The following is a 72,089-nucleotide window of genomic DNA, read 5'->3' as shown; positions in this document are numbered from 1 at the left end:
TGAATCTTTCCAAATATTTTCATAAACCTCTACCAGGAGAGCCCACTGTGAAGCAGAATGCACAAACAGAGCTGAATTCTGGGTCAGCCTGCCTGGTTTACAAGTGGTCACGTTCAGGTCTCCCTGGTTCACAAAGCATGTATGACAATGCAAGAGACCGAATTTGGTGGTTTTGGGGGACATCAGATCCTATAGCTCCATGCTTATTCATACCTCTGGCCTCGTGGCATGCTTCCCCTTGGGATGAGTGTGGCTGACAGCAGATGCCTGGCCGTGGCTGTTGGCTCCTCTATGTGCTCCTCATCTTTCCTGTCCTGAGGCCAACTGACAAGTCAGACTCACAAGTCAGGCCTCACTCTAGGAAGGCAGAAGCAACACCAGCCTCGGCAGCAACTTGTCTCTCCCTGACCCCACGCTCAGCCCACGACAGCTTGCAGTGGGCTAAGACCCAATCGGAAGAGTGAAGGTTTAATCATTAGAAAGCAACACTGGATTAGTAGAGATCACAGTCAAAACATTTCTTTGGCAGGTTGTGCTCATCAGCACAAAATCATTACTGAATCATCCACAATATGCTTAAATAGAGTCAATATCTCACTTAAACATAGCAGGAAATAGGTTTTACTTTTCAAGGGGAAAAATGATAATATCATTCTGTATAAAAATTTTCAAGAATAGACTGACAACTACTTTATCTTTTTAATCCCAACCCCCAAAATAAGCTAATCATAAATAAAGTTTTTTTTTTATAAATAAAGTTTTTAAGTACAGAGAATATGTTGGTAAATTCTCAATGTAGTTCTATTAAAGTTCTCCTGATTTTTTAAACCTAATAGTATTTATTAATTTACGTTATCACATAGTGTCTTATTTAAAATGTCTTCAAAACCACTCAAAACTTTTTACACCTTTATTCAGTATAACTCCCGTGCTTATAATTATTTGCCATTTTTTTTTAAAGTAATCCTTATGCCCAATGTGGGGCTCAAACTCATGACTCTGAGATCAAGAGTCACACACTCCACCAACTGAGCCAGCCAGATGTCCCTTACCAATTCTTTTTGCTTGAAATATTAGATACCATAGAGGATCATAAAACAAAAGTAGCTCCAAATGTTTATTTATTTATTTATTTATTTTTTTAATTTATTTTTTATTGGTGTTCAATTTACTAACATACAGAATAACCCCCAGTGCCCGTCACCCATTCACTCCCACCCCCCGCCCTCCTCCCCTTCCACCACCCCTAGTTCGTTTCCCAGAGTTAGCAGTCTTTACGTTCTGTCTCCCTTTCTGATATTTCCCACACATTTTTTCCCCTTCCCTTATATTCCCTTTCACTATTATTTTATTTAAAATATCTTTTGTGGGGATCCCTGGGTGGCTCAGCGGTTTAGCGCCTGCCTTCGGCCCGGGATGTGATCCTGGAGAGCCGGGAAAAGTCCCATGTCGGGCTCCCTGCATGGAGCCTGCTTCTCCCTCTGCCTCTCTCTCTGTCTTTCATGAATAAGTAAATAAAATCTTTAAAAATATATATATATATAAATAAAATAAAATATATTTTGTTTATTAACAATACCTTCGAAACTCCCAATTAATGCATACAAGGTTCTCACTAATAATGGATCAAAACTTTATTTCTTAAGTAATTTTTCACTATGTAAAAATAGCATTCATCCTTTAAGCTGAACAATGAAGACATTTTGCTTTTGATGTTGATTGCAACTTTCAAGAATTATAATTTATTGATATAACTCATTTAAATAGATTTGATGTGCATTAATCATCTCTTTTGAAATGGCACCGTCAATAAATGAGTACCAAGCATGCATACAGCTATGTGCAGGAAGGAGAAAAAATATTTCTGTTCACTGATATTAATAAATACGGTGGTACCCTCCTGTGTGCCATCATTCAAGTAGGTGCTTCCTATGGGCCCAAGCTGAAGAGAAAAAGCACATGAGCCATTAAGATACACTTCAGTTGCATCAGCACCGTCTAGCAGTGGGGCACTTTGCGAGCGAGGGAAATACAGGGTCTGCGCAGTAGCCGGGGAATGACATACAGACCTCTGGTTGCGGCCCGGGCTAGTGCAGAGAGGGAGCTGGGGAGCGAGGCAGGGGTTAGGCAACGAGGAGGACGGAGGCTTCTCTTACCCAGTTCTTGTTTGCTCCACCTCTGACCTGGGAGTCAGTGATAGTGAAGTCAAAAACCAGTTCCACATGCTAAAGAAGTCCTGTAAGCGCAGGATTATCGTTGTTGAATCATGGTGACATGTGTCTTTATTGTTTAAAAACCCTCCTTTGGATGGAACTTGGCGAAGATCGTGAAGAACAGTACCAGCCAGGCCACGCTGCAGCTGCCCAGGCATGTTCGCACTTGCTACCGTCGAGCGAGTCAAATAGTCTCCTTCGAGAGCCGCTGGCCTGTGGGAGCCAAGGAGCCATTCACCCCTCCCTTGGGGAGCAGGGACTGTTCTCAAACACGGGAGGGATTTAAAACCAACAAACTCATTCATTTGGGGAATATAAAAAATAGTGAAAGGGAATAAAGGGGAAAGGAGAAAAAATGAGTGGGAAATATCAGAAAGGGAGACAGACCATGAGAGACTCCTAACTCTGGGAAACGAACTAGGGGTGGGAGAAGGGGAGGAGGGCGGGGGGTGGGGGCAACTGGGTGACGGGCCCTGAGGGGGGCACTTGACGGGATGAGCATTGGGTGTTATTCTGTATGTTGGCAAATTGAACACCAATAAAAAATAAATTTATATATAAAAAAAAAACCAACAAACCAACCAGTCGGCAGACCCCCTAACTCATCTGTTGGCATCATCTTGCTGCTTCCTTGTCTCTGCCTGTCTCTCTGCACATGGAGTAAGAGACTCGGTGTTGAAGTGGTTTCGACAGCGGCCTGTTGCGAAGTCGCAGTAGTGTTGGTTGTGCAAGTCGCTTGATGACTGGACACGTTTAGCCATCTTGAACATCAAACTAGCTTTGCTCCTTGGACAGCCTCACTGCGTGGGGCTGGAGGCCACTCTGAAACTGCACCTGGGTAGCTACGTCAGGAGGGAGTGGCGGCTGCAAGACCGGGGGAGCAGGCTGCTCCCTAAAAGTCAAGCCTTCAAGTCCAGGGCCACAGCCTGGCCCTTTGGTAGGCAGAGCAGGGAGAACGTGGGAGAGCTATTTCTGTTCTTGTTTGTTTCTTCTCTACGGATTGCAAGTGTTGAAAAAGAACATTCCAGAAGAGGAAACAGAAAACTCTAAAAAAGTGAGGCAGACTTTGATGTCTTCCAATTACTCTCTTATGGAGCTGGTTTTGAAGAGTAAAGGGCAACGGCGCGTCCAGATACCTTTGTCCAGGAATCCAATACCTGTGACATCTAGAGTCGCGTTATGAGCGCTGTACAGGGCCCTCTGCACACTGTTCCCCTGACGTCTGGCTATGGTCTGCTTGCAAATCTCTCTCTGTTCCTCCGACTCCTAGAAAACCTGTAATACAACCGTGAGGGAGCCAGAAGCTAGTAAGCATCTTAGAGAAGGAAGGAACAATGAGGCCACCAGGGCTCTTCTATTTCCTCGTCCATCTCAAGACACCCAAGTACTACAGCTGAGCTCTGTCTCCACTGCGAAAATAACAAACTCCCTTCTAAGTGTTTAAGTTTTTAACAGTTTGTAGAAAATATGGGATTTTTATGCAGTTTTCGTTTATAGGACTTCATGGAGTATCTTTTTCAGAACACTAAAGGCGGGAGAAAAAAAAAAAAAGGAAAGATCGCCTTAGGGGACGTAGCACTCGATTTGCTCTCTCTTCTCTTCCTCCCTCTGTCCTTCTACCTCCCCTGGGAAACCTGAAGCCCTGAAACCTGATGATCCTATCTTTCTAAGGTGATAAGACGACATGTTCTTGCCAAATTAGATGCTATTTTCATAAAAATCTGCTGAGGTGATGACCTGATGCTGTGAATCAGGATATAACAAAAAATAATAATAATAATAAAATAATTTTTTTTTTTTAAAAAGGATATAACGAAATCTCCTCTTCATCCCCTGAACCTTAGCAGTGATTTACACTTTCAGGGATCGTTCCTGAGGGCAGGCTCAGAAGTGCTTCTAGAAACACCTCACTTGGTCTTCACAACCATGCCCCACACCAGGCCTGCTCTAGTCCCATCTACATGCGAGGAGGTCAAGGCACAGAGAGGCAGGTGCTTCCTCCAGGAATGCAGCCCATGCTGTCCGGCTCCAGGTGCTCGGCTTCCAGCTGCCTCCCCTCTGGCTTCTGCTCTGCACCTACGCCCCGGCGGACACGTCGGCGTCGCGAGGCGAGCAAGAGGCTAGCAAGGCCGCTCGGGCTGGATGCAGCAATCAAGTGGCGCTACCCTGGGTTTTCAGCCAGGCTCCAGCATCGGAGGAAGGCTTCGCTGAGGAAGAGGAGCTCGGGGAGGTCTCGCAGAGCTGCATTGCTCCCTGATAGAAGGTTTACTAGGCAGAGGCAACACAATCCGTGCCATCTAGGCGGTGGTGATGCGCAAGGAGCACGGAGAAGGTGGCAACAAGGGTCAGCTCCTCTGCGACAGAGTGTGTATCAGCAGGACCCGTTATGGGATGGGGCAGGGCTCTGGAGCACAGGAAATGAAGTCTCGCTGTCACAGCACGAGCAACGTAACCCCAGCGCCTTCTCCGCTTAATGATTCATCGGGGGTGTCCTGGTGCCGGGCCCACAGCCACTGGGTATGGACGCAGCAGGGAACGACCCAGGCTAAGCCCCCGGCCTCGCAGACCTCACATTCAAACGAGGGAGGAAATGGACATCAAAGAAGCCCTAAAGAGTCAAACGGGACTTTGCCTTTAGTTGACATTCTACTTCCAGGGACGTGGCTTCCCTCCCGCTAGGCCCCCAAATGGCAGCGGCCTGAAGACGCCGTTTCAAACGCCAGTTTCGACCTTGCCTTCCACACGTCAAATCCCATGTCTCCTAGGCTGACCACACTTAGCACAATCTATTTGTGCGGGGGGCGTGTTTAGAAATCACTGGGTCCACGCTATTGCTTTCCCAGGTGAAGAAATTGAAGGCCCGGAGACGTGGCTTCACTGGTGTGGACGCACACAGAGAATTGGTGGCAGATTCAGGATTAGATTCATGTCCCGATCGACTCCTCTAACCGGTGCCCTCCCTTTATGCCATCTGCCTCCTGGTCATGCTTTTTGCTCTTTTTGCCTCTAACCTTCCTTTTCTGGGAAACTCACAGTGAGAAGGATGACTCCATCTCTACCACATTCTTAGTCCCTGGGACAGAGCAGATTCTCCGTCCTCCAGCAGCAGGATTGAAGGTGGCCCTACCGAATAAGGGCCGATTTTACAGCCTCTCTGCTGCCCTGGAAACCAGCTAATGGCCAGACTCATCAAGATAGGAGTCAGGGCAGAGCCAGGAAGAAACAGGGACACGAGTTCCTATAGAAATGCTTTCCTAAAGGGACAAGAGTCCTCCAGCAATGTGAATAATCGCCTCTCCATTTATGTTTGACAAACAGAAATTTTTACACGGAAGGTTTATACAGAGAAGCCACAAACAACCAGTGTTATAATGACCCCCACACAACCCCTTGCATAACGTTCTGGAAATGCACCGAGAAGTCTGGAGAAGGTCCAAAATAAGCTTGCGTGGCAAGAGGAAGCAAGTTTTGGTCTCAGACGTTCAGCAGAATCACGCGGGCCGCCAAAGAGTCCACCACGCAAAGACTGAATGCATCCGTCCTGCTACCATTCTCCGTGCAGAGGACACCCGGGGTCTGAAGTGAATAGTTCAAGAGGTCACACTGGTCCTGGACCACATACAGACACAACTAAAACGGGTAGCCCAAGGGAGATACCATACAACATGCACTAAGTAAATCCCTTTGGGTTCCTCGCTGGGCTAGATGGTTTGTTCATCTTCAGGAGCCTGTTACCTCGACTTCAACTTTCAGAAAACCTGAGCAAGCTTCTCCCCTAGGGGTCAAGTGCTCATCTAGTTTTTTCACAGATTCAACGTTAGGCTGTGTTCCGGGATCAAGAGGTATCAGTGAGATTCTCAAATATTCTTGCTTGACAACATCTCCAGCCCAAAGGGGCCCCGAAAACCACCCCCCTAGAATCAAAGCCCTAACATTTGCAAGCTCAGAGTTTATTGTTTCTTCAGTTGGCCCGTTGAAAGATAAATTACAGGGGGAAATAAAAACAACACATTGCCCTCAGCAGATTATTCTTTACTGAATAATACCTTGTCTTTTAACACTCCTCTTAAGAAACAGCTTTCTGCCTGTGGGTGCTCTTGTTGTGCTATACCCAACCCAAGATAGCCTACACACCTCTAAGTTTTCAAGAACAAAGCCCATCATTTCATAGACACAGAATGTTTATTTTCTCTTTGTCAATAACATATGCTTGGGTTTATGCCAACTCTATGCTAGAGTCACATGAATTATAATGAAGCATGAAGTGAAGAATAATAGATTGTGGAGAGTTAAAAGAATCCTAGAGCCCACGTGGACCAACTCCTTTCTTTAACAAAGGAGTTCCCTGATCCGGAGAGGTTAAGGGTTCACTGCAAGACACCCTGGCTGCTTGAAGGCACAGTTAGCATTTGAAGCTATGCCTTCTCCTCTCTAACTTTCTAGGGCTCTTGCCTAGAAGTCACACTCCACGTGAACAAACACGAAAGCAAGGGGGATAAAAAGTGCAGGCATTGTCCCCTGAAAAAATACGTTTTGTTTGGGTCAAGTTTCTTTGCAGTTATCTTTAAGTAAATAACCGGAAATAAATTAGATACAGCCCAGTGGTTCTTCCAAGGAATTCAAAATCCTATCCTGAATATTTTCTTCTCTCTTTTTTTTTTTAAGATTTTATTTATTTATTCATGAGAGACACAGAGAGAGGCAGAGACACAGGCAGAGGGAGAAGCAGGCTCCATGCAGGAAGCCTGACGTGGGCCTCGATCCCAGGTCTCCAGGGTCATGCCCTGGGCTGAAGGCGGCGCTAAACCGCTGAGCCACCCAGGCTGCCCTCCTGAATATTTCGTAAGCAAGAAGGAACAACCTATTTAATGTTTCCTGGAAAATGCTAATATGACATAGAACCATAAGATCATACTTCATCATGTGGCTTTCCTGTTGGAGAAACCCTACTGACTGAAAAAAAAGGTGCCGCTTGAGAGATGCTGGCAAAAAAATGTATCTCGTGTTTGCAGAGGTTGCCATGCTGGTGATGGGAAGAAGAGAGGTAAGTTACAAAAGAAAGAGACACAGTCTAAATGTCTGGGCCATCCCTGTGAGATAAGTTCTGGGTTTATCATTCTTAAAAATGCCATATATAATTACCATCTCTCTTTGCCTGTAGGGAACATGCCCAGGAGGTTCTGGTGGAACAGGAATTTAAAATGTGGTAGTTTCAGGGCCAAGATGCATGAAAACATCATCAGTCACTGTGCTCAGTCTGGTGTTTGGGGCACTGTGTGGGATTTCAGTGGGGCCTGTTTCCTGAGAATGAAAGCTAGTCTTTTGGAAGTGACACAGAGGGACCACCTGCAGATGATGTTTATAAATCCACTGGCAGGGACTGACTGATCTTACAATAGGACCATGTAATATAAACATTTCATTATTCTACAAAGGAATATGCACAATGCCACCTAAGGTCCTCTAAGAGCAGGTCTGTGCAGTTATGATGGGAAAATGCCCCTCACACAGAAATAGAGCCTTGTTCCTTTGAAGCAATGTTAATATTAACTTCACCCACATGTAAATGGCATTTTAACTTGAGAGTTGTTTGTAATCTCTTAAGATAAAATTAAGACAGGACCCCGAGCTCCAAATTTCCTAATTTCAGGGATTCATCTATTTCAACAGAGGCTCTTAGCATACACGCTTCTGTGTGTATGGGTATGCATGTCCCTTTGAGGTTTGCTTATTTGGTAGTATTAATCTAAAAGGGACACACCCAGAGAATTCTATTGAGTGACATACTAGAATGTAGGAGTGGGGAAGGGAATTCATATTTCCCTGGTAATAACAAGCAGATGAAATTAAGTATGAGGGAGGAAGGAAGGAAAGAACGAAGGAAGGAAGCAAGGAAGGAGGAAGGGGAGGAGGGAGGGAAGGAAAGGAAGAGAGGAAGAGAAGGGAGAAAGGAAGGAAGGGAAGGGAGGAAGAGAAATAAGGAAGAACAGCCTTTGGTGAAGTAAGCAACAATAAATACCATTGTTTCACACTCCTGAACATAGCCTGTTTTTTTGAGAGGGAATCCATGCTTTTAACCTAATACAATCCATTCTGTGCGCATTAGGCCAGATAGATTAAAAAAAAAAAAAATATATATATATATATATATATATATATCATTTGGTGTAGATACGGTTTGAAACAGTGCTGACTTCTACATTAAACAGATGTAAGGAAATGAGTTTTAGATCAATTTAGCTCTGGGTTACTTCTAGAAAGGGCAGGAAAGCAGACAACTAGCCCTTCAATTGTGTCCAAGTGCCTTTGGGAGCGGGGCTGTGAGCAATAGAGAGAGAGAGAGGTGATTCCATTGAAATAAAATTACCCTATATTTGGGAATAAACAAACTCCACATGGCATTGAGATTTATGACGAGTGGGATCGCCTGTGGGAACATGTACAGCTCAGACAGTACAAACTGCTTTCTTGTTGTAGCCTAAACACAACTACTTCAGGTGATTACACATCTACAAACTGAAAAATAAACTATGAACAAGGCCTCACTTCACGTTGCATCAAAGGCTCTAGAACAGCATTTGGAACAGGAATAAGAAGGTGAAGGCTGCCGTGTGCTGACTCACCACTGGTGCCTCTCCAGTGTTTGGAAATCTCTTCTCTCCTGCCTTAAAGTTATAATAATAGAGAAGGATAAAGTCAATTTTAAAAGGAGAAGAGAGAAGATTTACTTTACCCAAAAATAGAGATTTGGGGGTAAATTTCAGTGTGAGATCAGATATTCAAAATGCAGTTTGGTTTTAAATAGGCTAATGATTCATGGAATGTGCTTTGGGGAAGATGAAGATCTGCAAATCAGTAGTGAAGTGTCTGAACATCTGGGTTGGGGATCATATTGAGAAAAATAGGAATTGGAGCAGGGTCAAGGGGTGCTGCTGCAGACTGGTATCGTCTGTATCCATCTGCCTTTTAAAGGGTAGAGTATACTAAACTTGTGACATGAAAATCAAGATAGCCGACTCGAGCAGGAGCCTAACAACAAATCAAAACACACTCCTGAGACAAGGCTGAAAGCCATTGGCAGCTTTATCTGATGCCATGTGGAGAGACCCCACTGCAGGAAGAGTGTACAGATGGTCCCCAACTTAACAATAGTTCAATTTACAAGTTTTTGATTTTGTGGTGGTGCAAAAATAATACACACTCAGTAGAAACCATACTTCGGATTTTGAGTTTTGATCTTCTCCCCTGGCTAATGATACGCAGGACAATCCTCTCTTGAGGATCCAGTCAGCCAGGATCATGAGGTGAGCAACAGAGAAACCTACAACCATTCTGTTACTCACACAACTATTCTGTTTTCGGTCCCAAGACAGTATTCACCAAATTACATGAGCTATTCAACACTTGTTATACAATAGGCTTTATGTTACATGATTGTGCCCAACAGTAAGCTAATTTAAGTGTTCTGAGCACATTTAAGGTAGGCTAGACTATGTGTATTAAATTCATTTTTGACTTAGGATATCTTCAACTTACAAAGGATTTATTGGTATGTAACTCCATCATAGTTCAGGGAAGTTGCAGAGTTGACCCTCAGAAAAAGTCTGATACAAGGACTTAAATGAGATCTTGTGACCTCTGAGTTCCTGGTTCTTGGCATCTAAGGCTCAGACTCATCACTGAATCATGATGAGGAGGTAATGAGGTTTTGCAAAAATGGAAGCTGCAAGGGCAATGACAGCAGTCCTGATGGGGAGATGTAGTCTTTCTCTCCCGTATCCCCAGGGGTCTGCCCTATGCCTGAAACATGATAGAAGTTCACTAAAAATATGTTGAATAAGTCAATGAACAAATAAGTATGTTGAAGAATGAATGAATGAATAACGAATCAATGAATGAATGAATATGCAAAAGGATTGTTTAACATAGTCAATATGATTAAGGAGCTTACAATCAAGTTAAGTAGAAAATTAACAAACAAAATTAAGAGCCACACAAGACAGTGGATTGTCTTCTTTGCCCTACATACCATCTCTTTCTTAGGAAACCTACCACACCCACATTCCCGCTCAGGGTATGGCCCTAGGCCTCTATGTTCTGTTTCATGAAACACCACCCACCTTCTAAGCCAAGCTCATTGGACTAAAGGAAGGATTTGATACAACACAAGGCAGTGCCCTGGCAAAAACGTTCTTCCCGAATGGGGCATATCAGATTCTTTTCTCAAGAAACTGAGGTAATTAAGTGGCAAATACTGGGAGTGGAAGCTGCAAAGATGCTGACAGAGGCACAAGCAAGTCAATACCATGAGCATTCCTGAGTTGAGAGGAAGGATGACTTAGAGCTAACTGAGTCGATTTTGAGGCAGGATGTAGAGACCAGTAATAGGTAAAGTACAAAAATACACGAAAAGAGGTTGAAACAGTGTTTGGATCATGGTAAAGGTGGTACTCTGGGTTAATGAGCCAGAATCTCCTGCTGACAAGGGTTCTGGAGCTGAATGACCTTCCAGGTTTAATTCTGTAAGGCCACATTTTACTATTTTGCAATTTCCCTTCTCAAGTTTCCATGGGATTCTTTTGTCCTTATTGCCATTCACAGCCTTACAATATTCTTCATTTTTCTTTAACTGGTCTGAGTGAATCCTTATATCTGGGAAATCCAGGAGCCTCCCTAATATAAAATACTAGCATATCCCTAGTATACATATTCTTACAAGACGGAGCTTAAAAATGATTGGCTGAGATGGTAAAGGCCTAGCCTCTTGACACAGAAAAATAATACTTAAGTCTGAAATGATCAGTACATTTTAAAATGGACCAGATATTGAAAAGGTGAGAAGGGAAAGAAAAAGAAAAGGCGGCCAAACACGGCATGTTGCCTTGCAGAGACCTAATGACAGAAAGGCAACCATCTTTGTGGAAAGAGTAGTCATGCTCCTCATTGCCTTTCTGCCGTCAGACCCTGGCCCCACACTTCGCTGACTTGCTACGCATTATTGGACTACACTTCCTAGTGTTCCCTGTTTCTAAGACTCTCAGGTAGGTTTGGCAAATGGGAGGCTTTGTAATATCCCTAGTAGCATCTGTATTTCCAAATATTCAAAAAAATTTAATATCAGTTATAATTCTTTAGAAAATAGGTGGTTAGAAACAAAAGGTTGTTAAATATCCAGAGTTGGTAGATGTGTGGGAAAAAAAAATAAAGCCCTCACTTATACTTTGATAGACATACATACAGGTACCACCATTCTGAAGGGCACTATATCCATTATAAGGGCAGAGAAGGAAAATATTTATCATAATTTAAGAGTTGCAACTTTTGACCCTAGCCATGAGAAATCTAAGAGCATGACTCTATACACCTAGGAATCTTGGAATTTATGATTTAGGAATGTATCTCACAAGTGATAGTTCCATGTCCACAATTATTCAGAGATTGTAACAGAAAAATAGAAATAAGATAGCTTTTCATCAGTCAGAGAAATCTTTTTTTTTTTTTAATTTTTATTTATTTATGATAGTCACACAGAGAGAGAGAGAGAGGCAGAGACATAGGCAGAGGGAGAAGCAGGCTCCATGCACCGGGAGCCTGACGTGGGATTCGATCCCGGGTCTCCAGGATCGCGCCCTGGGCCAAAGGCAGGCGCCAAACCGCTGCGCCACCCAGGGATCCCCAGTCAGAGAAATCTTAAATGAACTACAATATATCCATACTATGGAATGTTAGATCCTCCTAAATCCATAAAGCAGGTTGTACTGTACTGACATGGAAAAAAAATGATAAATTGTTATATTTGAAAAGCAGAAAGCGGTGAGAGCAGACAGTTACTTGCCTATCCAGTAGCCTCCTCACCGGTATTGCCTCCATCCTAAATAATCCAGGATAATGACACTAATACCAGTAACTGGATTAAGAATGGGCTAATGACCCAATGTAGGTCATTAAAACCTGAGAAATCCGCTAGGAAGCTTCTGAGACAGAGATTTTTTTTTTTCTCTGATAAAGAGAAACAGGAAGACACTATCTTCTTCCACTAAATGTCTAATACCTGCCTCTAGTGGCTAGAACTGCAGCGGCCATCACTGGCCTGTGATGCACAAGCCAACTACAAAACTCACATATACAAAAGGAAGGGGAATTGGAAGAATTTGAGTCCTAAATGATATTGTAGAGCTACTGAATTAGCATGGAACAAATTTATCTCGGGACTTCTTGTTATGTGTAGTAACATATTTTCTTGACTGTTTAAGAGTCATCGAGTCTGGGTTTTGTTTTACTAGCAGCCCGAAGCATCCTAACAAGTACAGTGTGTGCATAAAATAACACGTATGGGTAACATATAGTGTGTTCACGTGGAATGCCCATGGGTATGTGTAAGCACAAGACCAAGACCTAGAAGACTAACCCACCAACCTGTTTACAGTGGCCAGCAGCTCTTCCCATGATCAACGCCAGCTCCTTGAGAAGCATCCACTCTTCTGATCGGCCCCCACCTCACTGGCTGCGGCTTCTCAGTCTCAATGGTTGGCTTCTTCATCTTTCTCTGGTGCTAATTCTTGGCCTTTTAATGTCTGAGGAGTGAAGTCAGATAAAGAATTCAGATAATTCAGATGAGGGAATAGGGAAAATTTCACTTTTTATTTTTACTTAATATTTATCTCTCTCTCTCTCCCTCTTCTTTACAGTGAAAGTATATTACTTTTGTAAATAAAGGTGAGGGAAGGACTGTGTCTTGTGCCAGTGACCTCATAACTAGCTTATAACCAGATTAGCCCTGGTCCATTAGTGGATGCCAAGTAAGACTATCAAAGAATGCTGCAGAGATGTGGGTACAGGATACAGCATAGAGAATTAGTAAGTCTAGGTTCTCAAGCGCTGTTTATTGAATTGTTTTTATAACTTCTCTATCAGGGATCCCCGGGTGGCACAGCAGTTTAGCGCCTGCCTTCGGCCCAGGGCATGATCCTGGAGACCTGGGATCGAGTCCCATGTCAGGCTCCCTGCATGGAGCCTGCTCCTCCCTCTGCCTGTGTCTCTGCCTCTCTCTGTGTATCTCTCATGAATAAATAAATGAAATCTTAAAAAAAAATAACTTCTCTATCAGTTTTTTTCAGCTCCTAAACGGGGTTAGTAATAGTAGTCCAGCTCATACTAGTAAAGGACATGTGAGGCACAAACAAGGTAATTGTATAAATACACTTCCAAAACTATAAAACCCTGCAGTATGCAGGAGGTACTGCTATCATCATCATCATTGTCATGGCTATGGTCTGTATGTTTGTGTTTCCCCAAAATTCATATGTTGAAGGCCTATCACCCAATATTATAACATTAAGAGGAGGGACCTTTGGGGTGCCTGGGTGCTCATTCAGTTAAGCAAGTATCTCTTGATTTTGATTCAGGTCATGACCTGGGGGTGTGGGATCCAGCCCTAGGTCAGGCTTTGTGTTCAGCAGAAAGTCAGCTTGAGATTCTCTCTTCCTCTTCCTCCCCTTAGGTTCTCTCTCTCAATAAATAAATTAATTTAAAAAAAATATGAGGGAGATTTGAGGAGTGATTCATTCATGGGGGTGGAACCCTTATGAATGGAATTACTGTCCTTATAAATGAGACCACAGAGGTCTATCAAGCTGCCTCGAGAGCCACTATGTGAAGAAAGAACGAGAAGTCTGAGCCCTGGGCAAGAGCCCTCACCAGAGCTCAACCATGCTGGTATCCTGGGATGTCTGGGCTCCAGAACTTTAAGAAATAAACTTCTGTTGTTGATAAGCTACCCAGTCTCTGGTATTTTGTCAGAGCAGCCCTAATTGACTAAGACAGTCATCATCCTCAATCTTGACTCTTTGAAGCCATCGTCATCTTTGAAAAGGGAAAAATTGAGTCTGGTGGCTCACCAATTCAGATCCAGAGTTTTCAGGCACTGGTTGATTTCTCGTTCTGCTCAAAGTGGAAGATAATTTCTTGCTGTCTCCTCTTTCACTCTGAGCAGGGTAGTAAGCCACTCTGCCTGAGAAAGTGATCCTACCAGCACCATAAATACAGGCCTACAGGGCTCTTTTCCACTCAGAAGGCCAAGTTCTTGTCAACTTCTCTTGCTCTTGCCAGGGCAACATTTTCTTCTTTGAAAATAATCTAAGATGTGAGCTGCATGAGTCCTTCTATGTCTAAGTAACTGAAACTCCGGTTTCAATAAATTTTCTTTTGTAGAAAAGGATATCCTTCATTGTTCATGTATCTTCTTAGTAAGAGTTTAAGTAGTTGCTGGCTCATGCCAATTAATCTTACTTGGAGGAAAAAAAAATCATTTTAAAAAACAAAACTGCAATCTGCATTGCTACAAAATGGAATGGAATTAAACCAACTGGATTCAAACAAAGGTACGAAGAGCACCAATAAGGTGCTGGTCCAAATTACACAAAGATGAATGGGATGCATCACTAAAACACAATGACAGACACTTGGATTTGACTTAAAGCAATCTTGATAAATTCAAAACCTTATTTTGCATAAAACTGTAAACTCTTAGGGATGACAGATATTCTAAGAATCTTCTTCTAAGCAATTTTTTTATGACTCTATCTTATGGTACTCATCACCCCTTAGTGAACCTCCATGCTGTGGCTCAAGGTATCTCACCTTTTCTAGGGACCCATTTCACTTCCAAAAGCACACGGAGCAGGAAATTCTCCATGACTCTTTACACCAGATCTCTGAGGCTCAGATTAAAGCAATTTCTCTTATCTGATCTAAATGGATATTTTTAAGCTCACCATTTTTACAGATGGAAAATAACTGAATACTTACTCACCAGTTTTTTTTTTTTTCATTCATTTACCATCAGAATTGATCAAATTGCTTTTCTGCACCAGAGGCTGTGGGCAAGAAGCTCTGTGCAATGAGTATGAGGGAGCCCATCCTGCCCCTCACTACTAGCAGAAAGGGATTAACAAGCAATGGAGAAGGAGGGATAAAGTGGGATTGGCAGGAAGGCTTCTCATTTTGGTGGAAACTTAAAGTATAAATATTCTGTGCTGAACAAACCCAAATTATTCAACACTCACTCCTGATCCTTTTTAAGTAAGCCTGCTTTTCACCTATACCCCCAGATGTGGTCTTCCCCTATGATTCTCCAGGTGTGCTAAACATCCCTTAGTTTCCATTATTGTTAGGGCATGATTATAGCTCCCCAATAGGCTAAAAGCTTCTCAAGGATGGACATCATGTCACCTATGGCTTCACAACACTCACTGTACTCATCCCAAGGTAAAGCCCATGGCAGGCATTGGGGAAGCTTTTGCCATTGGGCCGACTGTCCTAATGGGGCCACACTCCACTTTCACTGTCCTGATGTTTCTGTGAAATCTCATATCGCACATCACAGCTTCTCTTTTAATACACCCACCAAATATAGCTTAAACACAGCCACCAGGGCAGAGGCTTTCAAATTCGTTTGATTATAACCCATGGTAAGAAATATGTTTCTATCGCCACCCGTCACATATGTATTTGGCTGAAACAAGAGCACCATGAAATAAAGAACGCATTGTGTGATAGGTACGTTCTGGTTTTTGATATTACATTCTGATTTATTCTAACCTTTCTCTCCAGTACTATTCTGTCTTGTTTTGTCTTTTAAATACTAGAAGTAGGTCCACCAAATTGATGTCACAACCCACTAATGATTGCAGAATTCCGCTGTAGAGGTTCCTGACATTTGGAACTCCACGTGTGACAACCTTGGTTTGCAAAAATGAGTAGGACAGGTCACGTCTCCAAGAAGTATACTCTACAAGGGGTGAAACAACCACATTAGAAATCATTAACACATTTAGTATTTCCAATTAGCAGGTAACATGCAATTGATGTGTTTCTTTTTTTTTATTTTAGAAAAGCTATTATTAAATCAATGGTGTTTATTATGATGAATGGCCTCTCAGATGCAGTGTGATGCCATTCTTTAAGGATGATGTCACATAGCTCACTGCACCTAGCATCCTATTCTGAATACCCCACGTGGATCACTTTGGTTAATTTTAGGAAGGTCATTCATTATGCTAGAGAGTAACCCCCCATACCAGTTGCCCATTCACTGGAACAGTAAAGAAGAACTTCAATTCAGATTCTTTCCAAGTTGCTGCTACCTACCAAAGACCCTGATGCTAATATGGTTCCACTAAGCCAGGGGTCAAAAAGCTGTTTCCAGATAGTAAATATTTAGGTTTTGAGGATCATAGAGCCCCCATTGCAAGTACTAAATTCTGCTCTTGTAGCACAAATACATGAAGAATGGTGTGGTTATATTCCCATAAAACTTTATTTATAGACTCTGAAATTTGAATTTCATATCATTTTCACATGTCATGAAATATTATTCTTCTTTGACTTTTTTTCAACATTTAAAAATGTAAAAACCATTCTTAGCTCATGGGCTGTACAAAAACAGATTATGAGCTGAATTTGGCTCTGGGGACTATAGTTTATTGACCCCTACTCCAAGCCAATAGGACATTGGAAGATGGAAAATATTTTATCTTCACTATGAGCTGAGATTCTCCACCTTAGGCCCCCGGTAAGAATCCTGGAACAGAGACAAACTGAAGGGGCCATCCAGGCAATTTTCTCTTGATGTGTGTACTGAAGAAGGGTCACGTGGAGAATATAAAAGGTTGTTTATAAAAGGGTGGTTGCCTGGGGCAAGAAATCTTAAAACAACTGTAGCTTTTTTAAAAAGAGGGAGAGGTTATAAATGGAAGGGCAGGAATGTTCCTCCACTAGTGCTTGTGGCCACAACTCCTTTTAGGTTAAAAGGAATAAATCCACCTTTTAAAACAATCAGGCTCAGCCCATCATATGCATTTTTCTATCGCACAGCTTTCCAGGATAAACTATCACCTTGTTTCACAATATACTCGTCCAGTCTTAGCTGGGATGGAAAATTTTCATAATCCAATAGGCAGCATGCTCAATGAAGTGTTTCATTAGCCAGATCAGTCTGATCAATCCTCAACGGCCTACGAGCAGCTGCACAGACCAGACACATTACTGTGTGGCCCGTGTTCCAAAATATAGTGCTAAGGCCTTAGGCAAGTCTGGATTATTTCCCCATTCAGCTGCGCCATTTTTTGAGGAATTAAAGGGTATAGGACACAGGCAAAGAGACAGCTCCATCACACCTCCCATCTTTCTTTTTCTTTGCCCTTTTACTTACAAAATTAATGTACTTATATTTAAAAATCAATCCAGAAGTGTGCAAGCTAAATGAATCCTTCCTCAGCCCTTACCCAATGCCATCCCCCAACAAAAAAGCTACTGTTGGCAACTCGGGGTGTCCTATGTAAATACAAATATAGGTCAACATCAAGTACATGTTTGTACTATTTTTTTTCTTGTTTTTCAGCACTTTGCTTTTTGATTTCATGAGGTTCTCCATTCCTGTGGAACCACTTCGTTCTTATTTAACAGCTTCGTGGACATCTAGAAGTTGTTACCTTCTTTACATGGTATCAGTTGAGCATGATATTTTTACCTTAGAAATGACAAGCCTTTTCTCCAGAAGAAGCAGTGAACAGGTTAATTGATTTTTAATGGCTTGTTTGGTTGCCATCCTCATATTTTGTGCATGCCACATCTATAGACATAAAGTGTTTCACCAAAAGACAAATGTCTAAAAGCTAATTGGGACGGACTTGCTACCAGAGATTCTTCTGCAGAACATTTTTTTTGGTTTTAATGTTTCTGAAATGCATTTCAAAATAACTTCACTGGTCATGGGATATCTGTGATATTATCTAGGCAAATTTGACCTGCGAGGATTCCTTCAGAGTCAAAAATGTTTGAGTTCATCTGCAGGAACATAGCCCAGGGGATGCTCTTTACTAGTCATACTCTGTAGAACAAAAGCTGGCCTAAAGAAAAAAGGAAAAATTAGTTTGGTAACAGTTGGGAACAGAGGATGTACATAGCTTAAAAAAAAAAAAAAAAAAAAAAAAAGCTTTATTGAAGAGTAATGTATATCCCTGTATAGGGAATTTGCTCTCTTAAGTATACAACTAAGTGGTTTTCAGTACATTTATACAGTTGCACAATCACCATGCCAATCTAATTTTAGATCATTTCTATCCCCTGCCAAAGAAGCTTTGTGCCATTTGCCATCACTTTCTCATTCCCAGGATTACCAATCTACTTTCAGTCCTTCCCTCTTTTCTTTTTTTTTTTAAGATTTTATTTATTAGCCATTAAAGAAACAGAGAGAGGCAGAGACACAGGCAGATGGAGAAGCAGTCTCCCTATGGGGAGCCCAATGTGAGACTTGATCCCAGGACCCCGGGATCATAACCTGAGCCAAAGGTGAACCAAGGCTCAATCTCTGAGCCATCAAGGTGCCCCTCCTTTCAGTCTCTATAGATTTGCCTTTTCTAGAAATTTTGTAAAATGGCACCATACATCATGTGATCTTTTGTGACTGGCTTCTCTCACTTAGCATCATGTTTTTGTGGTGTATCCAAGTTGTAGCATGTGTCAGTACCTCATTCACTGTTTATGGCTGAGTAATATTCCATTGAGTGCATATAGTAGTTTGTCAAATCACCAGTTGATGGACATTTGGATTGTTTCCACTTTTTTGGCAATTATGCATGATGCTTTATAAACGTTTTCATACAAGTGTTTGTGTAAATATATGTTTTGAATGTTTTTATTTATCTTGGATAGATACCCAAGAGTGAGATTGCTAGGTCATACGGTAAACCTACTTTTAACATTTTAAGAAACTGCCAAACGGTTTCCAAATTGCACCCTTTAAAGTATGTATCTTTGCTACTTGCTTTAAAAAAAAAAAAAAAAAGACCTGGGATTGTTATTATCTAACCTAACAGCAACTCAAGCCTAATTATTGTAGTTTGTTGGCTCATTATGGGGAAAATGTGTTTATTTTCAACTTGTTATGTACATAACCGATTTTATTTCAATGGTCTGTAATGATTTGTAATGTTTTCATTCACTTCACATTTGAAACAACAACAATCATATTCAGGAGGCTTTGCTCCATTTTGACCATTTTTAGCAAATCTATTATGCATGGGTAGTTAATGTTCCTGACAACAGTCATTCCTCGTATGTGTGTTAACATGGAGATCAAGGCAGAGACAAAGAAATCCAGATGCAAATTCACTAAGTAAATAAATGCTTTAATAGTCTAAAAATGCTTAGACCTTTTATTTTTTAAAACATCTGCTCCTGCATTAGTCATGTTCTCTTCCAGTAATAATTAGCAAGTGTATTTATATATATCACTCAGGAAATGCTCTTTTGATTTTTATATTTCTAGTAAGACTTTACATCATAGCCCATTAAAAGCCATGTTTTTGTCATCCTTACAAGTGTGCTAAGAAAACAATGGGATGACCAGGTCTTAAGAGTTAGCTGGAAGGTGACATAATCTAGTGAATTAAGAACATGATATCAAATGTTTTAAAAAAAATTCTAAATACACAGTGAGAATCATCATAGGTCAGAAAGACCCTTTGAAAAGTTATCTGATGCACCCACACTCCTCTATCCTGGAAGTCAAGCACGCCTTTGAATCACGTTAGATAGATAAAGGTCTATGTTAAGTGTACAAAGGGGAGAAGATTCTATCGGAATCTTCTAAGGGAAAAGATTCAAAAGATCTTTCTGGCAACCAACTCCGAAGAAGAGGAACCTTCCATTTCCTCCACATTTTTCAAGCTTAAGCCTCTCGTGTTGAAGCTAACATCGAGTTACCTAAATATATGCTCAAGTTCAGAGAACTGAAGGAAGTCCAGGATCATTGGACCCTTAGAACACACAGAAAGAAGAGAACGGCAATGATGGGACACAGATAAGATCAAAGAGAGACGCTGAGGCCACAGGAAAGATTTTAAACTTTATCTTAAGGGCAAGTGTCTGGTCATAATAATAGTAAACATTCCAAATGAGAGATGATGGTGGCTTGTCTGTGATGATGGCTGTAAAGGAAACAATGGGAGAATTTAAGATTCTCTAACTGTTTGAAGTTAGAAATGGTAGAACCTGAGAACTGGTTGGCAGTGGAGGTTCAGGAGAAGAAGGTGTCAGAAATGATTCGAAGTTTCTAACACAAGGACCTGGGAAGCTGGTGATGCCATTTACTGAGAAAGAGAATTCTAACATTGTAGGAAGTGCAAGTTGTGGGAAAGTTCATGAATTCAGTTTTAGACATGTTCAGATTAATATGTCAATGCAATCTCCAAGCGGACTTGGAACTCAAAACATAAAGATATAAATTTTGCAGTTATTGGAGAATTGATAATGACTAAAATGACAGAAACACCTGAAATTGCCTGAAGAAAGGGTAGCAAGATATTCTTATACAAATTCACATCATCTGAGAATAATAGCAAGTTTAGCTGTTGCATCATTTGTATGCTTCTTAAATTTTCATTTTGCTGTATCGTATTTGATAGTCCTTCAGCAAAAAGCTGACTAGCAGGAGCGGTGGTCTCGGCTTTATCTCGGTCTCGGTCCCTGAAGGAAAGATTTCAATGTTATCCCTTCAAGAACTGTATTGACCTGGATTATTTCAAAATACACTCTTTATCCAATTAAGGAATGGTATCTCTATTTGTAGTTTTCTAGTATTTTGTCATGAATGGGTGTTGAATTTTATTAAAACTTGTTTCCCTGTAAAAAAAGAAAAAAAAAAAAGGGTAGCAAGGAAGGAAGGCAAGCCCAAGCAAATCTCTGATAAACTTTAATATTTAAGCTGTTTTTTGTTTTAAAGAGTTACTTCTCGGACACGTGAATGGCTCAGTGATTGACCGTCTGCCTTCGGCTCAGGGCGTGATCCTGAGGTCCTGGGATCGAGTCCCACATCAGGCTCCCCGCAAGGAGCCTGCTTCTCCCTCCATCTGTGTCTCTGCCTCTCTCTCTCTGTTTCTTATAAATCAATCAATCAATCTTTAAAAATAAACAAAAAGTTACTTCTACTCCATTATTTAATGAACAAGTCTGCTGCTTTTCTTCCCATAACCCTCAACCGTTTACTCTCCCTACATTCTGACGATGGAAGGCCATTCCCCTCTGTCTTTGGACATCAAGGATCTACTTTCCAGATAGTCTTCTCTGTCTCAGAATAAAGTGAAGCAGCCTCGCACTTTAGCCCAAATTCACCAAAATTTTGACACAGACCTCACAGTAATGGGAAAGGAACCATATAAGCTCAGGACATCCCCTCTTGAGAACAAAATTCCTAACACTTTTCTTTCTTTTTCTCCTTTCTTTGCCCCCAGCTTTGATAACAGTCCATCCCTGCCTCCTTCATTCCTGCCCCTAGGGCTTCTCCAGATGTGGCCGTCCTTTCTTTGTCCAGCATGTGGACTCTTGCTGAAAGCTGCTGTTTTCATCCTTGTTGCAATTGTTGTTCTTGTTTCTCCTCCATTGTGGGTTAGAGACCATGTGTCAAATATGCAATAAAGTGTTTACTGGATGCCCTTCCTTGTCTCTAGAGCAATATCCTTGCTGGCCAGACATCTCGTGGGCCATCTCAGCTACAGAAAACAAGGGGAGTTTTCTAAGGATAAAAGCATATTGTATTCAGGAAAGAATTTCCAAACATAATCCAAATGCATCCCTCCCTCTCTGTGGAAGCAAAAATCACTACTCTGAGCTGTTAGAAGTGACAGTTCTGTGATTTCTTGGATCCGTCTCTCAGGAGAGTGCCTTAACATTAAGAGACATTTCCCAAGTGTCCCCTTCACTGGTGGGCCTCCAGTAACCCACCTGTCATGGTTTAGAATTTTAGAGTGTAATTTCTCAAATATTAGATGTTTCCTCATCTGCTGGAAGAGATGAGTTAGAATAAAGCCCCTCCTTTAAGAGTCTCCCTCAAATTGTGTATGCAAATGTTTCTAACCCTAAAATAAGACAATTTCAAAAAAGAATTATATTATAGGTGAGAAAGTGGTACATTTCTAGTGAACTTGGATGTCTCTGTGTCTCACAAGATATCCAACTTTCATGAAGAAGGAATTCCTTCCTGGACTCCTAACCTAGCCTTCCCATACTCAGGTTTGCCCCCATCTCCCCAAGAGACTCCTTCTTTATACCCCAGTCTGAATGAACCATCATTCCCCTTCCAGAGGGGCAGGGGAAGGGGGGAACATTTTTTCCCATAGAAAGACATCTCCTTTCCTGGATCCCCCACCCCGCCCCAACCAAATCAATAACATGAAGTGTTGATAGTCCCAGGCTTTAGCCATGTAGGAATCTAGATTGAATCCATCCTCATACCAACTGAGAGCATGAGGAGCCTTATAAGGAGGAAGGTGGGACCTTCAAATCAAGGTTCTTTCTAATATGCCCTACTGTATGTTTTGGCTCTCTGAAACTCTGAACGGAGTTAACACTAAAAGATGTTGTGGGTGCAGCCATGTAGGAAGTTCAGCTTTAAAATAAGTATGTCTTTCAAGTCCAAACATAATGTTTTTGAGTCATTATTTTATACACCTATGAGAAAGAACAAATACTTTAATTTTGAAGGAACCACTCTGCTCATAGAGTCTCTGGGTCTTCAGCATTTCACAGAAACACAAATTGCTTCACCCAGAGCCTGCCGAGATCATGAAGGAACAACACTGGATCAGCTGATTTGGGTCCTGTGACCTCTTCTTGAGGAAGGACGTGGAGGATGCTACTTCTGTTCAACAGACACACTGGTTTAGAGACAAGTACACTCTACCCTGTCCCAGACTTCTTAGCCTGGATCATGATCCAGTCTCTGACTGGCACTGGGACCAACCAGGATGCTGAGTCCAAGGCAGAGGACCAAGAGAAGAAGGGGTCTAGAAATACATGCAGCACCTGTAGTAATAAGAGAGGAAGAGAAAGTGAAGGAAATCCCAAGAGAATAATAGAAAAGTTTCCTGAGTCTGACTGCTATTTGTAGAAGGGACATCTGGAGGTCAGGCGTTCAGAAGTCAGAGTCTTGTCACATTTGATAAAAGAGCCTGTGACTATGCAGTCCCTCATCCGAATGATTTGTAGCATGTAATACTGATTCTCATTTATAGCAAGAAATCCAATCAACAAGCTAAGGCCTGTTGATACAGCAGTGTGTGAACTTGGATCACTGTTAGAGCCCTCAGTTGAAACTTGAAAATGAATGATCCTTAATCTTTTGAGGGTCAGGAATCCTTTGAGAATCCAGGGTTGGAGACCCACGTTCCAGAACAACTTCCATCCATATTTTCACAAACAATTTTTTTTGGGGGGGAGGCGGTGCTTCACAGATGCTAAAGCCATACAAGGAACTGTTTTACAGCAGCGCTTTTAATCTTTTTACAAAATAGTCCACTTTGGAGAAATGTAAAAATCTCTTTTAATGTTAATTGCAAAAGAGATCAAACCTTGTAGCTAAAAGAGAGCAAAGCAGTGAAACAAAAACAAAACAAACAAAAATAATGTCTTTTCTGATTATAAGAGCTTCTCTTCTCTTCACTCTTAAAAACCACTCTCCTATAGAAACATGGTGCAGCAAGAGAGGCAAAGACCAAGCCCTGCACAATAGGAGTAATTAATGCCACATAGCATTGACAGTTAATTTCATTATTGATATGTTATTAGGTTTGATATTTTAACAAGCCATGAGAATGGCATTATATGCATTTTGTATTTGAACTTGCCATGGTTACACACAGAAGGACCTGATCCCTGTCTTCTGACTTGCAATTCTGTGTTTGCTCAATTCTTTTTCCTCCTTGTATACCTTATCTTGCTGTATTTTACAAAGTTTGTAATATACAGAAAATAAACAGAATTTATATATAGTTAGAATTTCATTCCATCCCTGGTAAGCAGAATGAGGAAATTTGAGTGGAATAATTGTCAATAAGATAGAAATATCTTAACTTTTTCCAAAAGACAATTTTAAGCAATTTTATCATTTTCTGCAAACAAAAGAAACCTTTCCCTTTTCTAACAAATATTGATTGTAGATAATGGTAACAATTTAATAAATTATTACAATTATCAATTATTAATATCATTAGAACTGTAAGAGTAGGAAATAATCATCCCCACCCACCTTGGAATTTGGCCTATCTCTTATGGAGCAGTTGTGCCGCCACTCCTTCCCAACCCGAGGCTCTGGCACTCACAGAGTGGGAGGCGATGCCCGAGCCGGAAAGAAGGCAGGAGGGGAAAATCAGGAGGGGAAAACAACTGTGTCTGAGGGGCCTTGAGGCTGAGTGAGGAGCAAAGAGAAAGGTCAATGCTACTGTCCCAAACATCTTCCTCAAACCTAGTTGGTTTTCCCACGATCCTGTTTAACAGAAACACTGTTGATACCACCTATCAGTTTGTTCTTCTAAATACCAGAATCCCTGAATTTGTAAATGAAGTCATAAAACAACAATGAAGTAAAAAAAAGAAAAAGGAAGAAAGAAAGAAAGAAAGAAAGAAAGAAAGAAAGAAAGAAAGAAAGAGAAAGAAGAAAAAGAAGAAAGAAAGAAGAAAGAAAGAAAGAAAGAAAGAAAGAAAGAAAGAAAGAAAGAAGAAAGAAAGCATAAACCTTTGTAGACCAGTTGTACAGCTGGTTTCCTAATCCATGGACAATTCTCCTCTGCTTGCCCAGCAGTATGACTTTGTTGCATCTCTTTCAACAGATGAGGAAATGAAAGAGGGCTAAATAAGGCCCCACCTGTCCCTGCAATTCACTCAAATAATAAAGCATAATGGAAAGGTTTTGCTTGATTTTGGAGATTCAAAGACAGCTTTTCTTTTGATAATTTGGACCTGAACAACTGCCTTCTCTTCCTAGTCCCTCAGCCTTTAGAAATGCCCTTGTCTAGAATCGGGTTAATGACCCCTTGTGAAAAATAGTGCTTCAAAAGCCACATGGGGATTCTTACACACCGTCTACTCCTAGTGGGCATATATTTAAGCCAAATTAGTGGCTATTGTAGGATATTAGCTAGATACAGACTAAACTGTTGTAACAAAGATTCACCAAATAAGATAGTTTATTTCTCTTAGGTAATGATCCAGTGATGAATAATGCAATATGAGAAGCTACCCACAGCCCTGGCTTTCAAGTTTGTTCCAGTCATCACTGTTTTCCAACCAGCAGAAAAGAAACAGAAAGGACATCTAATGTGGCACCACTTCTACTCACATTTCATTGGATCAGACTTTACCACTTGGCCACAACTTGCTTCAAGGTAAACAAGAAAACGTAATCTGTAGATAGATGACCATATATTCAATAGCCAAACTGAGAGTTTCCAAAAGGAAAAATGGCAGAATGGATATTGGGGAAGAGTTATCTCTGTCCCATGAGTTATCTAACGGCAGGTTGGCTCAGCTTGAAATCTTCATGTTATAAAAGGCCACACTCATCGACCTGTTAGAAGAACCAGCCAAATGTGTTATCACTTTTTTTTATTTTTAGAAAGATGTATTTATTCATGAGTTACACAGAGAGAGAGACAGAGACGCAGGTAGAAGGAGAAGCAGGCTCCCTGCGGGGGATTGATGTGGGACTCAATCCCAGGACCCTGGGATCATGACCTGAGCCAAAGGCAGACCCTCAACCACTGTGCAACCCAGGCATCCCAACACAAAGTTTTATATATATATGGAAAGGTTTTGCTTGATTTTGGAGATTCAAAGACAGCTTTTATCTATCTATCTATCTATCTATCTATCTATCTATCTATCTATCTATGAAAAATTTGAATGGAAATACACAAATATAAGATTAATTATCCCTAAGTGGTGAGATTAATTACTTGCTACTTTGTTCTTTATGGTTTTTTTTTAGTGCTGTATAACAGTAAATATGTACTACTTTTAAGCCAGGGGTGAAAAGTTTTATTTTTAAGCCTTTTATTAAACATTTTTTAATGCTGATGAGCTAAGAATTGCCCAAGAGCACCTGTAATACAGACAAACAGAGAGCACAGAACATAAGGCAACGAGTGAATGTAGTGCAAAGGCCGCTACTGAAAATGAAGGATCTTTCTCTTTGTTTAATGCTTTTCCTGTCTCACATTAGAACCCAATACTTTCTCAGTGACTGAAGTCGGGAGAATCAGAATAAGCCCTTCTGAGGACAAACAGATGTCCAATAAGACTGGGTGATTTTGATTGGGTCGTCAATAGCTGAGACCTCCCGGAGACACCTTAAAAGTGAGCCCTTGAGGCATTTTCACAAGAGTTTCCATTTTTACAGATGGGACCCCGCCTGGCCTTCTAAGACCCACAAGAATCAGAAACAGATGAGGAATCATGCCCTATTCTCACACATGAGAACCACTGACCCACTGAAATCTCATAAGACTCTGGAAATAAAAGAAAAGTCAACCTGCTCTTACAACAAATCATAATCATTGAATGATTATGTAAATGATGAGGTGTGTAACTGTTTAAGAAAATATAAATAATATTAATAAATTAATATGTATACTACTAAGAATGAGAAAAAAAAATCTACTATCTGTAAGTCTAAGCAAGGGAAGCCCCAATCTGTTTTCGGATATAAACACTGACTACCAGGGCTGGACCAACCCCTGGGGTGAGCCCTGGGAATTGAGGGATAAATGACATGGAGTCCCAGGCTTCAAGGAACTCCGACTAGAGCTAGGGAAACAGTCAATCATGTAGTATCCTGGGATTCTTCATTAACATGGATCTGAACATTTAGGCTAAAAGGGGCAATTTTTTAATATAATCAAACTTTGCCATGTATCACATTTTTCTTTTTTCTCTGGGTTAGTTCTTTTGTTCAAAAGTTATATTTATAAATTTCATATCCTGACACTAAATAGCTAGAGATCCTAATCTGGATAAACAATCTATAGAAGGGAAAACGCAAGGGTTTTCATAAGGGATATTTTGATTTAATTAATAGTTTCAAGTAAATAACAGTCACAAAGTCCAATAATCTTCACAGAGATTTTAGTGGGAAACAATGGCATTTTAAAAACATCAGTTACCATTTTAGAACAAGAATCAGAAAAGCCTACTTTGGCTGCTGAGGACGCAGAATCCAAAGAAATGGAATCCAAAGGAAGAATCCAAAGAAATGTTGGCACACGGAGCTCATGACCCACTTCTGAACTGAGCAGGAGCTGCACACATCCCCAAACTCACACGTAGACCTACCTACCCACAGTGAAAAGGTGAACACACCAGATCACCTTAAGTCGTCATCGATCTTGACAGCAAGTGTTCCTGGACGCCGGGAGCTCTAGGGCTCCATGGGCACGGCCTAAGACTGTTCCGGTAGGTCAGCAGGGATCACCCCTTAGAAGGTGAAAATCTAGGTATCTTCTAGGTCCAAAGGGTATCTGGGAAGAGCCATCCTTCCCTTGGATTCAACCCCAAAGTTGATCTCCAATCAGCTAGCCTCCAAAGCTAAAGCTGAACTTAGTGCCTGAAACTGCCCACAAGTACCTCCTGCTGGAGTCAAGAAAATATCTAGTACTAATCCTCTGTTTTCAAGTGCACTGAATGCCCCAACCAGATCTTAACCTCAATTCTTTGCCTTAGATCCAAGCACACAGCACAAATATATATATTTGTATATTATATCGGCATTTTTCCGAGGTCAGTCTAGAATGTTCCACTGAAGTAAAGCTTGCATCTAGCCTAGAAACATCAGATTCCTTGTGTGCCAAAGATTCATGCTCCCATGTTTTAATCGTATCAGGTATATATATCACCCACACTTAAAACCTAATATTGTCACCCATCTCCTCTCGGACCTTTTAGCTTTTTAAAGAATATAAAAAGCATGTTGATTCCTCTCACAATCCTCCTTTCTGTACAGAGTATTTAAAGGCTGTATCTTGAACCTGGAAAATAATGGCCAGACTGGATAAAAAAAGATGAAGTCAGGAAAAGTGTTGAAGAAAAACCCATATGCCATTCTCACTCTCTCAGAGCAGGGACTGAGCCTATCACCTTCAAGCAAGAAGAAAACCAAAAGTGACCCAAAGACGATATAAAAATTTTAACACATGTGCCACAGCAGATCCAGTGACTGCCCTGAGTAACTATAAGCATTAAGACAAGGCAATCTCTAGTTAAATTTAAAGAATAATTAAATGTCTGCTTTTTCACAAATACGATATACAAACAAATGAATAGCAGTATTGATCAATAGAATTTTTTTTTTTTTTTAGCACAATCTATGTGGTACTTTGTACAAGCTCTGCTTCTATGAAAAGGAGAACATTTTCTATGGTTGAGAATCTTAAACTCTAGCCAGAAAGATAAATTGTATTTTGTTTTTTCTCTTTTCCTACTGAGGTATAATTAACATATAATATTTTATTAACTTCAGCTGTGCAACGAAGAGACAAATTTTAAATGAATATTGTATAAGTAACTGATCATCACCCCCGGCACTCCCTTCTTCCTCTCAGCTAAAGAATCCCAGAATTTCAGCTAAGTATATGGCTCTTAGGTAAAATATAGATATATATTTTATGTATATATATATAATATATTTATTTATATATTAAATATATTAAATATTAATATTATTAATATAATAAATATATTAATATCTATATATTTATTTGTATATTAAGTTATATTTATATAAAGCATATTAATATATAAGGTATAATATATTTATATGTATTTAATATATATTTTGTATATATTATATATATTATATATATTTATCAGCTTCCTTTGCAGATAAGTATACAAACATGACTAAGCTAAGGACAATAGGTTAGGAGCAGGAATCAAGTGTAAAACTGGGACCAATCCCAATGAAGATGAAGCCTTGGTTCATCTATCCTCTTCTTGTGGGTTAGGAATGGCAAAGAGTGCAGCCATCTCAAAAGTCACATGTGGAGAATGGCAGAGCCACTCTGCCAACCTTACAGCCTCACCTCTGGACAGTGATTCTCAGAAAGAAAAAAAATTCATTATACCTAATCCACTACTTTGGGGGTATTTGCTTAACAGCACCCTAGGTTAAAAGACGCAATGTCATAACAGCAGATCTTGCATGAGATTTAGAGGGATGGCAGACAGAGGGAACAAGGGCAGCACAGAGTGAAATGTCACCTGAGCTCAGCCTTGAAGGTTGAGTAGAACTGGAAAAAGCAGGAGAAGTGGAGGGAGCCATGGGCTCTTCTAAGGGGGATGGCAGGATGGGATGCACAGACCTGTAGCAAGCACAGAATCGTGCAAACAGTAGGCACTCAGTAAATATTTGAGTAATGACTGAGTTGAGAGCTCAAAAGCCCATCTAAGCATTGAGACCTTACCCTGGAGGCAACTATAAAGCAGCTGAGTAATGTGGTAAAGGGGTTGCTTGAGGAAGATCAACTTAGCAGATGCATGCAAAATTGGATGGGAGTATTGAAAAAAATTTTTTTAAAAAAGCAAAAAAATTCTGTAAGCTAGAATAATAGAGAAGACAACCACATAATTTTTCATTCAAACTGGCACACTCTTAAGAATGAATGGGGTGCTGTTAAGAGTGCACTGGGACATTGGGCATAAACTGGGATTTCCCTGGGCGAATCACCAGGTAATATCAACACGGAAACAGACAACTTGAACAGACTGCCCAGGGTGCACTCCTTCATTTTTAATACCTGTTTTGACAACCTCCCTCCCCCTGCCCCTGCCACAAGACTTTCTATATTATCTCTCTATAGGGTTTATCTTCAGACTGGCCCCAAAGATTAGGCTGATCTTATGTCCTATCCTCCATTGTATTGGCTAAAAAAGGGCAATATTTTTTGAGGATTTTTTTTCTCATCACTTGCTCCTTTTTTATCTTCACAAGAAGCAAACATTGATCATTGTTTAATCACCTCCTTTTTTTTTTTTTTTTGCCATCCTCTCCAGAGCAGTGTGTTTGTTACTTTTAAAACGCAGCCATAACTAAAATTCCTGTGTTTACTTTTTTTCCTCTGCACTCTATTCATAGAAATAGACTGAGGTTCTCCTCCCTGGTGCAAAGAGACAAGGACAGCAGCATGGGGTTGCTCCGTGTGGAAATCCACAGACCAGGCCAGGCTGGAAAGTGTGGATGACACTCAGAAGAGAGGCAGCTGTAGAAAGGATGGTGGCCGTGAGAAGTCCCCGTAAGGATTAACACGATGGGAATTGTTCACCTTTCCCTTTAAAAACGTTCCATATTAACAAATTCTCAGCTCTAAATCCTTTGGAAATGTCTTGAAAGGAATTTATCTGGGTTCGCTGTTCATGCATTTCACAGGTATTTGTAGATTTACCATTTTAGCAAACAAACCCAAACATCCCTGCCCTCAGCTCTCTCGTAGAGGCAAATTCCAGGACAGAGAAGTAAGCAAACCTCTCTGCACTGGGGCTCCCAGGAATCAGATTCAAGCAAGGCAAGCACTGTCTCTGGTGGGTGTGAAGCTTGGGGAGTTTTCAGGCTATAAGACGAGTGAAAACACGCTTGAGCTGCCGCCCAAGAGTCAAGTATTTACCTGTTGAAGCCCAACAACTTCAGGCCCGAGCAGATACCCTGTGCCACCTGATGGAGTTGTAATGGATTCCAAGGCCTTGCAACCGCCACCCCAGATCAGTCTAAAATGGAAATCTCTGTCATATGGCATGTAAGGGGACCTGAGAAATCTGAGACGTTGCTTAGATCATCCCCTAATTTGATAAATGTGGAAGTGGAGCCTGGAAAACCAAGGGGTTTGTCTAAGGTCACCAAGTAGTGGCCGTGTTATGCTCTTGGCTTTATCAAAGCTCAAGGTACTGGGCATATCAGAAGAATTGGCCGGGCTGTGGGTAGGGGAAAAGCCAGGAGGAATGGGGGAGATGAGGAGGTGGGAGGGGTACCTCCCAGGTTTGGGTCTCTCCAAAAAAGCCAGGGAACATGCCCACAATGCTGGGCAGGAACAGGGTGTCTTTGGCAACCACAGAGCAATGTTGGTCCAGCAGGAGGTCAGCGGTGCAAAGAAATGTCTGTTACCCTCTGATTCAGTCCATTTAAAAAACCCAAAGGAGCAGAATCTTCACAGATTTTGGATTCTCACTAGTCTGTAAAGGGAAAAGACCCACAGAGACTGTTGCATAATTGCGTGACTTTAAATGGTCAAGCCAGTCATTTAAATTTCAAATCCATTGACTTCCCCTTCCTGTCTCTGTCTCCAGTATTAGCCAGTCTTTTCTTTTATCCAAATATGCAAAAACGGAAGACTCTTTTCTCAGTGTCTGGTACATGGTATACATTTAATACAAAAACCGTTAACTTGAATCAAAAATTCGGAATGAATTATCGCACAGATTCACACTCTGTTCAGAAATTTGTCTTTTCAGGCCTCCTCAGCGCTGGAAACCATGTAAATCGAGAGGTGGAGTCAGGAGGTAGGAGGCATCCTGGGCACTTATTTAAGAAGGACGCTTCTCGGGCATCTGGGTGGCTCAGTCGGTTAAGCCACCGACTCTGGATTTCGGCTCCAGTCATGGTCTCAGGGTCGCGGGATCAAGCCTCATGTTGGGCTCTGCACTCGGAGGAGTCTGCTTCTCCCTCTGCCTCTGCTCCTCCCCCGGCTCTCTCTCTCTACAATAAATGAATAAAATATATATTTTTTAAAAAAGAAAGATATGTCCGTTTTGAGCCCTAAATGGGGATACTATAAGAGATCATAGTTCTACTCGGAAGCTCAGAAGCAGCCGTGGGAGCCGCGGCGGAGTCTAGCAGGTTCCAGGTGGCGCCAGGAGCTGTGACATCTGTGTGGATGGGCGCTGCCACTGCCACACGCGCATGGCCACCCATGGACAGGTACACCTGTTGTGCTTTATGCTGCATCTCACGCAGGAATTAGGAATTACACAACAGAGAAGAAGAAGAAACAGGTCACATAGAGAGGCAGAAGAATCAAGACTTCTAAGATCCGGGGCAGAAAGATGGCCACATTTGAATGACAAATGTGGCTGTGATAATTCTAGCAACTAGGCTGGAAGGAAAAAGGAGCTTAGCTATGACATTTTCATTGTCTGATAATAGAATGTGCAAGTGACAGGGAAGGCTCTTCTTTTACAGAACTGAATGCAGGTACAAAAGGAGTTACTGGGACTGAGGTGGAACACGGTCCCACCTGCGGGGTCAGAGCAGAAGCCCTGGCTGACTTGGGCCGCACACCCCTGTGCACAGGGCAGAGGGAACTTGGCCAAAAGATGCGGGTGCTTCAGACAGAGAATGGCCCAACGACAAGCACCCGACAACTCGTGTGGACAAGAAGCAGCCTCTGGTTCTGTGGCCGAAGCAGCAGCACAGGCACAGCGACCCAGAGCAGATCTGATCTGCCCTTCCACACGCAGAAGCGTGATCCCTACACATACTGAACATGAATTTTCCAGATCTTTATAACTAACAATAAACAACTCTTCACCAAGTTATTTTAATGGAAAAGTGAGAAATGGAGAAGAGTGGAGACTACTGGATCCCTGTGTACTCATCAGGGTCTTCAAAAGTTACTAATAAAATGAACTCCGGCTCATGTAGACAAAAAAAAAAAAAAAAAAAAGAAAAGAAAAGAATTTACTTGAAGCTAGCTATCAAATCATCAGAAAGGCTAAGAACAAGACTTACAAAATAGGCAGGAAGCAGGGTCATCTGGTGGCTGCAGACACAGCCAAGTCCCTTCCAGAGAACCAGTCCCATCATGACCCCATCGCATGGGAAGTCTCCAAATGGCTCGGTGTTTTCCAATCTCTCCTTCCATATTAGAGTCCTACATAAATGACCCAGGTGACCACGTCTGGCCCACATTTGATACACGAGGGATAAGAAGAGGTCATGACTGGCCCAGTCAGAGTTTTAAACATAGATGGAAGCAGAGCCCTGCCTCCCTGTAAGAGGCGTACATTGGGGGACCCCCCACCTCCACAGAAAGAGAATGCTGAGGCTGGCCAGCAGCAGCAAAGCAGTGACCCCAAAGCCTACCGGTTGTCCGCAACAGGGAGAACTGACCCAGTGCACGTGTGTGTGACTCAGGGGTGAGTGTGGGGTTTCAATGGGGCACAGTGAAGAGGGGTGGTTACAGAGAGAAGGCAAAGCTAGAGGAAAGGGCAAGGAAAAGGAAGAAACCGGGCAGCCCGGGTGGCTAGGCAGTTTAGCACCATCTCCGGTCCAGAATGGGATCCTGGGGACCCGAGATCAAGTCCCACATCGGGCTCCCTGCATGGAGCCTGCTTCTCCCTCTGCCTGTGTCTCTGCCCCTCTCTCTCTCTCTCTCTGTCTCTCATGAATAAAATAAAATCTAAAAAAAAAAAAAAAAAAGGAAGAAACCAAAACTATGAGAAAGACTGAATTTCATCATCATTCCGCAAATGCCATGGGCCTTGGATAATTTCTTTTCATATCAAGGATTTGAGAATTTCCGATGAATGTCCCCAGAACTATAAATGTACAGGAAACCTGAGGATGAAGAATGGAGACAATCTCATTGAATCACTCTCATTGCTTTATAGTCTTATTTTGTATAAAATAAATTTTCAAAGGGGTTTGGACCATAAACTATGCTTCTGCTACAAAGCACATACATAGGTTTCAGGACATGACTGTGAATGGAATTAAAGCCGAAGTAGACACATTTCCAATTAATTTTCCTAAACTCACCCCTGTGGGCTATTTAACAATTGTCAAATCCTTTCTATTTTTTTCAAAGACTACTATAGTCAAACAACTTGTACACTGAATTAGAGGTCATCCTTAGTATGGCCACACCTGAAATGAGGATTAAGTAACCACACTCTGTTCATTACAACTTCTTCTTTTTTTTAAGAATTTATTTATTTAGAGAGAGGGAGAGAAAGACAGAGAGTGCACGTGTCTGTGTGCGTCAGGGGAGGGGGAGAGGACAAGCGGAAGAGACAATCTGAGCGCAGAGCCTGACTCAGAGCTCAATCTCAGGACCCTGAGACCCTGACCCGAGCCAAACCCAAGAGTCAGACACCTAATCGACGATGCCACCCAGACACCCCATTCATTCCATTTTCAAAGCTGTTCTATTTTACTGCTATGCATCCGTTTATAACAGATATTTTTGAAAGCTATTCAGTGACAGCTCGCTTATGAACCAATTTTGCCCAGTGTGTGTTAAATGGAAGTTGGAAAATAATGAAAATGCATAATAAATCACAAATTCTCTTCCAAATATGTGAATCAGAAATTTAGCACCCTAATTCTGGATCACCAGTAGGTGTTACAGGAAATGTGGCCCTTGAGAAGCCACATGGCTTACGCAGCATAACACAACAGAGGCAAGACTTGAAACCACAGTCTAATGTCTTGATGTTACCCTTGTGGCAGCCAAATTGTTATCATTATTGCTTTCCTCCCGTACTATATTCCCCTGTATAAGAAATATATGTAATTTTATAGGAATTCCTCTGCAGCTTTCCAAATGCAGCCCAACAATTTGGGAAGAGGGTGATTTAAAGTCAGAAGAAGGGACGCCTGGATGGCTCAATGGTTGAGGGTCTGCCTTTGGCTCAGGTCATGATCCCAGGGTCCTTGGATTGATTCTTGCATCAGGCCCCATAGGGAGCCTGCTTCTCCCTCTGCTTGTGTTTCTGCCTCTCTCTGTGTGTCTCTCATGAATAAATAAATAAAATCTTTAAGTCAGAAGAGAAGCCACTACCTTCTGCATGACCTTCTGCATGACCTTGCCACCCAGAGGTCTGGGCCATGGGGATCCGGCTATCCCCACCCTGGACACCAAGTATGCACTTCCTCTCCTCCCTTCTTAATGATCCGATCCGCCTTCTTCTCGTCAATATGCCTGGAGAGTATGTTTTCCCAAGTAAACCTGGTCTGGCTCAGGAATCCTGACATTCCATTCAAATGAAAGAGCATATTGTTGAAAACTAGCTGCAGAGAGACAGACAGACAAGGATATACACAGTGTCATCACTTGACATTTTCATGTCTAAGAATGCAGCTCAGGAGCAACAGACCATTCGGGGTGGGGGAATGTTGTGAGAAACTTGATCCTGTGAAATTACATCCTGACATTCTAGGATGTACATAACTGATACCTTGACTCCTGAATACTTATGCCTCTTTTATTTCAAACTATGGTGAGAAAGTACAAGGCCCAGCTTCACACCGTTGAGTCTGTGGTTGATTGAGGACCCGGAGAGGAGGACACACACACTTAGGCTTCCTCAGCTTGAAACCATCACGAATGTCTGCAGGACACCAGCACAACACTCAGACAGTGCTCATCCAAATGCCAAGTAGGCACGAGTGAGGGCAGACGCCAGGCTCAGGGATAAGATTCCAGAGAAAAAGAACATTCCTACAGATTGGAGGCATCACTTCCGTGTTGTTTAGCCCTCTGGCAAAGACCTGCTTTTCGAGGCCTGGAGCTCAGACCTTGGGGGATGGACGTGAAGGTTCCGCTTTGCCCCCAGCTTCCAAAGCTTACAGACAGCTCAGACCATGACTGAGGTGCTAAGATTCATTTTTCTTAATTTTGGTGTTTTTTTTTTTAATTCCAAAATATGATTCCTTGCTAAAATTCCTGACTCATAAAGGCCAGAGATTATGATTACTATCACTCTCCAACTTCAAATATGTGATAGTGCCTTCATTTCTCAGGCTCTTTAAAATCACCAGAGTGACCAAAGCAGATTGCCTTCAATGTTGAGTGTCCATTGTCAGGAAGTCCCTGAAGTATCAGGGCCATGGAGCGACGGTTGGCCACAGTCTTTCCAATGTTGGAATTCAGCAACCACGTCATAAGAACAGAATCATCAACTTTGTGGAATTTGGGGTCCAGCCTGAGTTTGGGAGCATCACCTCCTCTTTGTTCCACTGTCATTTGCTCTTCCCAGAAAGGAAGTATCATTTTTGAGGACACTTTGCCTATTGGGCTGGTTTTCATAGAGAACCTCCATAGAGGCCACTTACCTGGCTTGTCCTAACAGTGAATGATTTCTTTTGGCTCACAAGCCGAGTGTCTAGTTGGTTGTGGCAGATGTAGGGGTTTCCTCGCAGATACGCCATGGTAGCCTTCACAGAAATAAAAGGCATGGCGCCGCCTTCTCAGGAGGCCTAGGGAAGCGCTTCAAAGCTTCCTGTCCCCTTTCATTTGAAGCCAGAATGCAAGACAGGCTTTCTACATGTTTCAGTGACTCCATTGAGACTCACACTGAAATCCATTCTCCAAGGGTTCTCCATCTATCACTGTATTTGAAACAAGGTTCAAACCTGGCTCTTCTAAAATCTAACTGGCCTAATTGTTTCATCAGAGTGACAGGACCCTTGTTTCTAGAAGGGCCTCCTGGTTATTGAAGTTACCTCACCAGCAATGGGTTTTGAATCCCAGCAGACAAGGAAGAATATGCTATAGCCACTTTGAGTGTTCTTTTCTGCTAACTCCGTGACCCTCAGCCTGAGCTCCCAGCAGAGACAGACCGGGATAGGAATCTCTATCTGCAGCTTTCCAAATGCAGCCCAACAATTTGGGAAGAGGGTGATTTAAAGTCAGAAGAAGGGACGCCTGGATGGCTCAATGGTTGAGGGTCTGCCTTTGGAGATAAAGTCGATCAGTACTGAAAAGGCTGATTTTTAGTGTAGCCTGAGGTGTTCACACTTCACTATTGAAATAAAGAGAACCTGATAGTTTGTCACTAAAAGAGCAAATCAAAGAATTTTGGTAGAAAGCTCCTGTCAAAAAGTTTCTAAGAAGCCTATCAGTTGTTCTGGCAAGTAAAGAAACAAGGCACACGCCTACTGCCCCCAGGAAGCATGCTGTCTTACACCCACAAACACTCAGGAAACCTTCTAGGTGGCGTTCACCAAGGGCCAGAGGAGATATTCCATCGGACCTAGAATTCTCACTGCTCCTGACTATTGTCATTGAAGTAGATTTTGTGAAATAACCAAGTAGAATCAAAGGGGACTTGGATTTGGATACTTGGGGACAATTAAGTGCATCTCAGATCTAGACATGAACACTCTCTGGTAGGGCTGTATTCTAGAAGGAGGATTAGAGTTCTGACTGAAGCCTATCCCATGACATCTCTAAATAGTCTCATGGGCTGACTCAGCTGGACCACTGTGGCCACCACCTGTCTCCAACAGTCCTTTCTTCTTTTTGCAGAAGCCATTCACTGTCTCTTTCCCTCTCTCATCGTTTGCTCTTTGTTAATGTTCCCAATCAGTTGGTATGTTGGTCTCTTAGATTGGTGTGATTCAACAACTTTTTCTGTGGCTCACATGACAGATCCAGTGTATTAGTTACAGAGTACCAGGAATGCCCAAAAAGAAGAGAGACCACAGACAGGATTATTCCTGACTCTGACATGCAAGGCGCAACACTCAGTATTAAATAAACTTGGGGAAATGATCACAGAGCAGCCATATGTGTAGGATATTATAGCCTCTAGGCCAGAATAATTACACACTGAATTTTTACTTAAATTTAGAATGTAGAGAGGATTTAACTCACTATTTAAAATGTCTATTTTCAGTGTTGACTTCAGACAGATTTGAGTGTGTGTGTGTGTGTGTGTGTGTGTGTGTATGCGTGCGCATGTGTATGCATCTGTGTGTACTTGATTCTTTGGGGGCCTAAGAGATCTGCCTGGTTACTTTGCAATTAGAAATTCATTGCCTTGGCTTAAGTATTAAAGGTGGGAGTATAGGGTGGGGAGCAAGGAGGAGCTGTCTCTTATTATAGTGTAAATATACCTATCTGTTAGTCATATGTTTTTTATTTCTCAGAATAAATGCACCCCATTAATGTTTAACTGAGATTTTATTTCAACTGAAATATCTATTGTCCAGCCTGCACATTTCATAGGTGAAGAAAGTCAGTTCCATAAAGAGGAGTGGCCAGTCTATGATCAATAGGTTCAGGAGAAAAATCAGGTTTTCTGACAGCCCAACAAGGCATCTCCCAACACAGCCCATTGCATTTTGATCTTTAGCCCTTCATTTTCCTCCCAAAATACAGTTTCAAATTAAATCAATTCTACTATCCTAATTTCTAAATCCTTGCAAATGTCTTCTATAAACTCAGAGTCAAAGTAAATGATGGGTGGCCCTGGAATTCTCACTTTGGCTTAAGGGGCTGGTATGTTGAGCAGGTCCCTGTGTGGAAACATCTTACATAAGGTGAAGTATAGGAGCATGAGACACGAACTTCACAAAGCCACAACTTGAAACTTCTAAAAAATACATTAAGTGCTAACTAAATAAAATTACAGTATTGAAGAGACAGAGAGCTCAGGATCTCCACCATGCTGGTTCCCAAATAGGATTCATCCACATGTCTATTTCTGATATTTCCCAGGATCTATGAGAAGACCATTACCTTCAGGTCATTAAAAAAAATTTAATTTCATTAAAATATGTATGGGCAAGATTTGCTCTCACTATTTCCCTCTTCTCTTAGAAAAGTGAGAAATTAGTAAAATATAAGCTCCATAAGGAAAAGGCTATGGTTGTCTTTTTTAATTTTTTTTATTGGAGTTCAATATGCCAACATATAGCATAACACCCAGTGCTCATCCCACAAAATACCCCCCTCAGTGCCATCACCCAGTCACCCCAACCCCCGCCCACCTCCCCTTCCACTACCCCTTGTTCATTTCCCAGAGTTAGGTGTCTCTCATGTCTTGTCTCCCTCTCTGATATTTTCACTCATTTTCTTTCCTTTCCCTTTATTCCCTTTCACTAATTTTTATATTCCCCAAATGAATGAGGCCATATAATGTTTGTCCTTTTCTGATTGACTTATTTCATTCAGCATAACACCCTCCAGATCCATCCACATGGAAGCAAATGGTGGGTATTTGTCATTTTTTTGTTTGTTTTGTTTTGTTTTGTTTTTGAGGCTATGGCTGTCTTACTCTCTATTTTATCTCCACCATATAACACAGTGTCTGACACATACTAGGCCTTCAGTAAATATTTTCCATTAAATAAATAAATGAATGGAAACTATGGTTAAATATAATATGTTATATTTACAATGTTCTACTTTGTATCAAAGATACTATTGCAAGATTTGGGTATGTTATGGAGTTTGATATCTCAATGAAAACATATAATAGAAAAGATGATTTATGAATAATTAATTCTACAAATGGAATCTTCAGGTAGAAATGTTTCTAAACTCTTATAGCTCAAGAATACAAAAGCCTCCAGCAGCTCAGGTGGCTCAGCGGTTTAGCTGAGGTATGACCCAACCTTCAGCCCAGGGCATGATCCTGGAGTCCCGGGATTGAGTCCCATGTCAGGCTCCCTGCATGGAGCCTGCTTCTCCCTCTGCCTGTGTCTCTGCCTCTCTATCTCTCTCTCTCTCTCTCTCTCCCTCTGTCTCTCTCTCTCTCACCCTGTCCCTCATGAATAAATAAATTAAAATCTTAAAAAAAAAAAAGAATACAAAGATCTCAAGCTTTTAGTAGTGAATGAAGCACCAGCTTCATTCATTGGTCAAGAAAAGGAATTGAAAAGACACAAGCAAATGGAAAGGTATTTCATCTCATGGATTGGAAAAATTAATATTACTGAAATGCCCACACTATCCCCCCAAATCTACAGACTCAATGCAAATGCTCATCATAAAAACATATTTGTATTAAGAATCAAACAGAAATTCTATATTTAAAAAGTAGAATATAAAAAACCCAGTGATATTTTTCACAGAATTACAATAAACAATCCTGAAGTTTGTACCAAACCACAAAAGACCCTGAAGGGCCAAAGCAATCTTGAATAGGAAGAACAAAGCTGGAGGCATCACACTTCTGATTTCAAGCTATATAATGAAGCAATAGTAATCAAAACAGTATGGTATTGGCATCAAAATGGAAACACAGAGATATGGAACAGAATAGATACCCCAGAAATAAACTTATGCATATATAGTGAATTACTTTATGTGAAAATAACCAAGAAAATACAATGAGAAAATAGTGTCTACAATAAGTGGTGATGAGAAAATTGAATGGTGACATGCAAAAGAATGATTCTGGACTATTATCTGACACCATACACAAATCAATTCAAAGTAGATTTAAGACTTGAACATAAACCCTAAAACCACGAAACTCCTAGGGGGGAAAAAAAACACAGAGGGAAGCCATGAGTCTTGGCAAAGATTTTTTGGATTTGACATCAAAAGCCAAGACTTGAACAAAAGCAAAAATAAACAAGTGGGACTACATCAAACTAAGAAGCTTGTGTATAGCTGGGTAACCACCAAAACAATGAAAAAGCATCCTTTCCAAAACCGAATCAGAAAGAAATAGAAAATCTGAACAGACTAATTACTAACAATGAAATTGAATCAGTAAGCAAAAACTAACAAAAAACACAAGTTCAGGACCAAATGTCTTCACAGGTGAATTCTACCAAACATTTAAAGAGTTAATATCTTCCTTTCAAACTATTCTAAAAAGAGAAGAGACAGAGACAGAGACAGAGGCAGAGAGAGAAGGGAAGGGAAAGCTTCTGAATTCATTCTATGAGAATAACATTACTCTGATACCAAAACCCTGATACCAAAGATGCTACAAAAAAACAGGACTATCAGTCCATATCTCAGATGAATTTGGGTGCAAAAAATTCTCAACCAAATATTAGCAAACCAAAACCAACAATACATTTAAAAAGTATTCACCACAATCAAGTGAGATTTATTCTGGAGAGGGAATCAATCTACATGGTATGTCACATTAACAAGAGAAAGGATAGGATTATCTCAATAGATTAGGAAAGAGCATTTGACAAAATACAACATCCAATCATTATAAAAACTCTCAACAAAATAAGTTTAGAGGTAATATGGCTTAACCTAATAAAGGCCATAAATAAATAAATAATAAATAAATAATAAATAAATAAATAAATAAAATTTAAAAATAAAGGCCATATATGACAAACCCACAGCTAATATCATATTCAATGGTGAAAACCTGAGAACTTTTCCTGTAAGATCAGGAATAAGACAAGGATATCCACTCTCACCACCTTTAATCAATATAGTGGAAATCCTAACCACAGTAATCAGACAATAGAAAGGGAAAAAAGTCACTCAAATTGGGAAGGAACAAGTAAAACTTTCACGATTTGCAGATGATATAGTATTACATATAGTAAACCCTAAGGAATCCACCAAAAAAAAAAAAAATACCAGAACTGATAAATGAATTCAGTAAAATCACAGGACCCAAATTAATATACAGAAATCTATTGCATTTCTATACACTAATAATGAAGTAGTTGAAAGGGAAATTATAAAAACAATCCCATTTACAATTGCATCAAAAAGAATATAATATCTAGGAATAAATCTAACCAAGGAGGTGGAAGACCTATACTCCAAAAACTAAAACATTGGTGAAATTGAAGATGACACAAACAAATGGAAGGAAATCCTATGCTCATTGATCACCAAAACCAATAGTGTTAAAATGTCCATACTACCCAGGTAATCTACAGATTCAATGCAATCCTCACCAAAATACCAACAATGTTTTTCACAGAACTAGAACAAATAATGCAAAAACTTCTATAGAACCACAAAGGATCCCAAAGAGCCAAAGAAATCTTGAAAAAGAACAAAGATGGAAGTATCACAATCCCAGATTTCAAGATATACTCAAAGCTGTAGTCATCAAAACAATATAGTACTGGCACAAAAACAAACACATAGATCAATGGAACAGAATAGAGAGTCCGGAAATAAACCCACTTTTTTATGGTTAATTAATCTACGACAAAGGAGGCAAGAAAATACAATGGGAAAAAGATAGTCTCTTTAACAAATGGTGCTGGGAAAACCAAACAGCTACATAAAAAAAAAAAGAAAAAAGAAACTGGACCACTTTCTTACACCATACACAAAAATAAATTTAAAATGGACTAAGGAACCAAATGTGAGACCTAAAACCACGAAATTCCTAGAAGAAACCATAGGTAGTAATTGGCAGGAGAAACATTCTTCCAGATATGTCTCCTCAGGCAAGGGAAACAAAAGCAAAATTAACCTATTGAGACTACACCAAAGTAAAAGGCTTTTGCACAGCAAAGAAAATCATAAACAAAACAAAAAGACAACCTCCTGAATGGGAGAAAGTATTTGAAAATGACATATTTGATAAGGGGTTAATATCCAACATATATAAAAAACTTATGCAACTCAACACCAAAATAATAATAATAATAATAATAATAATAATAATAATAATAATTCAATTTTAAAAATGGGCAGAGGACCTAAATTAACACTTTTCCAAAGACATACAGAAGGCCAACAGACACATTAACAGGTGCTCAACATCACCAAATGTCAGAGAAATACAATTCAAAACCACAATGAGATAGCACCCCACACCAGTCAGAATGGCTAAAATCAAAAACATAAAAATAACAAGTGATGACACAGATGTGAAGAAAAAGAAACTCTTGTGCACTGTTGGTGGGAACTCAAATTGGTGCAACCACTGTAGAAATCAGGATGGAGGCTTCTAAAAAATTAAAAATAGAATTGCCATATGATCCAGCAATTCCACTAGAGGGTATTTACCCAAAGAAAATCAAAACACTAATTTGAAAAGATATATGCACCCCTATGCTTACTGTAGCATTATTTACAATGACCAATATATGAAAGTACCTAGTATTTATCTATAGATGAATGAAGATGTGGGGATATATATATTTATATTTAAATAATATATATTTATAAGTATATAAATATATATATTTCATCAGAGTGTATACTAGATATACAATGAGATATTACTCAACTATTAAAAGAATGAAATCTTGCCATTTGCAACAACATGGATGATTCTAGAGGATACAATGCCAATTGAAATAAGTCACTCAGACAAATTGAACACCAATAAAAAATAAATTTATCAAAATAAAAAAATAAATAAAAATAGTACTACAGTATGAAAAAAAATGAAATAAGTCACTCAGAGAAGGACAAATACCATATGATTTCACTTATATGTGAAATTTAAGAAACTAAAATAAATGAAGAAACAAAATTAAAAGGAACAAACAAGAAAGCAGAGTCTTAAATACAGAAAACAAACTGATGGTTGCCAGAGGGTGAAAGCACAGGTGAAACAGGTGAAGGAGATTAGAGGAGGCTTATCCTGATGAGCCCTGAGAAATGTATAGAATTGTTGAATCACTGTATTGTACCCCTGAAACTAATATAACACTGTATGTTAATTATACTGGAAAAAGATGGAGAAGTAACATGGAATGGGAGAACATATCTGCAAATCATATATCTGATCAGGGGTTAATATCCAAAATATGTAATGAACTGATGCAATTCAATAGAAAACAAGCTACTCCAAAAAATGGGCAGAGAAGCTGAATAGATATTTTTATAAAAAGATATACAAATTGACAAAATGTATATAACAAAGTGCTCAACCTCACTAATCATCAGGGAAATGCAAATCAAAATCACAACAATATATCATCACCTCCCATCTGTTAGGATGGCTAAAAAGACAAGAAATAGCTAGTGTTGGTGAAGATTGCTGGTATAGAAAAGGGAATCCTTACGCACTGTTGGTGATAATATAAACTGGTACAGCCAGTATGAAAACAATATGGAAGGTCCTCAAACAATGAAAAATAGGACTACTGTATGATCCCGCAATCCCACTTCTGTGTATTTATCCAAAGAAAATGAAATTGCTGTCTCTCAAAAAGATGTCCACACCCATGTTCACTGATTTACCAAGACATGGTAAATATTATAGTACTTACCATATTGCCAAGACATGTAAGCAATCTATGCCCATTGGCAGATGAATAGATAAAGAAATTGATTGTGAATATATATATATATAAAATGTATATATTTTACATGTGTGTGTGTGTGTGTGTATATATATATATATATATATATATATATATATATATATACAGAATTTAGCCACAAAAAAGAAAGAAGCCCTGTCATTTGCAACAACATGAATGGCTCTTGCAGGCATTGTGCTAAGTAAAATAAATCAGAGAAAGACAGATACTGTATGATCTCACTTACATTTGGGATATTGATACAGAGAACAAATTGGTGGTTGCCAGAGGCAGAGTACAGGGTGCGTGAAACAGGTGAGGTCAAAAGGTACAAACCTCCTGTTGTAAGATAAGCAAGTGCCAGGAAGGTAATGAACCACTTAGTGGCTATATAGTTAATAATTCTGCACTATATATTTGTTGCTAAGAGATATTTTTAATGATTTTATTTATTTATCTGCAGCAGAGAGAGAGAGCACGAGTAGTGGGGAGGGGCAGAGGGAGAGGGAGAAGCAGATTCTGCTGAGCAAGGAGTCCAATGTGGGGCTTAATCCCAGGACTCTGGGGTCATGACCTGAACTGAAGGCAGATGCGTAACCAGCTGAGCCACCCGTAGGAGAGTAGATCTTAAAATTTCTCATCACAAGAAAAAAGTTGTGACTATGGAGGTAATGGATGCCAACTAGACTTAATTTCGTAATCATTTTGCAATATACATGTACATCCAATCATTATGTTACACACTTGAAACTAATACAATTTTTTTTTTATGATAGTCATACAGAGAGGGAGAGAGGCAGAGACACAGGCAGAGACACAGGCAGAGGGAGAAGCAGGCTCCATGCATCGGGAGCCCGACATGGGATTCGATCCCGGGTCTCCAGGATCGCGCCCTGGGCCAAAGGCAGGCGCCAAACTGCTGCGCCACCCAGGGATCCCAGAAACTAATACAATTTTATATTTCAATTACGTCTCAATTTTTTAAAAATGATGTGCCCCAGAAGAAAGAGAATGATCTCCTAGACTCTAGCTTCCATTGTGTAAGGAATACTTTTTTTTTTTTCCTGGAAAAGCAGATTTTTCTGCGGTGTATGCAACCCTATTCTTGACCCTTCATCTATGACTTCAGCAATCTGAGAAATTAGCTAAAGGAAATTTCACTTTTAATTCCCCTCCACAAATATAATTACAAGCATTAACAATAAACAACCTCACCCCCATCTGAGCCCCACACTGACAAGGGCACATAAAGTCCTTTCCTTTTACACTTTCTGCTGCTGTCTTGACCACATATGACACACAAGGAAGAAATTTCAATTGAGGCCTCCAAAGTGCTACTTTAATTCTTTCCATATTTCTTGCTTTGGGGCATTTACCAAGGGTTTTATGAGCTGAGGAGCCAACTGCATTGTTTATTCATCCTCAGTATCATCAAACTCTTGCCACATCCATCCAAAAGCTTCTAGGGGGTGGAGAGAAGTACTTGTCAAAATATAAAAAATCAACTCCCTGTAGGCAGAGGGGTAAGGGAGTCCGCATTTGAAAGGAAAGAACCATCCTGGGTAGTGCTTGAAGTTTCAGTACAGTCAGATGAACCATGTGCTAAAATTAAAATTCAATATCTTCAGGGAAACAGACCATCACTGAGAAACCCTATAACAAACCAACTACAGTATCCACGATAGAATCCAAAATTAGACAGTTGAAGAAACTCAAGAGTTTCAGTGAAGACGGACCCAAGATCACCCAGATGCCGTATTTAGCAGAAAAGGATATTGATGCTCTGTTCTAGAACAGAATGGAAATCATACTTGGAATGGATGAACTAGGAAAGCTCATCAGAGAAACACATTCATTAAGAATCAAATGCAAATCCTAAATCTAAAAAATGTTGAACATCTTTTTAGTAAAATTTATTAGATATGCATAACAAGAGAGTGGAGATGACAAAGATTCAGTGAGCTTAAACACTGAACTCTAGGAATGAACCAATCTGAAGAAATGAGAGCACAGAGATGAAAGAAAAATTAACAAAGCCTCAATGACAAAATTAGAGAATCTAAAATATATGCAATTTAATGTAATTACAGTCATAGAAGGAAAAGAAGGAGAGGAAATGGCACCAGATGTTCGAAAAAATAATGGCCAAAAATTTCCAAATTTGGTGAAAGACGTAACTTTATGCATTCAAGAAGCTCAAGAGTCCAAAGAGTTTAGTGATAATGCATGGAATATACAATATTCAAGGGCTTGTCCATTACTTCTTTCTTTATCATGAGAATGGACCTTCTATGTCTGTTCAGATGTTTTATTGCTTCTGATAACCCTTGAGGCCAACTTAGAAACCATCTTGCTCTCATATCCTCATCTTTTGTGTTCTCACAGAACGTGATCAGAACAATTTTTGTTTGTTTGTTTAGGGCTTAGTTTTTTGTAAATTATTTTAGTTTAACTTTTCATCTCCATGACTTACTTATTTTTACCTTAATCTCCTTCACCTATTTTACCCATCCCTCCACCCCCTATCCTCCAGAAACCAACAGCTCTTCTCTGTTTTTGTGAGTCTGTTTCTGTTTTTTTGTTTTTTGTTTGTAATAATGTTACATGGAGACAAATAGTACTACACTTCCTGGGGTGAGTGTGGTATGAGTACAGAGCTGAAGTTCACTATGTTGTTCACTCGAAATTAATGTAACATGGTATGTAACTATACTTTTCAAAAAAGACTTTATTTATTTATTCATGAGGGACACAGAGAGAGAGGCAGAGACACAGGCAGAGGGAGAAGCAGGTTCCCAGCAGGGAACCCGATACAGGACTCGATCCCAGGACCCCGGGGTCATTCCCTGAGCCGAAGGTGGACGCTCAACCCCTGAGCCACCCAGATGTCCCAATACGTCTTTTATTTATTTTTTTAAAGCATATTTCAAAATCCTTTCAGGTGTAGTTACCATTTAATGAGGACAGTTTCTGTTTAAGCTGATGAAAACGTTTTGGAAATAGTGGTGGTGGTTGTACAAAATTGCGAATGTAACTAAATGCCACCGAATTGTATGTTAAAATGATTAAAATAGCAAATATTGTGTATATATATATTCTAACCATTATTGAAAATAAATAATAAAGTAATATACCCCAAACGATGGAGTTGTATATCTTAAATGGGTGAATTGTTGGAGTGTGAGTTTTGTTTCAATGAAGCTGTTACAGTTTTTAAATAAAAACATGTAATGAATTTATAAACAAAGGGAAAGTACAAATTTCTGTTTATCCCACATGATGATAAATAGAATGGGCCCTGAAACTTCACTGACTTCTTCTTTCTAAAGGGAAGGTCTTAATTTTGCAACAGCTGACGGTGGATTATTTAATTTTTTTGCGGCCTATTTCTCCATGCCCCTAACATCACAAGAAGGAATGACCCTGCATCGTCTCAGCATTACCCTTCCTGCTCTGCTGGGAGTGCATCTGAATCAGCATTCAACAACCAGGTCACCTAGACACTGTAAAATTACAAAATCGTACTAAGTCCTTTGGACATCAGTATTTGGAAGAGGCATGTCTAGCTACTGAACAAACAAAAACCAGTATACAGCTCTCCAGACATTTCCAGAACAAAGAGGCTAAGAGGCTTGCTGAAGGGCTTTCTTCTCAGTTGTTTGATCCTTTCCAATAGACCAGAAATTAGCCTTTCAACTTAGGCCAACAAGACACATTTGTTTGGCCAACAACATAGGCAAGTGGGGTGTAGCTGAGGCTCTTGGGACTCCATCTACACTGACAGGCGAACCTAAATTCTCGCTGCCAGCATTGAGCCCACTTTTGTAGGCTCCATACAGAGAATATGAAAACCAGTCTTTCTCCCTCTTGCTAAATATCTCCTTTATTATTATATCATTATTTGGGGGAATTTTAAAAACGTGCTATGTTTTGCAGAAAGGTGCAAGCTGCCAAATGCTCTGCACGAGATGGAGGGTTAGTCATCCGGCCCTGTCAGTTTTTCTTTCTGACTTTGGCAGAAAGGTCCACTTCAGCAGGGAAGAATCAGCAAGTCAGCTGAGACATGTGATCTTTTCTCAGCGTCACTGCCAGTGCCAACTCGTAGTAAATTAGGCGCCTAGCTTATTAATAGTGATGAATCCATTAGGGTTGACAGGCGCCTGGCTGCACTGCCTAGAATTAATTGTGAGCGGTCAGAAGTGCTGATGGTGACCAAGCACGAAGTCAGATAATGAGTAGAGCTGCCACTCCTCCCTGGGTTTTTACAAATAGAAGGCTTAGGAACCAGATAGACAAAGATGCACACCACGTTTGAGATAAAGGATCTGGGCTAAAATTAGAAATATTTATGGCTTGGTACAAAACCTTAAATTGCTATAATAACAGGACATTAAAAAAAAAAAAAAACCTTCTCCACAGTTTGGCATAATTGGACTTTCCCTCCTTGTTTGAAACACTTTCCCTTAATGGCACATGGCATTTAATAAGAAATTCCAGCATCCTACCCCTGGGTGGGTCTGCCTGTTGGCAGTATGCCAACCTGCCTTGAAATCTAGTTTATTGAAATTACCGTATAACTACCTGAAGGATTTTGAAAAGTGATTAATGTGTTTCAACCCATAGGCATACACTTTTAAAAAAGACAATATCTGCCACCTTAACAGGCCCCCAACGTGCCTTGGGATGTCTGCACAGACATTCTCAAGTAGGCATTCGAGCAGAGGCTCCAAATGCACTTCTGTTTGATAAACACGCAGCACCTCCAAACCTGGCTGAGCTAGGCACTAAATTCTGTAATGTGGCATTTTGTGATTATCTTAAATAATTTGACCTGCTTTAAATACAGTAAATGGAATTTTTAAAAATAGGCTACTGCTTTGTAAAATTGAGTTTCAAAAATCACTCAGAGTGACATTCCCAATTGCAGCATCAAAAATTCTAATGATCTATTTTAAATCCTGGTATCACTCATTCTTGGTATATCCAGAAATTTGAGATTATAGAATTTGTAACATGGGGAATAATTCACTATAAATGATCCAAAGTGAGAACCTTAGGAAGTTTTACATAAGGGATAAACTTTAGCTCTAATAATCAGGTGTGGTTTTTTAGCCCAGTATTATTTGACAAAGCAGGAAGAAAAGCAAGAAGTAAAGGGTAAAGTGACTTCTTTCAGATCTATGATCATGGACTCCATACACTCTCAGCCTTGAAAAAACATTCTTGCTATATGAAGGAGTCAGAAAAGACCCAAGATAGAAAGAGGAACGATGTTTTTCAAAGCGCTAAACAACTAAGTGGCCATTGTACTTCTGTTGTACTATAAAATCCAACATCCAGCAAAAGCTGAATTTTTTATACCATTGATAGGGTGATGGCCTGAAAACAAAAATTTGATCAGGTCACATTCACTGTGTAATATTATAGCTTACCTTGTCACTAAACTAAACTATTTCCACTTCTAGGTGGTTTCATCATGCCCTGAACTTCCCCCATCTTTATACAGAGCGCTTACTATGTGTTGGGTGTGAATCTTGCATCCCTAGCACTTCGTTCATGGGGGCAAGGACTGTATCAATTTTGTTCACCACCATATTCCATCTTGTACCATACACATTTATTGAAAGAATGAATGACATCTCTTAAGAGCAGAAGGCCAACAGAATGTTTTTTCCTTAACCCAATTGCTTTTGTCTCTTTCCTTAATAAACACTTAATAGCTGATGCTTCAATATGGGCTAGTGAATCATGAAGATTATCTGATAGTTATTACTCCTTGATAAGGCCCCAAGTCACTTATTTCCATTTTCTACTTGTTTCTTTTCTTTTCTTAAAGATTTATCTGTTTATTTAAGAGAGAGAAAGAGAGAGAGAGAAAGCATGAGTAGGGGAAACACAGAGGGAGAGGAAGAGAAAATCTCCAATGGACTCCTCAGTGAGCAGGGAGCCCTATGCAGGGATCAATTTCATGACCTTGAGATCATGACTTGAGCTGAAAACAAGAGTAGGACACTTAACTGCTTAACTGACTGAGTCACCAGGCACCTCTCTAATTCTATTTCTTATTTTCCTACCCTAACTCCAGTCTACTCTAAATTATATGCCTTCTAATTAAAATTAAATCTTCATAGGACTGATAAGGATCAAATTGAATTTTGATGTATAATATAGACAACTTAGATACTAAAATTTGAAAATAAAACTGATGATGTGATCCATGAATGTAAATTGTGCTAAGCTTAAAGTTTCTGATAATTTACAATGACTTACTTTTCCTCCTTCACAAATTCATGTAACTATCAGACTATTCACATATAATATAAATGAGCCAAAAATGGCTTCTGTTTATAGACCCCTGGATTATTTTCTTTTCTCAAAAGCCTGTGGACATCAAACTCAAATTTGTACACATCCAATTATTTTTATAATAGCCCAAACAAACAGATTTGGGGTCATTTTAAGTCTGTCTGTTTTTCATGTACTGAAGCATTATCTGATAGTTATTACTCATTGATAAGATAAGGCCCCAAGTCACTGAGCTGCCCTTAGGAGTTCTTTGATCTAGGGACTCCCTGCCATGCTCTGAGTGACATAAATTAGACCTCCTCTCTGGTCACCAGGAGCTTATTTACTCTCTTCCTTCTCTAGATGGTGACCTCCTCACTGTGAGCCTCTGAATGGTCTTTTACTTTGAGGGACTTCCCATCTCATGAAACCCTGTCCAACCATTACCCAATAAAATTTTGTGTGTGTTCTGCCTCTCGTGGCTGTTTCTCTTTCTTTGATCGACCCAAATCCCATGAAGTCCTATACAACATATAGTTAGGAAGAGGTTGACACCTGGAATATATTGGTAGAAACTTATATCCAGGAAACATCTTCACTATTAGCATGCTCTTAATCATGAAAAACAAAACAAAACAAAACAAAAAAAAAAAACAAACAAAACGAGTTTCACCTAATTCCAAAGCTAAAGTTCTTAAGGTAGAGGAATCCGTAAATATATTTTCAAAGGTCTATAACTATCATCCCTCCAAAATACAAATGTTATGTGTATATATTTCTTTTAGGGGAGAGAGGCACTAGCTTTTGTTTGATTTTTCAAGGAATTAAATATCCCTAAAAAGTTAAGTACCACTACTTTGCAATCTCTAATAGGCTACAGATATCCCCTTCATTTCACATGAGCCCAGCTGAACAACATGGAGGTTAGGGGTGTCAATCCCCTACATATCTGAAAATTCACATATAACTTTTGACTCACTAAAAACCTAACTATTAAAACCCTACTGTTGACTGAAAGCCTTACTGATAACACAAACTGTTGATTAACATATACTTTGTATTTTATATGTTATATATACTGTAATCTTACAATAAAGTAAACTAGAGAAAATAAAATGTTATTAAGAAAATCATATGGAAGAAAAAAATACATTTATCATACTCTACTGCACTTATCAAAAAAAATCTGCATATGAGTGGAGCTGTCTGGTTCAAATGCATGTTGTCCCAGTCAACTGTACATTATGTCATACTTTGAGCTACACTTGCTCAGTTGCATGGAGCACAGGAGGGAAAGGCCAAGACCAAGAAGCAAATTTACCCACCAGAGTCCTGGCCATTCCCATTGCAGATATGGAATGACAGTAGAGTCTTACAGGCAGAACTCAACACTCAAAGATACAGCTATAATAAATAAAATAATATTTATATTATTATATATATAATATATATATGACATATATATTTATATATGACATATATAAAATAAATATATGACACAGTCAGTTATGCAGGTTGAGGAAAACAGTCAAGTGCCTCAATAGGTGAGGTGGTAATAGGAAGCACCAGCATATTTGAGTAGGACCCCGACAAAGACTGGTTGAGAGAATTGGGAGCTCTTGTCAATAAAGGGATTCCCACAACTGGAAATGGCTGTGAAGCCAGAACCAGGCTGGGTTAGAACAAAACAGCTTTGCAGTAGAAGTCCACCAGGAAATAAGGAAGGGTGGATGGATGAGCAAAAGAAAGAAAAAGAAGCAGACAGACAGAGACACAGAAGGAAAGGAAGACAAACAAATTTAGTTTTGAGATACTAGACATCAGACAGTAAAGAACCAAGATCCCCAAGAGATCAGAAACAAACAAGGTCAGCCTTACAATTGCCTCAGCTTACTGCCTTCAAAAAACCCAGATAGAGCCTGAAAAATTCCGTGAGTTGAGAAGACAGATGCTAATGTTCAGGGAGAACAAAGTAACATTTTTTACAGCAGAGTATTGAAGAGAACAGAGTTACAGAGTCAGAACTCTGGTGATCTTCAAAGGGTCCATCTAGAGTACCCCAGAGTACAGATAAGCAAATGTGTGTGAGGAAACTAAGTTAGCCTGAGAAAAAAAACTCCTGAGATATTAAGTATGGTCCCTGTGTTCACACAGAGCTTATATTAGTGCCTGTTCCTGCCAGCCAGATTAGAAAAGCCCTTAATTCCTGTGTATTCATAAAAGGTCTTGCCTCAGTAATAAGAACTGATTAGTCTTAGATGGACTCTGGGCTGCTCTGGATTAACAATTCATAAAAGCAGTACCTAAAAGAATCAAACTGTTACCAAGTAATTTAATTGCATCCCAGAAGAAGATAAAAAATACTCAGAGGAATGCAGAAATATCTAGTACCAACAAAGCAAAATTTCCAACAAAGATTACCAAGCATATAAACCAGCAGGGAAACATGAACTATAATGAATAATCAATTAATGGAAGCCAACCCAGAATTGACATACATTAGAATTAGCAGAGTAGGACATTAAAACAGTTGTTATATAATTATATGGCATATACTATTCCATATACAGTTCAAAAATTCAGCAGACATATGAAAGATATAAAAAGAATCCAAATAAAACTTCTAGACATGGAAACCTAAATATATGAGATTTTAAATGCACTGTAATGGAATGAATATCACATTATATGCAGCAGAATAAAAAAGTAGTGTATTTGAAGACATAGAAATACAAACTGTCCAAAATGATACACAGACAGGAAATACAAAAAAAGTTTAAAGAGATCTCTGGACCTGGGGACCACTTCAAGTGGCTTAATATATATGTAGAAAAATATTTGAGGAATGATGGCCAAAAGGTTTCCAAATTTGCTGAAAGCTGTAAATCCACAGATCTAATAGGATCAGTGAAACTCAAGCACAAGAAACGTAAAGAAAGCCATGGCTAGGCATATTGTAATCAAGTTTCTCAAACCAATGCTAAAAAGGAAATCTGAAGAGTGACCAGAGAAACAGACATATCACAGAGCAATAAAGCTAACACAATTCTCAATGCAAGTAAGAAGATAGTAGAGAAACATCTTCAAAATACTGGAAGAAAACAACTATTAATATAGAATTCTATACACAACAACAACAACAAAATCTTTCAAATGTAAGGTCAAATACAGGTGTTTTCAGGCATACAAAAGTTGGAATAATTTACCACCAAAATATTTGCACTTTAAGAAAGAAAAAAGTCCTTCGAACAGAAAGAAAATGATACCAGATCCAAAAATAGATCTACACAATAGAACAAACAGTACTGGGAATGGTGACTACATGGGCAAATATATGAGACTGATGTTTTATTATTTAAGTGTTTATAAAAGATCATCGGTTGCCAGCGGATGAGAGGAGATAAGGATAAATAGGGCCCTGAGGACTTTTAGGGCAGTGGAAATACTCTGTATGATACTATAAAGGTGGATACATGTCATATATTTGTCAAAAACTATAGAATGTACAAGTCTAGAAGTGAACCCTAATGTAATCTACGGACTTTAGGGGATAAGGATATGTCAATGTGGGGCACTTGGGTGGCTTACCGGTTGAGCATCTGCCTTTGGCTCAGGTCATGATCCTAGGGTCCTGGGATGGAGTCCCACATCAGCCTCCCCACAGGGAGACTGCTTCTCCCTCTGCCTATGTCTCTGCCTCTCTCTCTGTCTCTTATGAATAAATAAATAAAATATTTTAAAAAGCATATGTCAATGTAGGTTCATCAGTTATGACAAATGTATCACCCTGGTAGATGTTAATAATGAGGGAGGCTATGCACGTGTCGGGGCAGGGAGCACATGGGAAATCTTTCTACCTTTTGCTTGATTAGCTTGATTTTGTGATGAAGCAGTAGCTGCTCTAAAAAAGATAATTGGCTGTTTAAAAAAATTAATGTCAATGTATTTTGTACTTATATATATAAGTTAAATGCATGACAGCAATATAATAAAGGCCAGGGAGGGAAGAAATAGAAATAAACTATTTTTAGGTCCTTAAAACTATACACCAAGTAATACAATAGCACTTGGAGATAAACTTTGATAAGTTAATATACATACTGCCAATTCTAAGCAACCACTAAAATCACAAAACAAAGAAAGCCAATAATAAGAGGGAGATAAAATTGAATCATAAACAGTAATTTTTTTTAAAAGATAGAAAAAGGGGCAGTCCCAGTGGCTCAGTGGTTTAACATCGCTTTCAGCCCAGGGCATGATCCTGGAGACCCAGGATCGAGTCCCATATCAGGCTCTCTGCATGGAACCTGCTTCTCCCTCTGCCTGTGTCTCTGCCTCTGTGTGTGTGTGTGTGTGTGTATGTGTGTGTCATGAATAAATAAATAAAATCTTTAAAAAAATAAAGAAGAAAAAGTGAACAAGAGTCTGTGGAAAATCAATAGCAAGATGATAGACTTAAACCTAACCAAATTAATCACATTAAAAATAAATAATCTGATACAAAATCAATGCCTAGAAATAAGTGGCATTTCTATACACTAACAATGAAACTGAAGAAAGAGAAATTAAGGAATCAATCCCATTTACAATTGCTCCCAAAGCCATGAGATACTTAGGAAAAAACCTAACCAAGGAGGTAAAGGATCTATACCCTAAAAACTAAGAACACTTCTGAAAGAAATTGAGGAAGAAACAAAGAGATGGAAAAATATTCCATGCTCATGGATTGGAAGAATTAATATTGTGAAAATGTCCATGCTACCCAGGGCAATTTACACATTCAGTGCAACTCCTATCAAAATACTATGGACTTTCTTCAGAGAGTTGGAACAGATCGTCTTAAGATTTGTGTGGAATCAGAAAAGACCCCAAATAGTCAGGAGAATATTGAAAAAGAAAACCAGAGCCAGAGGCATCACAACACCTGATTTCAGGTTGTACTACAAAGCTGTAGTCATCAAGACAGTGTGGTCCTGGCACAAATACAGACACATAGATCAATTGAACAGAATAGAGAATCCAGAAATGGGCCCTCAACCCTATGGTCAACTAATATTCGACAAAGCAGGAAAGACTCTCCACTGGAAAAAGGACAGTCTCTTCAATAAATGGTGCTGGGGAAATTGGACATCTACGTGCAGAAGAATGAAACTGGACCACTCTCTTACACCAGACACCAAGATACACTCAAAATGGATGAAAGATCTAAATGTGAGACAAGAATCCATCAAAATACTAGAGGAGAACCCAGGCAACACCCCTTTTGAACTTGGCCACAGCAACTTCTTGCAAGATAAATCCACGAAGGCAAGAGAAACAAAAGCAAAAATGAACTCTTGGGATTTCATCAAGATAAAAATCTTCTGCACAGTAAAAGAAACAGTCAACAAAACTAAAAGACAACCTACAGATGGGAGAAGATATTTGTAGATGACGTATCAGATAAAGGGCTAGTGTCCAAGATCTATAAAGAACTTATTAAACTCAACAGCAAAGAAACAAACAATCCAATCATGAAATGGGCAAAAGACATGAACAGGAATCTCACCGAGGAAGACCTAGACATGGCCAACACGCACATGAGAAAATGCCCCGCATCACTGGCCATCAGGGAAATACAAATCAAAACCAGCATGAGATCCCACCTCACACCAGTGAGAATGGGGAAAATTAACAAGGCTGGAAACCACAAATGTTGGAGAGGATGTGGAAAAAAGGGAACCGTCTTGCACTGTTGGTGGGAATGTGAACTGGTGCAGCCACTCTGGAAAACTGTGTGGAGGTTCCTCAAAGAGTTAAAAATAGATCTGCCCTACGACCCAGCAATTTCACTGCTGGGGATTTACCCCAAAGATACAGATGCAATGAAACGCCGGGACACCTGCACCCCGATGTTTCTAGCAGCAATGTCCACAACAGCCACACTGTGGAAGGAGCCTCAGTGTCCATCGACAGATGATGGATAAAGAAGCTGTGGTCTATGTATACAATGGAATATTCCTCAGCCATTAGAAATGACAAATACTCACCATTTGCTTCAACATGGATGGACCTGGAGGGGATTATGCTGAATGAAGTCAATTGGAGAAGGACAAACATTAATATGGTTTCACTCATACAGGGAATATAAGAAGTAGTGAAAGAGATTATAGGGGGAAAGAGGGGAACTGAGTGGGAAATATCAGAGAGGGAGACAGGACATGAGAGACTCCTAACTCTGAGAAATGAACAAGTAATGGAAGGGGAGGTAGGTGGGGGATGGGGTGCCTGGGTGATGGGCACTGAGGGCACCGGGTGTTATGCTATATGTTGGCAAATTGAACTCCAATAAAAATAAATAAATAAATAAATAAATAAATAAATAAATAAATAAATAAGTTTAAATGGTGTTAAAAAAAAAGTAAATAATCTAAACACTGCAACAGAGATCATCACATTAAAGAATAAGACCAAACTATATGCTGCCTCTAGAGAAAAACACTTTAAATCCAAAGACAAGAATGAATTAATAGTAAAAAAAAAAAATAGAAAAAGGTATACCATGCTGACTACTAAAAAAAGCTGCAGTGTGACTCTTTTAATTTCAGATAAAAGTACATTTCAAAGCAAAGAGTATCCCCAGGTAAAATTAAGGTCATTTTGTAACCGTAAAGGAATCAGTGTATCAGAAGGACAGCAATCTTCAAGATGTATTCCCTTAATAACAAAGTTTCAAAATACATGAACCAAAAAAAAAAAAAAAAAAAACCTGATAGAAACTACAATGAAAAATAGAAAAATAGATATGTTCAAAATTATAGTTGGAAATTCCTGAAACTTCTTCTCTGTAATTGTTGAGACAAATAGACAAGAAATCAGTAAAAAATACAGGAGACAGGAACAACATCAACAGCATCAACCAATCCGACCTGAGTGACATTGACAGTACTTTCTACCCACCGGCAGCAGAATACACATTATTTTCAAGTACACACAGAACATTTACCAAGATAAGCCATATTTCAGGTCACAAAACAAATCTTAATAAATTTAAAAGCATTCAGCTTGTACAAATTATGTTCTCTGATCCAAATGGAGTTAAATGAGAAGTCTTTAAACAGAAATATATCTGGAAATTCCCAAATATGTATAAACTACATAGCGCACTTCTAAATACCATAACATATGTAAAATAAATCTATATTCCTTACCAGGACGTTGGGATCCACCTGTAGCAGCCTAGCTTTTTTGCAGCTTGGCCCATTCCTATTCTCCCTTGGCTTCCCATACTCGGCCATACACCAGTCAAGCCACTTTAGAGTTCATTCTATGTCATAATGAGTTCTATTTACATTGCTTTTTTATTGTTTTTTGTTTGTTTTGTTTTTTCACACTTGGACTCTAAGTATGTAGGAAAAACACTTGTAACTTTTAATTCTTACCTACAGTTCTGGCTACAAAACAGGCACTCAAACTCTTGATTTATGAACTCCTGCAAGGTAGAGGAAGGAGAGAGCCTTCTCCTACAGTGGTGGTAGGGAAGTGCTAGATTGTGATGACTGCAGACTCCGTGGTCAGGCTGCCTATATTCGGGTTCCAGTCCTCTCGTTTGGGGGCAAAAGGGAAAAAAGGCAAGTTATTTAATGCCTCTTAGCATCAATTTCCTCATCTATTACATGACAATGGTAATAGTACCTGCCTAACAAAATTGCAGTAGAACTAGATGAGATAATATAAAAAGAATGTGTCATAGTGCATGGCACTGGTGACTATTGTACAGACATTACCTGTTACAATATACTCTCGCCTAATGAGGATTTCTTAAATGTCCCCTGGAAAACATTAAAATGATGTATGAGATACAAGGGAATTAACATTTTTTTCAGCACATAGTTTGTGGCATTTTCCAGATTTCTGTAGGGGGGAAAAATAGAATTTGGAATAAAATTAAAACGGAAACATATCAGAGTCTATGGGATGCTGCTCAAGCAGAACCTATGAGACATGTTCTAAAGTTAGACACTTATATTAGAAAAGAATAAATGTCTCAAATCAATTACCTCAGCTTTCACCTTAAGAACTAGAAAATGAAGAGCAAACTGACGACAAATCAGGCAGAAAGGAGGAAATAATAAAAATCAAAGTGCCATGGAAACAAAAAAAAAACAATAGAGAAAAATAAAACCAAAAGCTTCCTTCAGAAAATCAATAAAATTGACAAACTTCTAGCTAGATATGTCAGGAAAAAAGAAAGAATAAACAAATAGCAACATCAAGAATGAAGGTAGTGACATCATACCAGAGTTTAACATATATTAAAAGAATTATAACGGAATCTTACGAATAATTTTGTCCCTATAAACTTGACAGCTTTGATGAAATGAACTAATTCCTTAAAAGAGGTGATTTACCAGACTCACTTAACAGTGAACCCTATACCTATTTTAAACAAATAATTTGTAGTTAAATACCTTCCCACTAGGAAACCTCCATGTCCAGATGGCTTCAGTGGGGAAGTTCAGGGAATTGTAACAAATATTTAGAGAAGAAACATCACCAATTCTATTCAAACGTTTCCAGAAAGATGGAGGAAGATCTCCCTACTTACTCTTTGAGAGTAGCATTATGTTGATACCAAAACTAGGTAAAAACAATATAGGAAAAGAAAATGAATAGACCAATATCTCCCATGAACACGGATACAGAGGCGTCACCTTACTTACAGACATCGTCATCACCTGTGTAGGAAATCGAATGGAATCTAAATTGAAAAGATGCTGGGGGTGGGGGGAAGGGGGCACCTGGACAGCTCAATCATTGAAGCCTCAGACTCTTGGTTCCCACGCAGGTCATGATCTCAGAGTCACGAGGCTGAGCCCCCCCATGGGCTCTGCGCTCAGCAAGGATCTGCTGGAGATTCTCTTGCTCTCCCTCTCCCTCTGCCCCTTCCCTGCTCTCTCTCTCTCTCTAAAAAATAAATAAATCTTTAAAAGAGGCTGGAATTGTAAGTAAGAGTATCAAGGGTGCAGAGTAGAAGATCAACATTAAGAAATCAAATGCATTTCCATATACCGGCGATGAATAAATAGTTGGATATTTTAATCAAAAAACATTATTTGTAACGGCAACAAACTTATGACTGCATCTGACACAAGATGTGTGAGACGTATGAAACACGGCTGAGAAACAGTAAGGCCCTTCATTAATAGGGAGATGCACCTTGCGCGTAAGTTGGAGGACTCAACCCTGATACGATGCCAGTGTTCCTCAGATTGATCTACGGATCTGAAGCAATCCCAGTCGGGTCCCAGCAGGCTTTTGTACAGCCACCTATTAAGGTTTCTCTTCACAAGGAAGTTCTATTTAGCTTTTGCCGAGTCTACAATGAAACTCAAAATCAAAGAAGCCTTATCCCTAACATATGACACATCTAAGTCCTATCTTTGGTCATTCTTTCTTCTTTCATATGTCACTGATTAGTCCTTTTTTTATGGATCTATACTAGAGAGAAAAAAAGAAAATTTGTCTTTTATGGGAAGATAGTTAAGCTCTGTAAGGGAAGAAGTAAAAGCCAAAATTGGGGTTAGCCGGAAAGGAAAGGACTTAGTCAACGAGGGCTAATCCAGTGTGGACTGTGCCAATCCAAGGTCTTCTGAAGGACCCTGAGAGTCGCAAAGCTTGGGAGCCTGAAGGAGGCCTGGGGTGACAGGGTACCGGACAGCAGCCCCCATCCGGGCGTGAGCAAGGCCCTCACTCCCCGCCTTCCTCAGGCAGAAAGGGCACATGGTACAGCAGCCTTCCCCAACTGTGTCCTTAGCATGCTGGCCTCCAAACCTTTTGAGTTGTATACCCTTCCTCCAGGAAAATCACTGAATATCTATGCCCTGTAGATGTCTGTTTATCTCTTTATATGTTCAGCCATACCGACATACTCTATAAATTGAAAAAAAAATCACAGAAATGACTTCTTTTTTTTGTTGTTGTTACATTTTTAATTTTACTTCCAGTTAGCTCACATTCAGTGTTCTATTACTTCCAGGTGTACGGTGTAGTGACTCAGCAATTCCATACATCACCTGGTGCCCATCATACGTGCACTCCTTAACCCCCATCACCTCTTTCACCCACCTCTCCACCCACCTCACCTCTGGAAACCATCAGTTTGTTCCCTAGAGTTGAGTCTGTTTCTTGCTTTCTCTCTGTCTCTCTGTCTCTTCCCTTTTCTCATTTGTTCCGTTTCTTAAATACCACATATGAGCGAAATCGTATGTTATTTGTTTTCTCTGACTTAATTTGCTCCATCTATGTAATTGCAAATGACAAGATTTCATTCTTTTTATGGCTGAATAATATTCCTCTGCATATATACACCACATCTTCGTTAGCCATTAATCAATCAATGGACACTATACTAGCGATGAATAGTGACAGACACTGAGGGGGGGCACTTGATGGGATGAGCCCTGGGTGTTATGCTATATGTTGGCAAATTGAACTCCAAAAATAAATAAATAATAAATAAATAAATAAATAAATAAATAAATAAATAAAATGGACACTTGGGCGGCTGCCGTATCTTGGCTACTATAAATCATGCTACTATAACTCATGCACTATAAAGGGTGCATGTATCCCTTTGAAATCATTTTTTGTATTCCTTGGGTACTTATTGGTGCAATTACTGGATCATAGTGTTCATTGCTTAATTAATCCATATCATTACAAATGGCAAGATTTCATTCTTTTTGATAGCTGAGTAATGTTTTATTGTAAAATATACCACATCTTTATCCATTCATCTGTCAATGGACATTTGGGCTCTCTATAGTTTGGTTATTGTTGATGTTGCTGCTGTAAACAATGGGTGCATGTGCCCCTTCAAATCAGTATGATTGTATCCTTTGGATAAACACCTACTAGTGCAATTGCTTGGCCATAGGGTAGCTCTATTTTTAAATTTTTGAGGAACCTCCACACTGTGTTCCAGAATGGCTGCACCAGTTTGCATCTCTACCAACAGTGTAAGGGGGTTTCCCTTTCTCTGTATCCTTGCCAATATCTTCTGCTGATTTTTAAGTTGGATTATTTGGGTTTTGAGTGTTGAGTTTTAGAAGTTCATTATATGTTTTGGATACTAACCCTTTATTGGTTATGTCAAGAAATGACATTTAAAGTTGAGATGAAAACAAATAGACATTCTCACACTTTCTTCCCACATGTCCACTCATCACTTTGGAGCACAGGTTCTGGACTGAGACTCATAGTCCATCACTGCTGGAATGGATACAGTGACCATGTAAGCAGGGGTTCCTGAAGCTCCCACTTAACCAAATTAACTTCACTTTGAAGAAACATATTAAACTTCTTCAACTTTTGTTTTGTTTTGTTTTTCAACATGTCCAACCTCAGCTGTCATACTGCCCTGCAAAGTGAAATAATAAGAAAAGCTGGGGCAGATGACCATTCCCATGAAAAGATCAAAGAAAAAAAATTTTTTTAAAACAGCTAAACATAGCAGTGTGAGGCCCACTACATAAACCATTTCTGTTCATATCAAAATTATCCTAAGGAAAACACCCAGAGGGACAATCGATTCTCAAATTAGATGCAATCCTTAATGTGGCTTCCAGTAAACAGCTCCAAGTGGCAAACGTTGCTGTGAGATGGGTAGTCCTAACAGAGGGCACCAGCAGTCTTCCAATTGATGTTGTTGTTAAACTGCCAATTTATAAAAGGAAGGAAAACACAGCCTATGTCCAGGCACATGTCTCCCAGATGTCCGCTACACTTCAGGACAGGGCGGACCTGAGCTGCATTTCTGGTCCAGCCCTCCCAGAAGGCAGGCAGGCACTGAGAGCCGGACAGGCCGTGTGACCTTTTGGGACTTTTATTCCAAATTCCCAAAGGAAATTTGAAAGGACACCAAAACAAAACTATTTCCTGACACTACAACTTAGCCCTTCAAGTGAAATTCTCTCAGAGTCTGTTTGCCCTCAAGGGCAACTGGGAAGAAAATGAGTGCTTTTCTCCTAAAATTAGGGTCTCTGACCTCTTTCGATTTAGTCAATGGCCTCCATGCCAACTCGTAAAAGTGTCTTCATGCCATTCCACCATCTTCACCAGGAAGCCTGAGGTTTCCAGCCTCTGCTGGAAGCCATCCTAACATTTTCTCCCTGCCCATTAGGGCTGGGAGAGTAAATCTGAATGATGACACAGAGATGGTGTGCATTAATTTAAAGGAGAATTCTCCTTACCTATTGGGTTGCAGTCACAACATACTCATCCCATAATTAAAAACACTGTAAAGATAACTAATGACTTTGTTCTGCCCCACATCTCCTGCCTCTGAGTGCATGACATTCCGGAAGTGGGCCTACAAGACCCAGGCCCTCCCTGAGAGCTTGAAGGAAGCTATTGATTGGCAGTTCAATTCTATAATACCAAGTGCTGACTTCATGGAGGAGGTCCAATGATCAATTGTAAGTGGTTGCTGAAGGCAAAAATCTCATCTTTGCTGCCAAGAATTCCTCTCTCCACATCAGAGGAGAAGGCTGAAGTTCCTTACAGATATGCACAAAATGGTTCCTTTCCAGCTTGCCATGTCCACAAATGAGCTGACCAGATACCCTGGAGGCAGTGGCCAAATACAATACAATAGAATCCACCAACTACGGGGGAAGCTGGTTCTTTCTCCCTAAAGGTAGAAGAAAATTGATATGTCGATTAAATTATATTAAATATAAATAACTCCCTTCCACTGTCAGGTATTGGGGCAGGGATAGGGCACAGGCCAGGGTTCATCCCACAGTCATAGCCTGTGTGTGAACACACACACACACACAGGACAGTGATGGAGACATGAGGGATGGCCACTGTCTTTTCTTACCCTACACAGCAATTTTCCCTTCTAAAACGATTCTCCTTTCCCTGCATCTCACAACCTGTCAAGATCTTCTGCATTAATGAAACCCCCAATGTCTCCTTCTTGGAAAAAAGAAATAGTATGGTTTTGTTGGTGATGGTGTACCTATGAATAGAAACCGTAAAGATGGGTCTTGGGTGGAGATGTTGCCACCTGACTTTGCAGAGACCCATGCATTTCTAGCCCCACCACCCTGCCTACGGCCCTGAGCATCCCCACAGTTGCTTAGGCCCTACAGAGGCTGCTGGCTTGCCCTGTGAGGAGCCATCCAAAGCTACTCTCCTTCCTATTGGAACATGTCAGCCTTCCATCATATGCCTCATTTTCCTCTTCTGGATGCCCAAGGAGTATAAGTGGATAGTATGATAGGAGTAATATGATAAATGGTCCTGTTACCATCTCATCTTCCATCTGGAGCCCCACTGTCACAGCATATTGGTCACAGACTTTGCTCCCATTTCCCAAAGACTTCGTCCCTGAAGTACCGCGTCCCAGTGCCTGCTCAGGCTACGGCAGTCTCTGTCCTGACTTGCTGGAAAGGCATTAAAATACTTGGGCTATCCCTATCATTACCCACATTTTTATCGCAGCTGAATAACAAAAAGGGAGGTTGTCAGTATTGGCTGAGTACCTAGGTGAGACCTATGCATGGAATCTCTCTATGAGGTAAAATTCCCCAAATGCACAGACAAAGGCTTCCGAGACAATGGGGCCATATTATTAGCTCCTGTAGGGCAAGGGCCAGATCCTCTTCATCACCATGTACCCAAACTTACCTCTTATAATTGTGGGGGCACAATAAATACTTCTTGAGTTAATGAGCAAAGTAGCCTCTGCAGATCCATGGAACTTTATATGAGGTGTATCCTCATGAAAACTTTTCTTAAAACACGCCATGGAAATATTCAAGATTTTCTTCCAGAAGATGCACTCCATGCACTCACCTCCTGCCCCGAGAATGACAGCACAACTTCAAAGTAGCAAGATTCTTTTCTTGAAGTCATATGGTGGCATATTTTATTTTAAAAGTTCCTATTCAGAAGATAATTAACAGCATAGAAGATGTCAAGAGAACCCTAAAAAAGACCCAGAGGCAAAATAGGAGCATATCAATGTAGTGTCTCATCTGTTTCTTCATTTGAGGGAACTAATGATTCGAGGCATCTATAAATCTTGACCCCATGTCTTTGTCTTTGCTGATTATATGAGGCTCACACTGGGAGGTATTTGGTATGACAATGAACAGGCATCCAGCAAAGCCTGAAAAAGTAGGGGGAAATGGCAACAGATATAAACAGTGGCATGAGCTCACCTGAGGTGTCTACTGATGATCGCTTTGGCCTACCTCCAAGGCTTTCCGAACTAATACAGGTGAAGGAATGACAGTCATGTACATTGGAAGTACCCACAATTCAAAACTCTAAATAAAAAGCTTATTTAAGTTATTAAAAGCCCACTTTTTAATTATAAAACTTGTGTATACAATCTGTAACTTAATGCCTTTTTTATCCCTCCTCTTGCTTGTTCCTTCCTTTACTTTCTCCTGGTCTTTTTTCATTCTGGTGATGAGAGACAGTTGACTTGGAACAGCACTTCCAGCTGGCAAGTGACAAAGCAGATGTTTCCATAAGGCCAACGACGGTGGCTTCATGTGATTCAGGGCATGCAATGAGACTTATTTTGGTGGCAATAATTAGTAACTTTATGTTCATATGTTTATCAGGTTTACTCATGAACAATAAATTCACGAGACAAATATTTACTGAGTGTTTATGATATACGACCTACTACTTTGGTGTATTTTGCCTTCAAGTTAGGACTTTAGTTAATCATATACAGTAGAGTTCTCCAAACATTTTTTTGTAAAAGGCCAGATAGTAAATATTTTGGGCTCTATAGGCCATAAGGTCATTGTAGCAACTACTAAACTATCTGTGTAGCCCCAAAACGGCAATAAAAACCCATTGACTAAAACAGGCAAAAGGCCAAAGTTGGCCTGTTGCCATAATTTGCTGACCCACATCTACAGAAACATCACTCTTTTAGCAACCTTAGCTACTGAACTAAGTGTCAAGAATCAAGAGGAGAGAAAAAAAAGCCTCCAAGCAGCCAAAAAAGACATCAACAGATTTATAATCTAAAATTTCCCCATTTTGCACATAGAATAGCTGCTCAAGTCCACAGTCCCAACTGACTTACTTATACTTGTTAAAATATTCTTATAAGCTGCATGCACTTATTCTTCCTGTTTTTGTATAAAGTTTTACTGGCACACAACCACACCTTTTGTTTATGTATCATCCATGACCGCATCCCTGCTGCAATGGCAAAGTTGAGCAGGTGGAATAGGGACCCTGTGGTTTGCAAAGTGTGAAATATTTGCTACTTGGCCTTTTAGAGGAAAAGTTTGCTAGCCCTGGCTTAGATTAACATTTTGAGGACAATACGTTGGAAGACCCTGACCTAGAACATGGTTGTTCATTGTATCTCTCCCTTGACATCTTTAATAAAAGGGCCTGCTGTCTATATATGTTTATAAATATAAAGGTTCCAGAAGGAAAACAAATATGGATCTAATAATTAAAAATGAAGTCAATTAAGATAACTCAAATAGGTACTAATCAATAGTTAAATCTTATACAAATATTTGCTTGGCATATTGACTCAAACTCTCTTAAAATACCTATTCCAGCTTTATCACTAATTAGGGCAATTATTATATTTGCTTTTGTAATAGCCACTTTTTATCTTCCTTCAAGTAAATTAAATGCATATGCAAATATTCATTAAATGCCATATTTTTTATACTCTGACCTTTCAAAGCTTATCAGATAACTTTTTTGAGGATGGAGCTCTATGGAAGAAGCCAGCAGAAGAGGAGGAGGGCGGGGGGTGGGGATGAATGGATGACGGGCACTGAGGGGGGCACTTGACTGGATGAGCACTGGTGTTATTCTGTATGTTGGCAAATTGAACGCCAATAAAAAATAAATTTATTATTAAAGAAAAAAATAAAAGGAAGAAACCAGCAAGGGCAAGGCCATTGTGAACTCTCACTGAAAGAAGATAATAATTCAATAATGATTAATGAAATTAGTTTCAGGCTGTTAAATGAAAACATCAGTTGAATCATGGAAAAATTATACAAGTATTATTTCAAATAATAGACTATAAATATGAATGGAAATCAAGATGCAAATCCAAACAGTTCTGAGGCTGAGAAAACTTAACAGATGAATTTCGATGGTAGCTAACAGTTACCTTGAACTCGTGTTTCTGCTGACCTTGGCACTTCTCATGGCCACCAATGGTAAAATATGTGAAAAGTAGCAATTTCTGAAAAGGGAGGAATGGGTAACTGTTCAAAATATTGTTAACAAACTTGAATTTGAAAACATGGCATGTTGTCCCTTTTTTAGCTTGATTACCTTCTCCTTTTCCTTCCCTCATGCACCTGCACTGTCTCCCGCTGCCCTTCACATTAGCTCCCTCCTCTCCTCCTTCACTTTTCCTTTATTTTTCTTACTTTCTTTTTAGTTTTTGTCTCCTCTCTTACTTTCCAAATCTCTCCTTGCCTACTGATCCTTGCTCATCCTGGTAGAGTGGGGAGTTTAGCAGGGCATCTCTTGAATCATGAGTGAGATAGGAGTGGAATCTCCATTTTCCCTTCATTAAAATCATGGAATAGGATGTCACCACTTTTACCTAGCTTCCTCGAGAAACAGATGTTTTCTGCTACTGTCCTTTAATGCAACAAAACATGTCTTGTTTTAACATTTTAATGTTGACTCACTGATGAGTGTTTAACTGTATTTATTATGACCTGTTTAATCAAAGTTTTTTATGTTGTTTTCGAAAGTCCTTTGTCCCTTCAAAGAGCTTACAATCTAATGGAGGAGATAGAACTAAGGAAAACATTTTAGAGAACAGAGAATATTTCAAAAGTACTCAGTGCTAGCTAAAGTGAATAACATGTGCAGCATTCTACATCCTCTCGATGGCTGGTTTGAAGCCTCTTCTCTGGCCAAGCTTTTAGCCTTTTTTAAGTGAAACTTCTCCAGCAGAGTTTGACAACCTGGAGTTCATGGACACTCGGTATGACCATGATCCTTCTGGATTCATACTCATTTGTGTTTGTGTGAGCAGTTCTGAGGGGAAAGTCAATAGTTTTCAACAAACTCCTAAAAGGGCCACATTCACCCCCTACACGCACACTGGCACACACATGTACACACACGAAAAGAATCTGCTATAAAATTTGGGTGTGTTTGAGTAAGGTTTTTGTAAGGAAGATGACAGGTTAGAGAAATAAGGATAAGTAAATAGGAAAAGAAGGAAAGTTACACGCATGTGAGAAACATTGAGAAGAACCACTGGCCTCGGTAAAGGTGCTCTTCAGGGAGTGCAGGAAAGTAAGATCAAACGAGACTGTAGGAACCCAGAAAGTATAAGAAGGTCAAATATGGTGTAAAAGGGAAAAGATTCATTATAGATTTCTGAGTAGAAGAATCTGCTGAGGAAGTATGCAGAACTCACTAGGCAAGTAGAACACGGGTATGGAGAGCCCCTCCAGGAGACCTTACCATCATCAGGCAAGGCTAGGGACCATCTCCTGTAGATAACAAGACAAAAAAAAGTGGGAGCTGAACTTTACAGTGTGTCAGAAGATACATAAAAGTTAATTTTTAATATGAGAGCTGTAATGTTCATTTGATCAAATGTGTTCCTATAGTATTTTCTTTGAAAAAGTAAAAGCTGAAATTTACCATCATGACAGGAGGTTTTTTTTTTTTTTAATAGAACATGATACAGTCAAAGCAAGTTTACAAGTAGCATATGCCTGTTGTGTCTTATTTCCAGATAGTTTTCTTGAATATCCTCCAAATATTTAGTTCTAATGTCAGTGTCCTCAACTGCTATGAAGAAAAATCAGTTACACTGGAAAGATGATGTCGGCAGCTCACGTGGAGTCTAACTTTAAAATGCTTTAGCACCAAGGAAATATTATTTAAGATAGAGATGGAAGCTTGAGCTATTTAAAAAATGTCACAAGGGAACTACTGAAAGGTATTTAAGCACCTACACTCATCAGCAGCTACTCCAGTGATGACAATTTTAATATTAGAAATGTCTACAGTTAGAAAAACAACATTCTCTTCCTTTGAATTAATTTAAAGTTGAATAAAATTATTTAATGGTTTGAAAAATAAGTAAACTTGTCTCTTTTTCTGTAAGTAAGAAAGAAGTGGAAGGAGAAGACTGAGTAAACTCCATAATTCTATATATTTCTATGTTGACCTGGAAGAAAGCCCATTTAAGTTGCATTTTTAAAGATCATATGTAACATTTAGAAATATGAAGCAGATTAAAAATCCATATGCTATTTTTATAAAAATAAACATGGGAGAAATATATAGACTATGTAAGCATGGTATGTTTAGTTAGGCAAAATAACTTAAATGGATATTATTTAATTGTGACAGTGGCTGTCCTCCTGAGTATAGTATGTAAAAATATCCTCTCCAAATCCATGATTAATACGTTTAATTAGAGACATTTCACCTTGTAATGACTTAACAAGTATCTACCTCAATTAGTAACCATACATACATAAACCAAATTAATATCGTGCTTCCTCATTTAACTGCAGATTTAATCTGAAAAAGTAATTAAATAAGCACTATTTTAAAAGGGACAGTGTGCCTCCATCCTTCCTCCTCCCCTTCTTCTTCCTTCTCCTTCTCCTCCTCTTGCTCTTTTTCCTCCTTCTTTTTTCTAAATGAAAATTGATTTACCTGAACCAAAAGGCTTTAAATCAAATCTACCTAAGATCAAACTTGTTTATGAGTTCTGGCAATCAACCACTTAGAGAAATTTATGCACTGGTTCCTAAGAAAGTCTGATAGATGAGATAACCATTTGTCTCACATTTTCATTCTTGGAGGCAAAGTTCTGACCTAGATAAAACCTAGAAGTGCCTGGAGCTCTATGGTTCTGTGAGTCTGTAAGCCAAAAAGAATGTCTTCAGAACTTTGAGCCAACCAAGTTAAAGTATGGATTCCAGAAAATGTTCACCTTGCCATTGAAAAACAAGCTCTGTTACTTATTATACTATCACAAAATTCAGTGCTTTAAACATTTTTCAAAAAGACCAATTCTTCAGCTCAAGAAGCAAAATGGAAAGAAAATATCTAAGTTGATTTCAAGCCAAGCTTTTCAATGTGGCAACTCTAAGAATATTGGAATCACCTCTAAAAAGGTAATAGTGGAAACTTTACTGTTGAGATGTTTCTGATGAAACTAGATGAAGCCCTTGGAGGGGGGGGTGGGGGTGGGCAGGAGTTACATTGTCTAATATCTGAGAATGGAGTTGGTGAATTCCTAGCTCCTTTTCCAGGTCCTATCATGAATATATGACTGGGTGACAGGTACTGAGGGGGGCACTTGACAGGATGAGCACTGGTTGTTATATTATATGTTGGCAAATCGAACTCCAATAAAAAATATATATATACAAAAAAAAAACACAAAAAACAAAACTGGTTCTCTCTGTAAGTGTCCATCCTGTGAAATTCTCTCCTACCTCTAGGAAGTCCTTCCCTTCTCCTAACATCTCCACCCACACCCAAGAAAAGGAGCCCTTCTTTAGCTGAACCCACCCCTGTAGCTGAAAAAAGAAGAAAAAGAGAAGCCATTTTTTCACCCAATGTTACAAGAAAGAAAAGCAGAAACCATGTTAGACTTTGCACCAGCAACATGGTCACAGCATGGGCCACTGAGTGGTCCCAAGACCGCAAGCTTTTGTGTGTTGACTACTGTAGCCTCATTCTTCATAAGAAAAGCCAGTTTGGTGTATATGCACCATTGCTATTTGTATGTCATTACCCCAACCCCAGAAGTCCGGGGCTGTGAAGAAGGCTCATGAGGATGCCTTTCTACCGTTCAGTTTCATATATTGAAGAATTATGTGTTTTTGACAGAGTAATGATCCTTTTCTACCCAAACAATCATTCCCAAACTTTGTAATGCATCAGAATTACCTATGCACCCGCAAAGTAGTTAACAACTAGCTTTTATGGGGCACTTAACTGTCAGATACTATTTTCATCGATCGATTTTGATCTCTATACAAGGTAGTAAGAGTTAAGGAATGGTGTGCTGGTAAGTATTTAATAACAGTTCTAGGGTAAGATGAAATCCCTGATTCATAGCATTTGCCAATTTATGTGGCGGAAGTACATCTATTATGGCAGATCTCAAGCTACCAATGTGACATCATTACCAGAGTAGGGAAGAGATGCTCATGACTGGTTCTCTTTTCCCCATTTTACTGACGAAGAAGCAGAGGCACTAAGTCCCAGATGTTCTAAACCAGAATTCGCAAATAGCAAAACCTGGGCAAGAGTACTTTGACCCCACCAGCTCCACTAAAGGGTCTGATATTCATCAAGTTATATAACTCCAAGAGCTACAATGGCGTGTGGCTCAACACATCAGCCTAGAGACAAAAGAATCAGGGCTTAGGGTGACTGTTTCTGTTCTTGATTGAGCCAGTTTCAACTAAATTCTGTGCAGAAGATTTAGAGGAAAGCAGTAATATTAGGGCCCAAAGGACTATCAAAACTCCATCTGGTTGACCTAGTGAAAATAATGTTTTAGAGTCTAGCCATTCATCTCCCCAGGTACCAGAGGAAGAAAGAGAACTAGGAACCAATTCCTTAGGACAATTATTCTTAAACTTCTTAGACTTAGGACTCCTTTATATATTTAAAACTATTAAGGGCCCCATAAAGAGCTTTTATGCACACACACACACACACACACACACACACATACATACACATACACACAAAGTTTTATATATTTAATTCACTCATTTAAAATAAAATAATAAATTTATTACATGGTGACATATAGATCTTTATGAAGAAAAACTATGTTTTCCAAAACAACAAAAAATGTGCATTCTTTTATATTGTTGCAAATCTCATTTATGCCTGGCTTAAGAGAAGATGATTGGACTCTCACGTCAGCTTTACATTCAATTCTTTGCCAATATATGTTGTTTTGGCTCAAGTATGAACCAATATGAAGAAAATTCACCCTCACGCATATGCTCATATGTAACTGGGAAAGGAGGTATATTTTTCAATGCCTTTTCAGACAATTGTGGATATTCTTCTTTGTAAGATCTCAAAAATCGGCAAGCCGTATTTCCTAAAGATGCATTATAATGTAGAATCTGAAGCCATAGGAAAGGAGCTTTTCACACTGTTACCTTAAAATCCATTTGTTCCTCTTGCATGATTTTGAAACATCATATATTGGCCATTTGAAAATACAGGCTCACTGAACTATACAGATCTTCCAACGCTGAACAATTCATTACATAATATTTTTAAAAAGAGCTCTAGTAACATCTCCTACCTTAAAAGAAATATCTTTAAGCATTGGGAAGCCGTAAAACCTGCAGCAATGAAGAAAAGTTTCTCAAAATTCTAGTTGCACTTCAAAACTCAAAATTTATCATTGGCAACAAACATCATCAATTCTCTTCCTTAAAGAAATGGACTAATTTCCTTTATTTATGATAGCATATCTGTCACATACTCAAACCTAAATAGCCATAATTTTTCTGTTAGTTTTCTTACATGTAAAAATTCTGTCTCATGAAAAAAGCAGCTAGTTCAGCTCACAATTCAGCCTCACATGTGGCTTTCTTCAAGATGACCACCACAGCACAGGTATGCAGCAGAGACGTTTGATGCCGACTTTCTATTCCATCACCCAAAATGTGAACAGGATCCGCCCTCCAGGGCTATGATGAAACACAAACACTGATTTTTTACTGCTTCATGAAGGACATTCTCTCTCTTTTTTT

At 39.7% G+C, this 72,089-nt stretch overlaps 2 long non-coding RNA genes across 2 annotated transcripts; both read left to right on the top strand.

Moving 5' to 3' along the window:
• The first annotated feature begins 19,861 nt into the window (after window positions 1-19,861).
• On the top strand, window positions 19,862-27,783 carry LOC144306601 (uncharacterized). Its single transcript, XR_013373685.1, has 5 exons — window positions 19,862-20,133; window positions 25,248-25,432; window positions 26,446-26,626; window positions 27,217-27,497; window positions 27,765-27,783. It is a non-coding gene; the product is annotated as an uncharacterized LOC144306601 (long non-coding RNA).
• Window positions 27,784-27,803: 20 nt separating this feature from the next.
• On the top strand, window positions 27,804-31,781 carry LOC144306600 (uncharacterized). The gene is made up of 3 exons (XR_013373684.1): window positions 27,804-27,821; window positions 28,561-28,683; window positions 30,175-31,781. It is a non-coding gene; the product is annotated as an uncharacterized LOC144306600 (long non-coding RNA).
• The last annotated feature ends 40,308 nt before the right edge of the window (window positions 31,782-72,089 follow it).

This window comes from Canis aureus, chromosome 37 (assembly GCF_053574225.1).
Source record: "Canis aureus isolate CA01 chromosome 37, VMU_Caureus_v.1.0, whole genome shotgun sequence".
Lineage (NCBI taxonomy): Eukaryota > Metazoa > Chordata > Mammalia > Carnivora > Canidae > Canis > Canis aureus.
Note: the sequence above shows the minus strand (reverse complement) of the source record. Positions and strands in the feature narration are given on the sequence as shown.